At 34.4% G+C, this 72,089-nt stretch overlaps 2 pseudogenes; both read left to right on the forward strand.

Annotated features, from left to right (window-relative positions):
- The first annotated feature begins 18,828 nt into the window (after positions 1 to 18,828).
- On the forward strand, positions 18,829 to 25,500 carry LOC114746904 (uncharacterized; annotated as a pseudogene).
- Positions 25,501 to 43,784: 18,284 nt separating this feature from the next.
- LOC114746905 (subtilisin-like protease Glyma18g48580) lies at positions 43,785 to 55,850 on the forward strand (annotated as a pseudogene).
- Positions 55,851 to 72,089: the final 16,239 nt, after the last annotated feature.

Consider the following 72,089-nt stretch of genomic DNA (forward strand, 5'->3'; position numbering starts at 1 on the left):
ATTTCTACGTATTAAGTCTTTTAACTTTGCAGCGAACCGGAGCAAGATCTTATAAAAATGACCCGAAAAAGTATATGATAAGAATTTGATCTTCTAAAAATGATTTTTTTGGAAGGGGATGCCAAACTATAAAGAGTGAGGAAACAAAAAAATTTAATAACAAATGGGAAAATCATAAAATAAAAATCCATGCCATGCCTTTTCACTCTATCATGTTCCCTATATACTACTTTCGGTCTTAATTATAAGACTTTATTTGTAAATTACAAATGAGATTTTATAAATAGAACCGGAGGTAATATAAAACTCTCATGACTCTCCCCCTAAAAAATAGTGATTTTGTCGTTCTGACGTCAAACAAAATAAACAAAGATTGAGGTGTAATCATCGGAAGAGCTGTTGGAAATTTTCTGAAGTGGAACTGACCATAAAAATAAATTTATTACCATTAAAAAGCACCACCAGCTTTCTGTGAATTATGCTCAATGGTACAACTTCACGTGATTGTATAATATTTAGACTCAATAGTCATTTTTTATTTTTACTTTTTGCCGGCACTCATACATATGTAGTGAGTTAGTGACTCATGAGTCATGACTCAAAGGACTCTTACAAATTTATAATTCCCTTCTTTATCAAAAGCCACTTGTTTATTTTAATGGCTTTTGTTTATTCAAAAAACACATATAATTAAGCACAGGTGGGACAAGTTAGAGGTGATGCCCGATGAGTCGGGTAAAACACACACCCTTAATTTATATTATCCCTGTATTTAATATAAAAACTAAATAACTACATTACAAATTTTAAAAAATTTAGTTAAGTTTGTTATTCGTAACAAATAAATGTTGTCTTCTATAATATAATATTGTTAATCATAATGCATTATAATGAAATTCTTTTTAACATGTGCAATCTATTTTAGAAAAAATAAATAAATATGAAAAACAAAATGAATTAAGATATTATATTTAGGACCAAATTAAATACCTAACTGGATCTTATATTTAAATCTAGTACTCTAGATAAAACAATGAATGATTCGTCCAAAATGTTTTCCCCCCAAAAGGAAACGAAAAAGTGCACTGTATCCGATTATTGTGTTTGTTGTAGGGAGTACATTTTTTCTCAGTTTCTTTTTTTCTAAATATAAAAAATTTAGGTGGGTTGAGTTTTAGAGGCTGACCAAAGCCTGTATATGCTTTTAGGCTCAAAGAGTAGTTACAGAAATATTTACATATCACCTACCAAAAAGATTCTTATATCGACAGCAGGATTCAAACCCACAACTTTGTGAGTTATGAACCAACTCTTTTTTAACTGGACTAACTCTTGTTGATTACATTTTCTCATTTTCTTTTGATCAGAAAACACTTTTATGTGCACTAAACATTGCTCCGGTATTTCATAAATGCTGGTATATTAAGTGATAGCAACAATATTGGGAAACTCACAAACATGACAAATTATAATTATCAAATAAAATATATATCTCAAAAAGCTAATAGAAATTACAAACGTGACATACAATAAGAGGTAATTAGGTAATATCATGTGTGTTTGGTAACATACTATTCTCACCTTGTCTAATCGGGTATCATGGTTTGAGATGACCTCTAATAGTATTGTGGCCTAATAATATGAAAACTCTTTTAAAAGTGAACACGCAGAGCTATTGGGCTTTAGCCCAACCCTCACTAGGCTCACACAGGAACACGTGTTAAGCCCATGAAGCCCAATTGTTTTGTTTCATTTGGGTCAATAGTATATATTTTGAAAGCTTTGTATGACTTTCAATTTGTGATTATTAACCAACAACAACTAATTTAGTTGGTAAGAAGTGGATTTATAATTTACAAATAGTCACTTCTTCTCTTTAACTAAAGTTACGCAGGCTTTAATCATCAAGAAGAAAAAGAGAAGTTCATGTAGCTTCTCTCCTTCCTTCAATTTCTTTTGATAAAGCAGCGAGACTCTTCCAAAAGATAAGGGCTGTGTTGCAGGAAAAGTAGTTGTTGTCGAGCCTGTTTGGTAAGGATTTTTTTGGGGGGGGGGGGGGAGGAGCTTATAAGTCAGTTTGCAAATTTAGAATTTATTTATTATAGCTTTTGGCCAAGTTAATTTATGGGTAAAAAGCTGCTTTAGGCATGATTGCAAAAGCATTTAAAACTTACTTGTAACTTATACAAAAGTAACTTTTTAGAATTAAAGACATTTTTGCCAATATATTTATGTTATTCTTATGCTTTTCTCTATATATTCTTTGCGCTTTCTAATCAGTTTTTAGTTATTTGTTTTTAATATTCTCTTAAGTCAAAATAATTTTTAACAGTTTTTATAATATTTTTGATTTTTAATATTATTTTCATTTTGTATTTATATAAATTATACAGAGTATATCATCCAATTATGTAATATTATTTGGTTTAAAAATTTTCACATTACTATGATTTCTAATTTAAATATATGTTATTCATTGAATATAAATTTTTCCTGTTATAATAATTTAAACTTATTATATTTTGTAAATTTATTTTTTAATCATTTTTCATTATTTAATAAAAGTCATACCCATTTTAGTCATTCTACAAACTAAACTTACTTATTCAACCATAATCTAAATAACTTTTTTACTTTACAAACTAATTTTTATAAAATTCAATCCAAATATAAATCACATCACCCAATCTCACTTTTCTAAAAATCAAATTGAAAATAAGTTACTTTTTCTACTGCTAATTCAAATGGATCCATTATTGAATTGTCAAGTTGCTTAACAATGGATATATATATATATATATATGATTATATGCTTGGTGGGGAGCCCACAAATCATCGAGCCAAGAACCATAACAACCCATCTGTTGATTCTATTTTTCTTTACCTAGTTTGTTTTAATCATTTCAAGATTTATAACCGACTACAGGGCATGTTCAAACTTTCTTTCATGCAATTTTTGGTTTTGTAATTGTAATACTAGTCAATTGTTTACATATCTACCTTCTTGTTTTGTTCAGTTTTTTTGGCTAAAGCTATATATACATATATATATATTATAATATGAAATTATAAAGAAACGTTTCGGTGAAAATAATATACCCAATACACTAAATGTGATGAATTTATAAATTTAATCTTATGGATATAATATAAGAGAACAATGACTTTTAAACAATCATTATAAGCTTATGGATATAATATAAGAGCATCTTCTATTGAGATGAGGTGGTGAGGTTATATTGCTCCAAGAATGGGCTACATTTTATTCATCCTTGTCCATTTAACAGAGTTATTTCTTCATCTTCAGACATTTATATCTGTATTTTTTCAAACTAGATTGCTTTAAAAAGGAAAACGGGACCATATAAGCCATTAAAAGGAAAAAAAAAACAAATTTCACACTCCCCATATCAAAAGTGAATTTTCTTTCATCTTTTATCACAACATCAATACTTCATGATATTCTGGGAACAATTTTTTTTTTTTAATCTGGCTTTTAGACATGTTTGGCCTATTAGACTTTAGAATATATAAGTGAATACAGATATTGACAGAGAAAGAAAATATCAAAAGCAGAATTAGATTTTTACAGCTCATTGACATCACTTATGTCATCTCACTTTGGAAATTAAGTACTGTCTACCGATAATGTAATGGTGGGGGATGATAAGCGTTGAAACTTGAACAGAGAAAAAAAAAATCATGTTCGAAGAGCTTTATCAATAATTGGAGCCGTGTGGCTCAAATTGGTTTGGTTGGTAACGAATAATTTATTGTCACTAAAAAAATTAAATAAAATAATATATATTATCATTATTATTAGAATTTAGCTCTTCTCTGCCGACAATCAAAGACTGGAAGAGAATGATCTAGCAAGAGAAAAGAGGTGAGAATCGCTCATAAGTCAAATCAAAGAAATTCATTGAGTCATATTTTTGCAAATATTTTTATAAGAATTAATTAGAGAGCCATCAATGTAGTTTATGTTGATTTTGGTTGTTTAATTAGGTTGAGATATCTGTGCCATTAGATATAAATATTGGTTTTATTGATTTAACTAGAGATTCTATATACATGTTTTGTCTACTTATTAAACCTGAGCACTGAGGATCTGAACTGAGGCATTTTATTTTAAATGATTTTGTGCTTATGATTTATCTTTTAAAATGTAAAGAGAGATTACGGTGAAAATATCTCAGTGAAAATCATTGAAAGAGGTGTCGGTAATTTTCTAAAGTGGAACATACGACAAAAATAGATTTGTTACGCCTAAAAGCTCCACCGACACCAACTCATTGTGAATAATGTTCAATGGTACAACTTCACGTGATAATACAATACTTGGACTCAAAAGTCTTTTCCTAGCTTTATTTTTTTTTGGCCGCCACTCATATATATGAATTTATATACAGTGAGTTAGTGACTCATGACTCAAAGACCTCTTATAAATTTATAATTCCCTTCTTCATCAAAAGCTTTAGTTGTTTATTTAATTGGCTTTTGTTTATTCTACGAACGTACCTGGAACAAGGTAATGGACGATGAGGCTGCAAACCCCTAATTTATACTTTAAAACAATGTATGATTCGTCCAAAATGTCCCCCCCCCCCAAAAAAACACAAAAAAGAAAGGAAACAAAAAAGCCCACTGTACCTTGTGATTGTGTTTATTTTAAGGCAGTACATTTTCTTAAATGCTTTTGATCACTAAACCTTGCTCTGGTATTTCGTAAATGCTAGTACATAAGTGATGGCAGCAATATTCTGAGACTCACAAACATGAAGAATTATAACTATCAATAATATATATATATATATATATATATATAAGCTAATAGAAATTACAAATGTGACACACAGTAAGAGTGAATTGTGTAAAATTCTAACGTGTGTTTGGCAACGTATTATTCTCACCATGTCTAATTGGGTATCATGGTTCTCAGGATGACTCTTTAATAGTCTGATGGCTCAATAATATGGAAACTCCCTTAATCGAAAAGCATAGAACTGATCGTTTTGATGATCTTAAAATGTTAGGATCCATTTGAATTGTCTTATAAATAGTTTTTCAATCATAATTTACAAAATATGAAGTAAACATGTGAGAAGTGTTTTATTTCAATTTACATAAAATATGCTCATAGATGCTCATAATCATGATTCCAAACTGGCCGTTAGTGTTTGTGCTTTTAATTAGGAGGAAAAAGTAATGGGGCGACTTCAGTACTTAACCTACGAAGTTGACCAATAACCTAACCTATAAGGTAGGCCTTCCTGTGTCAAGGACTATGGGCTTAGAGGCAAATTTAAGCTGAGCAACACAGAACTATTGTGCTTTAGCCCACCAAGCCCGATTTTGGATACTTTTTATGACTTCCAATTTGTGAATATTACGTAGGCAGGCAGATGGAGGCCCCGATTAGACCTCTGGGAATTTTTTTAATTAAAACTTAGAAGGACATTATGTAATTAAAACAATAACATCATATTGCTAGATACATTTAAAAAATAAGATCAGCTGCATTTTAACCTTTCGATTTATTTTAAAAACTCTTCCGAGATTCTACACATGGCGTAAGGGAATTCATCAGGCAATAACCACAATACCCCTTTGTCCCTTGTTTGCTTGATTGCTTTGCCATACCAGCTTCATCGTGCTTCCTCTGCTGTAGATCCAGCAAAGAAAATGCTCAAGCAGATAAATTAATGTACTCAATCAATATATGATTCAATTACGCGCGTATGCCTTATGTATATGTTGAATAATGATAAAATATTCTTAATATTAATAAATATTTATATTTAATTTTTCAATTTTTTAGAATGTTTAATGATAATATTCTCCTTGAATAAAATGAGATATGGACATAATTAATATAATATTATTAATTTGATATATTTGAATTTTTATTTATATTGCAGTTATATGGCATTTAATGTATTAATAAATTTCTCAATATTTTAATATTTATAAATACAACAATTTAGGTTATGATGTTGGCATGAGTTAGTAGAAATTTTAATTCAGTATATATTCAGGAACAACAGTCCAACAATGTATATAAAAATGCAATTCAATGGAACATCAGCCAAAATTATGCCACTCTTTAAACCATCCCAAATCTAAAGACATAAGTACTAATTCAAAAACACATAGCTAACCACAATATTGGCTAGTGAAATTAAAGCGATTTGTACAAACATTTTATTTAAATTCCAATCTGACCTCGAACCAGAAAACAGCATTTCTGTCCTTCATTTTGCTGCTGGAGAGATAAGACGTGAAGGCCGAGAAGAAACTTTAAACCATGAGTGAAACCACTAATAATAACATCTTATTTTAGTCTTAATTAATTTGAAGATTGGATTAATAATGGAATTAGTTGAATTGTTATTTTCGTCATGATATTTATGTTCTTGTCACCTGTACACGATGTGCTCTTATCATGATCCTTTTATAGTCAACAAATTAAAGAGGGGTTGTTTTTAACGAGTCATTTCTTCTCTTTTCTTTAACTAAAGTTTTGCACCATGCATACTTTATTTATCAAGCAATTAAGAAAAAGAAGTGGTGCATGACCTTTTTTTTCCCCCGGTGACGATTGTGATTCCTCCCATCACTATTAAAAAAATTTTCATTTCTCTTTATTTCTTGTTCCCCTTTCCCATTCAATTTCATGTTGCCTTTCCAATTCCCTTTCCTGTTCTATTTCCATTTAAAAAAAAATCTTTCCAATAAACCAAAAGAGCGCGAAGGAAGGATTGAAATTTTCTGGGTATGAAACATACTCTTTAGTCTTAAATGTAAGACTTATTTTACAATGTAAATATACAAATGGGTCATTGTGAAATAAAATTCTTACACTTAAAAAGCTCTATCATGTATCATTGTGAAATATGCTCACAGGTCCAGCTCCTGGTAATAATATCATAATAGAATCACTTTTTCTTTTCTTCTTCTGGCCTAAACGATCAAAAGTTACTTTATTGTGAAACATATATGCAACGGGTCAGTGACTCATTAGTCATGATTCAAAGATCTCATTGTATTGCCTTCTTTTTCTTTTTCTTTTTTGATAACTAATTCCCTCTTTTCTTCTTTTCTGTCAAAGATCCAAGCTAAGTCTACTTGTTCAACACTTTTATTCAACAAATAAATTAGAAGTACAGCTGGAGCTCTGTGACGTGACTGTAAGAGATAATGCAAAATATTATGAGCGTCCTAAACTTGGAAGGGAATGTTCGATTCCCAAGGATTGCGTTGTGCAATGACAACAATACCCCTTTTCCTTGGCACGCTTGTTTGCGTCTGGCGAAGAAGACAGTGCTCATGGGGGTGGGGGGGAGATATAGGGTCATTTTGGCATCAACATCATAGAATATTCCAACTAATAATCATTCCATTGTATTTTGTTCCATTATCCCTTTTCTTTACTAACACCTGGTCTTTTTTTTTGTTGATATAATTAAATTGGCCTTAATATCTCCGCCAACTCAAGACTCAATTAAATATAGGATGGGAAACAAGAAGAGGATCGTTAACTAATTATAAAATGCAAGTAGTTTTTCTACCGAAATGATGAAAGACAATCCACAAGATGAATAAATTCACAAAGCTCAACTCATCCTTATTAATTTGCCTACAAGAAACATCGTTCATAGGAAGCTGAATTTCCGAGGACTTCTTTTTGGGCTAAAAACTATTCATATTTTCCAATGCCTGTGCCTTAAAACACCAGATTATCATAAGGAATAACAGAAAACTTATGTGCTTGACCCTTTCAAAGTCATCTTCACCGGCCGCTGAACTCTAGCTAGGGCTGTGCATAAAACCCAGAGCCCTAAATATGATGACTAGGCCAGGTTAAACCTTCCGGTTCAGACTGGATTCCATGACCAACCTCAGAACCAAGTGTTTTAAACTTGTTCTAGCCCTCCTACAATCCATTGAAAACAGCCCATAAAATAACATGGGCAAAAGTTTTAAGCATGTCTCATACTACGTCTGGTCTTTAATATAAGCTAGTTTGATATTCAATTTAGTTCTAAATATAAGACTTTAATCTATTTTGTGTCCAATATTTATCTATTTTACCTTTAAAATAATCCTTATAGTAGTGGCATATGTTAAGGAGTTCCAATTAGTAGGTAACTCAAACACACATAATTAATAAGAATATTTCATGGAAGACAACATCTATTTTCTACAAATAACTAACTTAACTAATTTTCTTAATCTTACCAAATTAGTTAACTATATTAAAGACTGGTGGTAGCATAATCTAAATTCAGCGGCTTTGTTTTTACTAATTGTGAGTATAGATTATGATTTGGATTCGGCAGGAATGAAATGGCCGGCCGGGAAAGTTATTAGAGTTGATTCTACTTGATCAATGGAAGATTCGATCAAAATTCAATCATAGGTGTCATTGATATTGGTAATTAAATACTCATTACTTTGGCTATGCTTATTTCTTAGAGTTAGACACCTAAATTGTGGGCCAATTGCTTCGCATGGAATATAAGCCTCTAAAGTGCGTATCATTATTCATGACCTATGAATATCCTATGGTTTTTTTTAATGGAATATCCTATGTTTTTTTAATTACATATGTTGATGGTGTGTTGTACAACGATGTACGCCATTTTGTCAGGCCCCCAAGTTAAAATGAAAGAAACTTAACGTTTTTCCCCCTTCAATTTGAACAGTATGCCTAGGGAGTTAAGATTATTTTTAGGGAAATAATAGTTTAGGGTCAATAAATGAATTTAAATTCATTTTAAAAACAAGATATTGCCAAATTGCATACTAGATCCTTTGGTCCTTAGTATGGATACAAGATTTCACAGCTATCTTTCGCAATTTGACACTCAAATGAGACATCTGCAACTCTGTTACAAATTATAACATAAAAAAAATTTGAAACACTTGTTTAGCCATTGTATCAAGTATAGAGATTTTAGAATCATCATACAAAAATTGACCTTGAAATGTCAAATAACTCATTTCCAATTTCAACTTAGAATAAGATTAAAAAAAAACTTATTTAGCTAATAAGTCTACATGTAAGGATTTGACAATTGCCTTCTTAAATTTGACATTAAGATCTAAGCATTTGTAACTAATTATCCAAATTTTAACGTGAGAAAACCAAAATCTTCTCTATAAAAGGTGAGAAAAGTGAATGGATTACGAGAGTGATGCCTCTACGTCCATCCCATCAAAAGCATGCGCATAGGCAAAGTTCTATTGGCAGATAAATTTTTGGTGGGGAATACGAGAGGTTGTTACAATATTTTTTTTAGGAAGAATGACACTAGAAAGACATTTGAAATATGTGTATGAGTGAGTAAGACTATGAAATGCCTAATTTTCTTTAAAGTCTCACGAATTTTTAAGCATTAATTTTGAACGCAAAATATCATGTTACCCCTTTTTTTAAAAAAAAAATAGAAAAGAAAACGGAAATCTTATAAGTTGGTCACCACTACTTTGATTGCTGGTGGCTGCGCGCCCGGAGCTCCAAAGGGATAGGGCCGGAGAATTATTGGAAAGGAGATGACCTAGAGAACAATGACTATCTTTTTGCTTTAAAAAAATAACAACTTTTATCATATGAAATTAGAGTAAAATCTTAAACAGTGATAACTAGCTATATTTTAAAATGTCAATGATGACTAGGTGAATGATTATCATTTTAAGAAATAACTATAACTTCATTGATGGCCAATTCTACAATGACTAGACGCGTGGCTTCGTCCTTGATATGTGTCACATTCCAAATTTTAGACCTAGAGGTATCGAAATTAGCCTGAAATGGGTAGACTACTAAACTCTTTTTGGCAGAGGTCCCAGAGATTCTCTAGAATGACAGCAGTATTCCCAGGGACTAAATCACAAAGTGAAAGTTTTTTGGGACTGAGAAAAGATGAAGTTAGAGACTTAGAAGAAGTCTTGAGGCCCAGGAATGAGAAATAGAGATGAATGTAGGCCAATAGTTATGTTGGAGGCTTCAATGAAGTGAATTTTGAGGTTAAACCAAACTAGGGGTAAAATCATAATTTTACAAAGTTTTATGCTGGTAAGGGCAAATATAGAAATTATGCCCGAAAATCCCAAAAAAATCCTAGAAAATGGGAAATTATGAATTAAGGCCTGAACACTTCAAAAAAATTTCATAAAAATAGGAATAAGGTTTAGAGGCTTGTATGAGGCTAAAAATGATGAAAATGCCCTTGAAAGGCAATTGTGGAATTCCCAGAGTTTTGACTAATTTTGAAATGAATTATTTAAAGTATAAGGAGGCCTCAGATAATTAAAAGAAAATGGGAGAAAATACTTGAGGAATTATCACAGGTTTTAAAAATAATTTCGTCCCCAAAAAGCGAAGAGGTTGGCTTTAACAAAATTTAAAACCCATTTACATACTATCTGGAGAAAGTCAATGTTAAATGTCTAGAGGTTGACTTTTGACTTAAGAAAAATTAGACAAATTCCCTGTGATGAATAGATAGTATTGGTACTTGGAGACAGATTCTCAGAGTCGTAGACCAGTAGAAAGAATTCGTCAAGTTCACTCCGAAATAAATATGACTAATTATTTTAACTATTTTAATGGAAGAACAAGGGAAGAACATCACTCCGTTTTTATGCATGTTATATAATGCCATGTGGATTTATTTGAGGTGAGAAAATGGTATCAGAACATGTCCCAATGGTCCCAGGCAAGTTAGGATCCCAAAAAGTACCCTATACGGTGCAGAATGGCAAGATAGGTAGAGGAATACCTAAGGGTTGTATTTTGCACGAATTTTATATTAATTTCCTTCCTATTTTAATGCCAAAATGATGAAGGAATATGGAGGAGACAAGTGTATAGTTAGATGAGAAAAGAAGGTATTACGTGCACGGCTGGATGCAAGACAAGTGCACGGTCGGATGCAAGACACGTGTACGGTCAGATTAAAGGCATGTGGCTTGATGATGCAAGCATGATGTCATCAAGATGATGTAAGCATGATGCCATAGGACACTTGTCACCACAAGATTAAAAGAGAAAATGGACGGTCCAGATCAAGCCACATATTTTTAAGATCAACGGTCCAGATTTAGTCTTGTTTTCTATAAATACTCCCCTTATTTTCGACCAACCTAGAGGAAATATTGGGAAAGCTCTGGTAAAATGGTTTCTAGAGAGAGAAAGAAGAGGGAGAGAGAAAGACCAAGCGGTCATATGCAAGATCAAGCTCCAAAACAAAATATGTTCATGGTTTTTAATGTAGTTTTCACTACCCTTATTATTGTTGAGCTTGGTTATGGATTTTAATGATTTTTTAGAGCTTAAAACCCTAAGGGGTTATGCTGCATGAAATTCTTAAGAGTAGGGGAAGATGAAATTGATGTTAGAATAATGTTCAAAGACTTGAAAGGAACACGAATCAAGTGGTTTTATGCTGAAATTGGTTGAACTTCATGATTGTGTAACTTGAGGAAATGTTTCAGCCAGACCTAGTTCTTGTGCCTAGGATGTGATTTTGATGATTTTGATGCTTCCAATGTGTTTAAAATGAAAAATTGTGTAGGGATAAGATGAAAGGATAAAGTTGGAAGCATTGGAATTAAAACTGAAAATTAAGTGGCAGATTTCGGTTTGGGCCTAGGACTAGGGGAAGGAGATGGATTTTGATAAATCTACACTCATATTTGGATTCTTTGGAAAAAATTGTGTAGGATTGGTCTAAGGGAACAATTTTTACAAAGCTAGAACACTATATTATAAATTAAGGAAAAATAGATTAAGTTTAAGGACATAAGTCTTCCATATTATGTAATTCTTGGTCCTAATAAGTAATGTGACCCTTGTGATTGTGATTAGGACCTTGAGGCATCCAAGAGAAGGTTTGGATGTGGTTGAGAAAGCAACTTAATGGTTGGAAGAAAGAGAAAGTTTAAAGACATAAGGTAGCAAACTTGATCTTACTCTTATGTGCTTGGTATTTGCTTGCATGTATGAGATGTTTCTATGTTATATGATTTTATGAACTCATGTGTTGTGATTGTGAATGTGTTTGAAATATGCCACAGGCCTATGTGTTTTGTGATAAATGTATGATGATTTCCATACATGTCATTATGTTATAAAGATGTTAAGTTATAAGCATGTTATAAATGCCAAGCTTGCCTTATATGTTTGGGTGGTTATTGTTTGCTACTGAGATTCTTTCAAATCTCACCCCTCCCTAACCAACCATTTGGGTCAAGTATGATGGACAATAATTGCATGAAGGAGAGCATGAGAAGGAAAGAGAAGAAAGTGGAGAATTATTCATGTTAATGGTTGAAGCTATTGGTTAATATATAATTCTCCTATCGTGTAAATTATGTATATGAATGCCAATGATGCAATGTATTTGTTTAGAATGTTTATGGCATAAATGGAAAGGTATAAGAATGAATGGGAAAGGATAGGGCCAAGTTATGCATGCCAAAACAATAAAAAGAATTAAAGCAAGAATTGTCTAATGAATAAAACATAGGTCCTGGATCAGTCAACTTTCAGCTCCAGTTTGACCTAACCATTATATGAATTAAGCCATGAAACTTGGCAGACGTATTATACATATCCCAAGCTTTAAAATGATAAGTAGATTACCTCAATTGGATGTGTCCACTAAGAGATACGAATTTTTAAATTTGAGCCAAGAAAACTGGAAGTTCTAGAATGTACCAAACGAACAGTGATTTTCATGGATTGAACTATACGAATTGGCTTGAGATAAGTCTAGTTTGATATTTTTTTCGCGTTGATAATTGAAAGAGATTTGAGTAGAATTTTAGAGCACCTCAATATGACTTTTATAGAATTAGTTATAATTTTTCAAAATTGGACCAAAAATCTGAAAGTTAACTGGTGAATAGTGACCTGAGAATCAATTACAAATTTTCAATCTACGGGCTTGTTTCGTGAATCATTTGAACTGTAATGCATCCAAATGCATACTCTAAGGGCTTAAAGGAAGGATGTTTCAATATGAAATGAATTGTATCTCTATTTTTTAACTATGTTCATGCACTTTTAATAAAATGAGTTATCAGTTCTCAACGATATGATGAATCCTATAATCTGTTGAGCGTCTACTTGTGAGGTAAGTAGCGACAAATTTAAAAAGAACTTTAACATATCCGCATCATCATCTACTTTATATCCCTTGAAACATGGATGACATAAAAAGGAAAAAGCTTCGTTGAAGCAATAATGGCTAGTTAACGTTTCTTGAGGTCAATTATTTACAAGTCTTTGGCAAAATATAATTTCATACTGAGAAATTATTGCCTACAAAGCCCATTCCATGCTATAATAAGGTCTGTCCCGAGCCTCAGATAGCCACCATTTACAACCACCAACTCGCCTACCGAACTAAAATACCCTCTTTGAATATATTCCGGATTCAAAAATTTACCCAAAAAAAACATGTCCGAAAGAGATTCCACTAAGCTGCTACTACTAGAAAAATAGTTTCACTACAAAAAAAAAACATGTGATTAGCAACAGAATTTAGAAATGAAATTTTTTATTTAGCGATGGCTTAGTAACGAAATCGGATTAGCGATGGAATTAACGACGTTGCTAATTGGATTAGTGATAGAATTTCAATTCTATTGCCAATTAGCGACAAATTCGATCACTAAATCAATGATTTAATTTTTCTGTTGCGACTCGGTTGCAAATTTTGGGATGAAGAATTTTCGTCCCTAATTAATGATGGAACTAGAAAGAGAATTTTTCTGTCACTAATATAATTTTTTTAAAAAAATTAAAATGTCACCTGACATCTCCTTCCACCGTCACCTCATCGTCAATGATGACCGTCAACTACCTCACCTTTGTCGCCACCTGTCACCACTTCACATCCACATGTCGCTGTCACCTCAACTCTACAACCACCTGTTGTCATCTGGCATGCTACCTCCACATGTTGCCACCACATAGTTCCTTCCTAAAGTGACTTATCTATTAAAGCGAATTTTGAATTTGAATAATTAAACAATGAAATTTGATTATGATATAATTAATGACTCATATTGATTTTGGTCTTCAATACAAAAACAAATTGTATATATAAAAGTTTTTTAGAAATGAAATTATGTAGGATACACACATAAGTAAGAGAAGGATGTTTATTATAATCTAATTCAAATCATTTAATTTTTTTATATAGAATAATTTATTAGATTTTATTATAATAGTTTTTTAACATAATTAGATTTTACTAATTATAAATGATTTTCATCAAATATATAAGACACAAATAGATAATATAACATAATGTAATATAATAAATATGTAATTAAATTATATATCTAATCATTGTTAGCTAAAAAATAGATTTTAAAAATATATTTATGAAAAAATTATTAACAGTACAGTTTGATGACGATTTGAAGGGAATAGGCCCTTAGGGAGATCAGTTGAACAGTTATATGAGTTATTGAGTACGCAATAAGATTAGTATTGAATATACTAATTAAAGGTTAACGATGAAAATGTGAAGGACAAGTTTTGGGAGTGTATTTTGGTACTTTACCAATGCTATCTTTGCTTTATTTGTTTCAATTATAATAATCATTTACTTTTAACTTTATTATATTTTGTTGCAGCTTACTTATGATATTTCTAGCCAAAAAGGAGATGAAACACCATATATTAAAGCAAGTGGATGAATAGTGGAAAGATTTTAAATCTATAGTTGTAAGGGAGTGCCTCTGTGAAAAAAGGATGGGTGAGCATCCCAAGGATTGATTCCTATTTATTAGTGACGAGACATGAGAGAAGTTTCTCAAGAAGAGGGAAGACCTTGTATTTTAGGGTTTGACTTGCATGTAGAAGACCCTATAATAAAGATGGTATCTACTAATAAACTTTCTGTGACCAAGTTTGTCAAACAACAGAAAGATCCTGTATTTTAGGTTTGGTTTTTTTCAAACTTAGTTAATAATGGATTTATATTTTAATTAATTAAACTAACTTTATTGAATTTCTTTCATTATCAAAGGCAGTAGGTAGGAAGAATAAACAAATTTTTGAGCAAAATGTGTACCTACATATCATGTTTGGGGGGTACAGTAGCCTGGAAATAGGAATGGTAGAGGAACAGTTGCATACTGCACAAAAAGGTAGCTGCTTCAAACCCCATTGGAGTCATTCTACCCATATAACATCCTTTTTTGTCAAGAAAAATAAAAGGCAATAAGGACTCAGAAGGCCAGTATATCACTCCATAGGTTGCTGCTGTTGGTAGGAGGATTGTAAGTGATATAAAACATTATGTTTTGTTAAGTTCCTTTTTAGTTATCTTAAATTGAATTTATTACTTTTATGTTACAGGATACACTTGAGGAGCAAGCATCCCAAGGTTCATTCGATCCTCATTGATGGATGGATATCTTGGTGACTGTGATTAGAAAGCCTGACCAGTCCTTTGGGAGTGGTCTTAAATAGTTCTTTGGCCCTGTTTAATGAAGCACCAGTACATCCTCTATTGGTGTGTGATAACCTCTCAAAATTCCTACTGAATTAAGCTGATTTAACATTCTTTTATTGGGTTTATAAGTCAATTTTGCAGGAAACAAAGCCTGAGGAGAGTAAAGAATGGAGAAGAGTTGAAAAGAAGCCATCCGCCGCGGCCTATGGAAGAAAATGCCACGGCGGATCACACAGAAAGGGAGGACTGCGACTCTGTGAAATCCGCTGCGGCGCCTTGCTGAATCTGCCGCGGTGCCCAAGCTATCTCGGAAGAAACCTGTTCGGTGAAATCCGCCGTGGCTGATTATCACGTGCGCTGCGGCGCCTGAGCTACAATGCCATTCTGTAATAGGCGCCGCGGCGCCTGAAAGAATCCGCCGTGGCGCCTGGGCCCTCGCAGCTGTGCGTTTTACTTCCTAACTTAAAAAATTAGGGCATATAGAGGTGGACACTGGGTTTTCTGAAGGGAGTTCAACTTTTGGAGCAATTTTGGAGGCTAGCTCTGCTAGGGCTTGGAGTTTTGGAGGCTTGGGACCTTTGGGCTTGAAGCTAGAAGAGATTCAAAGCTTGTATCTTGAATTTTCTGGGTTTCCTTCTTCTTCCCTTCTTGTTTTTGCTATGACTACTAGATACTCTTATAGTTGTAGTTATTTACTCGATATGTATAGCTAAATCTGTTTTTCTAGGGTTATTTTGATCTATTGTATGGATTGAGACTTGGGTTTTACTATCTCTTTAGTGTTAATAATAATATTCAGTTGTTTTTACTATGAGCTTAATGCTTCCTTTTGTCTGGCCATCATTTGGATTGATTGATTGATTGGTTTAACTTGAGAAAGTTAAACTAATTCATGAACTTTGGTAAAAACATGCTAGTCCAGAAATTTATTTGCGTGAATAGATGGTTTGTTGATTGATCAGAGATGTATCTATTGACCTAGCATAGACTAAATGGGTTTTGGTTTTTAAAGAGCAACCTTTCAAACAAATGCAAGAGACTGCTGTGTTTTAATTGTGTTTGCAACATTTGGTTTTGACTTGAGAAAGCTTAATCAATTCTATAAACCCTGGCTAACTGAATTTACTGTAAAACACTATTTGAGAAGTAATTAATCCAGTTCATGAAGTACTTTAGTGAAGAATAACCCTAGTCTATTAATTGTTTCAAGGTCGATTTGATTTTATACTGCTTTAAACCATTGTTTTCTTAACTTTCATTTCACAAACTCTTTTACAACAATTATTTCACTTAACCTAATCAAATACACAATTATGATTTTTCAACTCATCTAGCCTTAGTCTCTGAGGGAACGATACTTTTTATATTACTTGCGACCCGTCCACTTGCGGTTAAGTTATTTGGTGAACAAGTTTTTAGCGCCGTTGCCGGGGACTAACGGCTAGAGTGTTTGAGGTTGATTGTCCTTATTGTGTGTTTGGTTACGCTTAAGTTCCAGTTAGCATTTGTAGTGATTATAGGTAGTAGCAGTAGTTTATTTTGTTCATTTCTCTTGATAAGTTTGATACTTTTGTTTTTGATTTGAATGTGCAGGTAACCCCTGACGCATGCAAGGAAGACTGGAAGTTATTGTGGAAGAAGTTACTGAAGAAGTATCCAGGTCGGGAGAAACTGAAAACACACCGGAGATTCAACAACAACCTCAGTTACCACCACCACCACCACACACCACCACCACCACCACCTGAATCAGAATCAGAAGAAAACATGGCGGAGGAAGATGAAAACGATGTGTACACCCTGGATGACTATTTGGATAAAGAAGGGCAGACTTTTCACTCAAGTATCCGGTTACCAGACATTCAAGCCAGGAATTTTGAAATCAAGCCCGTTATGATTCAACTACTGGGGATGATGGGTACTTTTGAAGGAAATTTTAAGGATGATTTGAATGAGCATTTGACCAAGTTCATAGAGGTTTGTGAGAACTTCAAACAAACTGGGGTTACTAAAGATGCACTGCGATTGAGATTGTTCCCCATGTCATTATCTCACAAGGCGAAAACGTGGTTGAATTCTTTACCAGAACACTCCATTAAGACTTGGGATGAGCTTGTATCTAAGTTCAAGGCCAGATTTATTCCAAGGGGCAAACGTGCTACATTAAGGGGTGAGTTACTTTCTTTTGAGCAGCATCCGGATGAGTTATTTTATGAGGCTTGGGAAAGATTTAAGGATATGTGGAGAAATTGTCCAAATCATGAGCAGAAGAAATATGTTCTAATGGAAGCTTTCTGGAATGGGTTGAATGATCAGACAGTGACAATGCTGAATACCGCTTCAAACGGAGGAATCAGAAAGATGAAGGTAAATGAGCTATATGAACTGTATGAAGAGGTGGCATCTAGCACTATGTAACAGTATAACAAAAGAAGGCAAAGTTCTGGGAGACATAAGGAGCCTAGTTCTTCATCATCAAGGGATATTGCATCGCAACTTGAAGCAATATCTAAGAGATTTGACAATCTAGAATTGCAGATTAAGAAAGGAAATGCTACAGGAGTTCATGCACTTCAGGCTCCGGGATACACTTGTGACCATTGTAATGAGGAACACCATTCTGATCAATGCCCATACACCTTGGAGACAGTCAATTATATGAATAATGCGCAAAGAAGACCACAAGGGAACCCTTATTCTCAAACTTACAATCCAAATTTGAGAAATCATCCAAATTTCTCTGGCGAAATGGGCCAAGTTTGAATCCCCCACAAATATTACCATTTGGTGCTAAACAAATGGGGCCTCCTGGTTTTCATGGTCAACCACAGCAACATCAATTGCAACAGCAGCACCCTCAAAAGGAAGATTCCAAAATTGAAAGATGTTTGCTCAACTATTAGCAAATCAAGAATCTGCAAGGGCTGAGAATAAGGCAACATTTTCTCTCCATGAAACTGCCATCAAGAATCTCGAGGTGCAAATGGGTCAACTGGCTTCACAAATGAATGTACTCACAAGAAGCAGCTTACCAAGTGATACCATTCCCAATCCAAAAAGGGATGGTAATGAAGAGTGCAAAGCGATCAGTTTGAGAAGTGGAAAGCAATTACCTGACATTCAGAGGCCTAGTCAGACCGGCAAGGACATCACTAACAGTATGGTGACTGACCTTGATACAAATGAGCTTTCAGAAGAAGGTGGTATAGTAGAAGAGGAAGAAACCAAGAAAAGGAAACAAACAGAAGAAAATCTCACTGATGTGGTTCGAGGAAAGAAGGTAGAGGGTGAAATAGTTGATGATAAAAAGAGGAAGACAACTCCCCTCTTGCTACACAGATGCCGCCGCTTCCATTTCCTCAAAGGTTCAAGAAGAAAGATGAAGATGTCCAGTTCAAGAAATTTGTGGACATGTTTAAGCAATTACACATCAACATCCCGTTTGCTGAAGCATTAGAGCAGATGCCTAAGTATGCTAAGTTTCTTAAGGATGTTCTCTCCAAAAAGAAGAGATTTGGTGAATTTGAAACGGTGGCTCTGACTGAAGATTGTAGTGCCATCTTGCAGCAAAAACTCCCACCCAAACTGAGAGATCCAGGCAGCTTTTATATTCCTTGTAACATAGGCAAACACTTCAATGGAAAAGCCCTATGTGATTTGGGAGCAAGTGTTAACTTGATGCCTCTAGCTGTATTTAATCGATTAAATTTGGGTGAAGCAAGGCCAACAACAGTTACATTGCTCTTTGCTGACAGAAGTATCTCATATCCAAAAGGGATTGTAGAAGATGTCTTGGTGAAGGTAGACAAATTCATATTCCCAGCTGATTTCATTGTGTTAGACTGTGAGGTAGATTGGAATATCCCCATTATTTTGGGACGGCCATTTTTAGCTACTGCAAGAACCCTCATTGACGTAGAAAAGGGTGAGATCACCATGCGAGTAAATGATGAGAAGGTGATATTCAACATGAATCAAGCCTTGAAGTTTCCAGATGATTCTGCTCACTGTAATTGTATTGATGTGATTGATTCCACAGTGCAAGAGGAGCTGATTAACTCTTTGACCAAAGACCCATTAGAAGCATTGTTGATTGGAGAAACAAGTAGTATTGATGGCAAGGTTGAAGCTTATGCAGAAATGATGAGTATTGAAGCGTTTCGTATCGAAAAGCTAAGACTTTTGAGCCTCTGGATGTGACTAGTGCTTTGAGCTCTCCTCTAAAGCCTTCTGTTGATGAACCGCCGGTGTTGGAGTTGAAGACTTTACCATCACATCTCAAGTATGCCTACTTGGGTAATTCTACTACATTACCTGTGATTGTTTCTTCTCAGTTGTCCACGTTGCAAGAAGAGAAACTGTTAAGGGTCTTGAGACACCACAAGAAAGCTATTGGGTGGTCTATAGCTGACATCAAAGGGATCAGCCCTTCTATTTGTATGCACAAGATTTTATTAGAGGATGGTCACAAACCTTCTATTGAGCATCAAAGGAGATTAAACCCGGTTATGAAAGAGGTAGTCAAGAAAGAGATCCTTAAATGGCTTTCTGCTGGAATAGTCTACCCTATTTCTGATAGTTCATGGGTGAGCCCAGTTCAATGCGTCCCTAAAAAAGGCGGTATAACTGTAGTGGCTAACACCCAAAATGAGCTAGTTCCAACTCGTACTGTGACTGGGTGGAGAATTTGCATGGATTATCGAAAGTTAAATACAGCAACCAGAAAAGACCATTTCCCGCTGCCATTTATTGATCAGATGTTGGATAAACTTGCTGGGCAAGAATTCTTTTGTTTCTTGGATGGGTATTCAGGATACAACCAAATTGTAATAGCCCCAGAAGATCAAGAGAAAACAACCTTTACTTGTCCATATGGCACGTTTGCTTTCAAAAGAATGCCATTTGGTCTTTGCAATGCTCCAGCAACATTTCAAAGATGCATGATGGCCATCTTTGCTGACATGATTGAGAAAACAATTGAAGTGTTCATGGATGACTTCTCTGTTTTTGGAGATTCTTTTGATTGTTGTTTAAATAATTTGGCGGCTGTTTTGCAAAGATGTGAAGAAACTAATTTGGTTCTGAATTGGGAAAAATGTCACTTCATGGTGCAAGAGGGCATTGTCCTTGGTCATCGAGTATCCAAACAAGGCCTAGAAGTTGACAAGGCAAAGATATCTGTTATTGAGCAATTGCCTCCACCAACAAGTGTTAAGGGTATTAGAAGTTTCTTGGGTCATGCAGGATTCTACCGTCGTTTCATTAAAGATTTCTCTAAAATCACTAAGCCTTTGTGCAATTTGTTGGAGAAAGATAGGGAGTTCAAGTTTGATGACACTTGTATGAACTCTTTTGAGGAATTAAAGAAGAAGCTCACCTCAGCACCCATTTTAGTGGCACCTAATTGGGAGCTACCCTTCATCATTATGGCAGATGCTAGTGATTTTGCCGTTGGAGCAGTTCTAGGACAAAAAGTAGATAAGGTCTTCCATCCCATCTACTATGCTAGTAAAACTTTGGATGATGCCCAACTTAACTACACTACTACTGAGAAAGAATTGCTTGCAGTGGTGTTTGCTTGTGAGAAATTCCGGTCTTATATTGTGGGCACCAAAGTGACTATCTATACGGACCACTCTGCCCTAAAGTATCTGTTTACCAAGAAAGATTCCAAGGCACGCCTAATTCGATGGGTCCTTTTGCTTCAAGAATTTGATTTGGAAATTGTTGATAGGAAAGGCACTGAGAACCAAGTGGCCGATCATCTATCTCGATTAAGTAGTGAAGCTCAACATGATCATTGTCAAGAGATCAATGCAGCTTTTCCCGATGAATGCTTGTTCTTTGTGGATAACTCAACTACTCCATGGTATGCAGATCTGGTTAATTATCTGGTTTGTGGAACTCTGCCACTAGACCTTAACTCCCATCAAAAGAGGAAATTTCTTCACGATGCAAAGATGTACTTTTGGGAAGAACCTTACTTGTTCAAAAGATGTGCCGATCAGATGATAAGAAGATGTGTTTCGGAAGTTGAGCAGCAAGATATTCTAGAGTGTTGCCACTCTTCAGCTTATGGTGGACACTTTAGAGGAGAGAAAACGGCTGCCAAAGTCCTTCAAAGTGGTTTTTATTGGCCTTCACTATTTAAAGATGCATATGCCTTTGTGATTCGATGTGATCGATGTCAACGAGTGGGAAACATATCAAGAAGGAATGAAATGCCTCTGAATAATATTCTGGAAGTTGAACTCTTTGATGTTGGGGAATTGACTTCATGGGCCCGTTTCCAAAGTCTCTAAATCAAGAGTACATTCTGGTTGCTGTGGATTATGTCTCGAAATGGGTTGAAGCTACTGCATGTGTATCCAGTGATGCTAAAACGGTGATCAAATTCTTAAAGAAAAACATCTTCACGAGATTTGGAGCACCTCGGGCTATTATTAGTGATGGCGGTTCTCACTTTTGCAATCATCAATTTCAAGCTCTGATGAAGAAATATGGTGTAAAGCACAGGGTAACTTTGGCTTATCATCCTCAGTCAAATGGCCAAGCAGAAATATCCAACCGAGAGATCAAAAGCATTCTTGAGAAGGTAGTAGGTGCAACAAGAAAAGATTGGTCATTAAAACTGGATGATGCTCTTTGGGCCTACAGGACAGCATATAAAACTCCGATTGGGATGTCTCCCTATCGGTTGGTGTTTGGAAAAGCATGTCATTTGCCTGTAGAATTGGAACATGGAGCTTATTGGGCCATAAAAAAGCTCAACTTTGACTTTCAAGCTGCTGGTGCAAAAAGGCTCCTACAACTGAATGAGTTAGAGGAATTTCGCCTTAATGCCTATGAAAGTGCAAGGCTCTATAAGGAACGGACCAAGAAGTATCATGATCAGAAAATTATCCCAAGGTCTTTGAAGCGGGGAAAAGGTGTTACTTCATAATTCCAAATTGAGATTATTTCCGGGCAAACTCAAATCACGTTGGTCAGGGCCATTCACTGTGGTACAAGCTGCTAACCATGTGTGGGTGGAGCTGGAAAATGAAAAAGGTGAAAGATTTCATGCAAATGGCCAACGTTTGAAGCATTATTGGGGTGGAAAAGTGGATCGTCAAGTTTCTACGATCTACTTTGCTGAACAATCATAACAGAGCTGAAGAGTCAGGCTGAAGACTATAAACCAAGCGCTACTTGGGAGGCAACCCAAGCTCTAAACTTGCCTTTGATGTGTTTCTTTTATTTCGGTTTTGTTTTAGTAGATTTACGTTTGATCTTTGTTTTTGTAGGCCTTTGGTTTATTCCTCAAACTTTGGAGCTTAGCAGGAGTGGTTGATTTCTAATTAGCGCAACCAGGGAAGTACACCTAACCTTAATCTCCAGCAGTGGCATTGACCTTGATTGGTTTGAATTTTTGTTAAATTGAGGCTTGTGGTTTTGCTTTTATGTGGTTGTTTGTGTTGTGTTTGTTTTTATGCTTGTGCTTGTGTTTAGTCTTGTTTTATTGTGTGTAGGGTGCTTGATTGTGGTAGGTCCGGTTTGTGTTTATTAATTTTTCATTTTATGCCTTCTCTGTGTGAGGCGCCGCGGCATGTTTGATGAGAAGCCGCGGCGCCTAGTTTGCTTCAGAGTGCCCGTTCTGTAATAGGCGCCGCGGCCCCTGAGTCAATCCGCCGCGGCGCCTTAGTCCTAGGTTGTAGGTTCGTCTCGGTAAAAACCGCCGCGGCGTTTATACATAGAGGCCGCGGCGCTCTTGCTTTACCCAGGGTCTGCAGTTCTGTGTAAGGCGTCGCGGCGCCTTGATGAATTTGCCGCGGTGCCTTCTCGCATTTCCAGATTTTTGTTCCCCATTTTAACCTTGCTCATTTGTCTCAATACCCACTTTGCCCAAGTGTATCTGACCGTTTTTTAGGGTAGATTCATTGTTTTAATTTTAAAACCCTAACCCTTTGGTCTTTTCACTCTCTATCCAATTTTCAATCCCCACCTCTCCATTCGGTTTCCCCCATTAGATAACCCCCCTTTTTCTATTAGATAATAATCCCCTCCCATTCGGTTCCCCCTTTCCCTTTTGAAACCGCCGATCATCATCATCCTCCCTGTCGCTGCCGGTCGTTTCTCCTTCTACCGCCGCCGGTCATCATTTTCTCGGTCTCCCACACCCATTCTTTCTCTCCCTCAAAGTCGGCGGCACTCTTCTTTGTTCTTTCTTCGGTGCCTTCCGTCCATTTCTGTCCTTTGTTCGTCCGCAGGTTAGTGTTCTTTCTTCCTCTGTTATTTAGTTTCTTCTAGTCTAGTTTAGATGGAGATGGGTATAGCTAGGTTGAGCATTCTGGTTAGATGATTTTAGAACTCTAGATGAGGGCATTTTGATTCTCTGAGGTTACATTGTGGTTAGGTGATAATTCTTTATTGCCCAACTATCTGTGAACATGTATTGGATAAAATGTGATACATGTGAAATTGAATGATCATAGCTTGGACCTAATTTGAGAAAATGATATGCTTGTCTAAATTTTCCAATAACACCGGTTCATTACCCAAGTTATGTTGTTCTATTTCACTTGTAGCTGATTTGGAAATGTTATTCTGATCTAGTGAAATTAGTTTCAATTGGCAGCTACTGATGGTTGTCTGATTTTGAAATCACCAGATATAGGAGAACCTTTGTAAACTTGATTTGAATTGGGGTATTTTATAACTCAGGTTGAGAAAGGGATTAAGTAATGGTGAGATTGTGGTCTAGCTCCTTGATTTAAGTTTGGGGGATAGTTTTTCTTTATTTTTAGGTTAGTTTTCTTCTTTTTCTTTGTCGGTTGTTTCGTGATTGTAGTGTGTTTTTGTTCTTAGTTTGTGTGTGGTGTGCTTTGTTTTCTCTTAGCAGGTAACAATCCAATGGCCCCAGGAAGAAAGCCCGTGCCACCTCCCCTGATCCTCCAATTAAAGAGCTCATTGAAAAAAGAGGTTTGCATCAAGAAAGAGAATTTCCGTGCAAAAATAAATTCGGGTTCTATAAAAAAGCAAGGAAGCTCAACCTCCTAAATCTGATTGGTCCCAAAGGTGAAGGGAATGAGAAGCTGGTCAGAAAATTCTATGTTAGGGTGGCAACAAACTTGAGTAATGAGATGTTTATACGGTACAAGCGTTTCCTCATTACTCCGGTGAGCATCAGAGATCACTATGAGCTTCCCGAGGTGGACAAGTGCCAATATCAGTATTATCTCAACAATCAGAAGGAGATTCCCCTCGATGCCATCTCAGCAACACTCACAGGTTCTGCTGGAATGTGGGTGCGGCCTAAGAGAGGCCAGGCATATATTATGAGAAAAGACATGATACCGGAGGCCAGAATTTGGTTGCATATTGTCACAAGAAACATTATGCCAACCACGCATCTCAGTGAAGCCCCAAGGAATCTGGCACTCCTGATTTATCTACTTATGATCAAGGCAACAGTAGATGTACCAAAATTGATTTTTGATGCTATCTGGGATGCCTGCAGAGCCCACAATACAAATCTCGTCATGCCTCACCTCATCTCGGATCTGCTATCTAAAGCAGGGGTAGAGTGGAAAGACAAAGACCAAAGTTCAAACCTGTTTCACCATTCAACTACTCTACTCTGGTTCCTGAACGAGAACAACAACGGATCACTGAAGCCATGTTTGCTGAACAATTCCCCGAGGAATATAGGAGGCAACAGGAAGCTCGAGCCAGTGCCAGTGTTGACCCTACCACTCAAAGCTTGGATCTCCTCCATGAGAAATTAGACAGAGAGATACGTCACAGGAGACGTAGACAAAGGCGCATGGAGGAACTATTAGTCCAGATTGCAAGGAAATTGGACATTGACGCGCCGGATGTGGAAGATACAAGCACTGAGGCAGAGTCACCGGAAGATGAACATGAAGCTGGAACTTCTGGGGCTGGTATTGGCTCGGACGATGATATGGCTGTCGATCCATATGCAGAGGGTGATGAGGATCAGGGGGATCAGCATTCTGAGGAGGAGGAGGACTAGCTGGGGCCATTTCTGCTGCTGTTGTTGCTTGCTTTGCTGCTTTTGTCATTTTGTGTGTTTATGAATTTTCTTGCATTTTGGTCTATTTTGTGTGTTATTTGCTTCTATGATTCTGGCAAGGCTACTGATGGCCTGTTGAACTGATTCTGACTGTTGACCAATATCTATCATTGCTGATTTTCACAGCGTTAACTGTTGCGAAATGATTGAAAATGTGAATGGTTAACAGATCTTTTGATTGATTAATTTGTGGATGTCTTTAGTAATTGATGATTTCATAATGCTTATCTGATGATGATACTATTGATAGTTGTGCATACTGATATACTTGTACAGGAAGAAAAGCGAAATTTTGACCTTTCATGCAGCGAATTTATTGTTTTTTTTTTCAATTCTGCCTGCATGCCCTGATCTTTACTTCTCCTTGTTGACAGTGAGGACACAGTCAATTTTAAGTTTGGGGGTGAGGATTGAAATTTTTGATAATAGGAATTTTTGTGTGGATATCAGGACAAAATTTTGTGGATAAAATTTTGTGGATAACAGGATTAAATTTGAAAATTTTGTGGATAACAGGGTTATATTTGAAAATTTTTGAAAGGTCATTTTGTTGAGAAAATTTGAAACAGCTGAAACAGTAGAAATTTTGTCAGCTTAAATTTTTGCTCTGTTGATTTTATGAAATATAAGCTGAAGTGGCAAGTTGTTAGTTGAGGATGTATGAATGGTCCAATGATTGAACAAAATGCTTGGTTACTATGCTTGATAGGAATTTTGAATTGCTCTTCGATGCTTGATTTGTGAGGTTAAAACCTATGTTTCTTTAATTTTGGAGAAACTAATGCACTAAAAGGGTCAAGACATTTCAAGGGGTTATGTTGAGGTTGAGTGGATAATTTAGCCTATATACTTTTGTTTAAACTAAATTGTTTCATAACCTTTTTCTGATTTCTCAAAGTTTATAGTTTGTTCTATATGAATTTGAAAAAGGATTAGGGCAGTTCTTAAATGCGTTTGAGCCTTTCAAGCTGACCTTATAGGTTTTATCCTTTGAACCCATGCTTTGAGCTTTAAAAAAAAAAAAGTATATATGTTCAAGTTTTGTTTCAAACCCTAACCTCTTCCTAACCCAAAACCAATTGAAAAAACCATGAAATCCCTAGCTTTGAGATAAATGGAAGTTGAAAGGATAAGGGGTTTGATGAAATGTGGAGATTTTGAAAGGTTGGAAAGGGTAGTCAATTATTCTGACAAGTTAAAGTGTTAGGTACTAAGTTGTAATTGTTTGTTTTAAAAAAACAAAAAAAAACAAAAAAAAACAAAAAAAAAATGTATATACTTATCTATATACAAATAATTGTGGTACAAGTTTGGGAGAATGAAAGTGGTTGAAGTAAGTTCTGATTATTGAATATCTATTTATCTCAAAGTATTTGTATGATCTACTTTCCCCTTTCTTTCCTAAGCCATTACCTCTTGGCCACGTTATAAGCCGAAAAGTCCCTTTGATTTCAAATGTATATGGGGTGAGTTGTAAACAGAGAGAGAGAAGAAGTTAGGCTTATGAAAGGATACGGTTGAAGGTTAGTATGTTGGCTAAAGTCTCTCATTCCACTGAAACAGTATCTTAAGAGATGCTCATTGACTCTATACACACACTCACACTCCAAAATCATTGAAAGTTTGTTTTAAGTTCATGAAACTTGTTTCTTTGGGTGATTCAATAATTTCCTATCCTGTATAGTGTCTTGAGCATTAATGAGGATACAACTGTTCCTACAATCTTCAATGTGCAATTTTGTCACTTAGTCGCTGGTTTGTTGTTTTACTCGAGGACGAGCAAAAGTGTAAGTTTGGGGTGTGATAACCTCTCAAAATTCCTACTGAATTAAGCTGATTTAACATTCTTTTATTGGGTTTATAAGTCAATTTTGCAGGAAACAAAGCCTGAGGAGAGTAAAGAATGGAGAAGAGCTGAAAAGAAGCCATCCGCCGCGGCCTATGGAAGAAAACGCCGCGGCGGATCACACAGAAAGGGAGGACTGCGACTCTGTGAAATCCATCGCGGCACCTTGCTGAATCTGCCGCGGCGCCCAAGCTATCTCGGAAGAAAACTGTTCGGTGAAATTCGCCGCGGTTGATTATCACGTGCGCCGCGGTACCTGAGCTATAATGCCATTCTGTAATAGGCGCCGCGGCGCCTGGGCCCTCGCAGCTGTGCGTTTTACTTCCTAACTTAAAAAATTAGGGTATATAGAGGTGGACACTAGGTTTTCTGAAGGGAGTTCGACTTTTGGAGCAATTTTGGAGGCTGGCTTGCTAGGGTTGGAGTTTTGGAGGCTTGGGACCTTTGGGCTTGAAGCTAGAAGAGATTCAAAGCTTGTATCTTGAATTTTCTGGGTTTCCTTCTTCTTCCCTTCTTGTTTCTGCTATGACTACTACATACTCTTATAGTTGTAGTTATTTACTCGATATATATAGCTAAATCTGTTTTTCTAGGGTTATTTTGATCTATTGTATGGATTGAGACTTGGGTTTTACTATCTCTTTAGTGTTAATAATAATATTCAGTTGTTTTTACTATGAGCTTAATGCTTCCTTTTGTTTGGCCATCATTTGGATTGATTGATTGATTGTTTAACTTGAGAAAGTTAAACTAATTCGTGAACTTTGGTAAAAACATGCTAGTCCAGAAATTTATTTGAGTGAATAGATGGTTTGTTGATTGATCAGAGATGTATCTATTGACCTAGCATAGACTAAATGGGTTTTGGTTTTTAAAGAACAACCTTTCAAACAAATGCAAGAGATTGTTGTGTTTTAATTGTGTTTGCAACATTTGGTTTTGACTTGAGAAAGCTTAATCAATTCTATAAACCCTGGCTAACTGAATTTATTGTAAAACACTATTTGAGAAGTAATTAATCTAGTTCATGAAGTACTTTAGTGAAGAATAACCCTAGTCTATTAATTGTTTCAAGGTCAATTTGATTTTATACTGCTTTAAACCATTGTTTTCTTAACTTTCATTTCATAAACTCTTTTACAACAATTATTTCACTTAACCTAATCAAATACACAATTATGATTTTTCAACTCATCTAGCCTTAGTCTCTGAGGGAACGATACTTTTTATATTACTTGCGACCCGTCCACTTGCGGTCAAGTTATTTGGTGAACAGTGTGGTGTCTAGAGAGAGCCAAACTAGTGATTACAAGAAGAAACAGAGAGAGTTTAAGTTCAACTTAACAAAGAACATAAAACGGAGATATAAAAGATATGTGAAGAGTTTGATGCTAAGTTTTAATAGGCAACGATGGTAATGGGCACAAATGGGTTCTAGATGCCTCAAGCATCTAAATTGTCACAAGTAATAATCATATCTTTTTAAGGTTCATTTAGTCCATTTAAGTTTACTTAATTTGTTTTAAGTAACTTCTTTTCATGTTTTATGATTCACCTATGGTTAAAAGTGAAAAAGGTAGTAATAATCAAATGCTACAATTGACACTGTCTGACCCTGACTCTAACCCTGACCATACCCAACATAATGGACTGCTATGTGCTCTATATGTAGACATTGATAAACCTGGCCTTGTCATTGATAGTCGAGATTTAAGGGCACAACAATCCATGATAAAAAAAATTCTAAAGGATCAAGTGAGGGTGATGATAGTTAAAGTCCATAATAGTCAGGGTTGCCCATTATTGCCCAACTCTAGTAATGAGATTCGATTACTAGCCCAGGCTAAAGGAAGTTTCATTCTGTGGCAAAAAAAAAACTGTTGGAAAACTAGTAGCAATGGCAAAGAAGGGAACAATGAACATAGTTCCTGTCCTTAAGCCCCTTAATATTGATGTCTCGATTAGATTTAGCAGTTTAGCATTGTTTTATTCTATGATGCAAGAAATGGTGCAACCACTTAGTTTTAAAATGTCATTGGGGATTATAGGTTCAGAGTTAACATATGACTTTACTATCAACAAGAAGGACCTCGCTGAATTCCTCAACTTTTAGGCCATTTTGTAAGTAAAAATATCATTTTCTTATTTTATATTATATTTATGCATGTCTTAATTTTTCTCCTAGTTAAACAACAGACACTTTAGCCGCATCTGCATGGAGAAAGGAAATGAGGGCACATATGGCTTCATGTATCCTTAAAAAGTATAGGAAACATCAAATAGTCCAGAAGCAAGGTTGGTCTATATGATGACCACAATGACCTAGACCAAGAAGAAAGTTACTTTCTTCTTGGTATAGGTCATTGTATTTGGGACACACAAATTATATATATAGAATTATAATTGACATAATTTGTATTTTGTAATTGTCATTAGCTTTTCTTATTCTTGCCACCTATGATAACAATGTCTACTGGTTTGATTCCTTCTGTAGAGTAACACAAGATCAAACCAAAGACTTCAGTGAGACAAGTTTATGTTTATAAATTTATTACATTTAAAGTTTACATAAGTGAGACGGTGGAAAATCAAGGTAGACACCTAGCCTAATTGAACATTTATCAAGTTAATGATGAGGAAGGCCTAAGTAGGACCAAAACAATGAATAAATAGGGCACATATGGAAATGATGGCCTGGCAGCTCTTGAAATTGATCTAGAATCATGGATGGATATAGTAGATATAACGCAAGAGGATACTTTGACCTTAAAATTGGTTCCCTGCTGAATGTGATCCTTTGGAATGCATATGGGATGGGTGCATGCATGTTTTCAAAACTTATTAAGGAAATTAAACACATGTACTAAATGGATATGTTGGCTTTCTTTGAAACTCAAGTAGTGGAGAAAAGGCAACCAGAATAGCAATGCAGTTAGGATTTAGCATGTGGAAATTATGGATGCATAAGGTTTTAAGGGGGGCATATGTTGTCCATGGATAGAGAAAGTGGGCATGGCGGAAGTGATAGTTAAAAACGCAAAATATATGCGTCTCAAAAATTTGAGTCATGAGTGTCAAGCTTGGGAGCTTACTTTGGTTTATGCCAGCATGACCCCAGCTTTACGTCACGCACTATGGAGGGAGCTTGAAGTAATTGGTTAGAATGTTTAGTGTCCTGGTGCATGGAGGGAGTCCTTAATGCAACCTTGTTAGGGAGTGAATGCCCATTAGGGAGGAGTGGTAGTAGACTAGATAAAGATTTTGATTAGTTTATGCTAGACATTAGACTTAATGATTTGAGGTTCTTTAGACCAATTTTTACTTGGTGAAGGAGTAAGGTGGAGAGCAGGATAGACAGAGTACTTGGCTCTTATGAATGGGTCGAAACATTTCCAAACGCGAGTGTCACTCATTTACTTGGTTTAAGTCAGACCATAGAGCATTTCTTTATCACTAGATGGCCTATGTCACATCCTGAATTTTGGGCCTAGAAGTACCAAAATTAGCCTGAAATGGTCAGGCTACTAGACTTTTTTTGGCAGAGGTCCCAGCGAATCCCTGGAAGGACAACAGGATTCCCAAGGACTAAATCGCAAAGGGAAAGTTCTTTGAGACTGAGAAAAGAGAAAGTTAGGTACTCAGAAGAGGTCTCAGGGGCCTAGGAATGAGAAATAGAGATGAATATAGGCCAAAGGTTATATTGGAGGCACCAATGAGGTTAATTTTGAGGTTAAGTCAAACCAGGAGCAAAATCGTAAGTTTTCAAAGTTTGGGTTGGTAAGGGCAAAAAAAAATTATGCCAAAAAATCCTAGAAGAATCTCAGAAAATGGGAAATGGTAGGTTAAGGCCTGAACGCTTTAGAAAAATGGCAATAAGGTTCAGAGGCTTGTATGAGGCTAAAATGGATGAAAATGCCCCTACAAGGAAATCGTGGAATTCCCAGGGTTTTGACTGATTTGGAATATTTTCAAAAATGAATTATTTAAGGTCTCAAATATTTAGAAGAAAATAGGAAAAAATACTTGAGGAATTATCATAGGTTTTAAAAATAATTCTGTCCCCAAAAAGCGAAGAGGTTGTCTTTAATAGAATTTAAAACCTATTTATACATTATCCAGGGACAGTCAAAGTCAACTATCTAGATGTTGACTTTTGACTTAAGAAAAATTAGAGGAATTTCTTGTGATGAATAAATAGTATTGGTACCAGAGATAGAATCTCGGCGTTGTAAACTGGTAGAAAGAATTCAGTAAAGTTCATTCCGAAATAGATATTATTAATTATTTAAATATTTTAATGGAAGTACAAGGAAAGAGCATCACTCCCTCTTTAGGTATGTTATATAATGCCATGTGGATTTATTTGAGGTGAGAAAATGGTGCCAGAACATGTCCCAGTGGTCCCGAGTAAGTCAGGGCCTGAAAAAGTACCTTATACGGTGTAGAATGGCAAGATAGGTGAAAGAATATCTAAGGGTTGTATTTTGCACGAATTTTATATTAATTTTCTCCCTATTTTAATGCCAAAATGATGAAGAAATATGGAGGAGACAAGTGTACGGTTAGATAGGAAAAGAAGGTATTACGTGCACGGCTGGATGCAAGATAAGTATACAGTCAGATGCAAGACACGTGTACGGTTGGATTGAAAGCATGTGGATTGATGATGTAAGCATGATGTCATCAAGATGATGTAAGCATGATGTCATGGGACACTTGTCACCACAAGATTAAAAGAGAAAATGGACGGTCCAGATTAAGTCACATATTTTTAAGATCAACAGCCCAGATTCAGTGTTGTTTTCTATAAATACCCCCTCCCACCCCTCATTTTTGTGCAAGCCATGGACCTTTGGGGAAACTCTTGCAAAATGAATTCTAGAGAGAGAAAGACCAAGTGGTCATCATATGCAAGATCAAGCTCCAAAACAAGGTATGTTTATGGTTTTTAATATAGTTTTCACTTCCCTTGTTGTTATTGAGCTTGGTTATGGATTTTAATGATTTTTGGGAGCTTAAGACTCTAGGGGGACATACTGCACGAAATCCTTAAGAATAGGAGAAGATGAAATTGATGTTAGAATAATGTTTAAAGGTTTGAAAGGAATAAGAATCAAGTGGTTTTATGTTGAAATTGGTTGAATTTCATGACTATGTAACTTCAGTTATATTTCAGTCAAGGCTACTTCATGGGGAAGGAGTTTGATTTTGATTATTTGAGCTTAGAAATGGATTCTACATGCAAAATTGTGTGGGAATAGTATGTGGAATTAATTTTAGAAAGGTTGAAAATCAAGCTCAAAAGTTAGAAGTTAATATAGCTCAAAGAAAACAAAGTGTTGATGTTGTTGATTACTATGACTCTAATGAATAAATAGAAATGATATGTTGATGCATTTAGGGTCATGAGACATTGAGGAAGATGAATGGCAAAGGTTGAGTAAGCAACCTTAATGGTTGGTAGCAAAGGGAGCAAGAGGAAGTAAAGAGAAAGTTTAAAGACACAAGATAACAAACGTGACCTTACTGATTTGTGCTTGGTATTTGCTTGCATGAACGACATGTTTCTATGTTATATGATTTTATGAACTCATGTGTTGTGATTGTGAATGTGTTTGAAATATATCATAGGCCTATGTGTTTTATGATAAATGCGTGATGATTTCCAAATATGTCATTATGTTATAAACATGTTAAGTTGCAAGCATGTTATAAATATCAAGCTTGCCATGTATGTTTGCCAACCATTTAGGTCAAGTATGATGGATAATGATTGCATGAAGGAGAGCATGAGAAGGAAGGAGAAGAAAGTGAATAATTATTCATGTTAATGAATGAAGCTATTGGTTAATATATGATTCTCCTTTTGTGTAAATTATGTATATAATGCCAATGATGCAATATATTTGTTTAGAATGTTTATGGCATGAATGGAAATGTATAAGAATGAATGGGAAAGGATAGGGCCAAGCTATGCATGCCAAAACAATAAAAATAATCAAAGCAAGAATTGTCTAATGGATAAAACGTAAGTCCTGGAGCAATCAACTTCCAGCTCCAGTTTGACATACCAAATGTATGAATTAATCAATGAAACTTGGCAGATGTATTATACACATCCCAAGCTTTAAAATGATAGGTAGATGACATCAATTAGATGTGTATACTAAGAGATACGAATTTTCAAAGTTGAGCCAAGAAAACTAGAAATTCCAAAATTTACCAAATGAATAGTGATTTTCATAGATTAAACTGTATGAATTGGCTTGAGATAAGTCTAGTTTGATATTTTTCTCATGTAGAGAATTGAAAGAGATTCAAGTAGAATTTTGGAGCACCTCAATACGATTTTTATAGAATTAGTTATAATTTTTCAAAGTTAGATCAAAAATCTGGAATTTAACTAGTGTACAGTAACCCGAGAACCAATTGCTAATTTTTAATCTACGGGCTTGTTTCATGAATCGCTTGAACCATAACACTTTCGAACGCGTACTCTGAGGGGTTAAAAGAAGGATGTTTCACCATACATTAATAATCATCTTTAAAATAGGTCGTCAGTGTATTCACACGTGGAAAGTTTCTTTATTTTTCTTTGTCTTATCACTATAGTAATCAAATGCCAAATGGAGGACAAAACTGATGTCTTATAATTATTATGCGGTCATGCATGACCGTAACAATATACCTTATCCTTTTTTACCAACAATAACTATCATTCCTCTTGTCTCTAAATATAAATAATACTTATAAGTTGTCTCAAATTTTTGATAGCATACTTCCTATTTTGTCCCTATTAAAAATTTATTTTAATAGTTAATATATTTATTTTTTTCCTAAAATATTATTTCCTTGATAATAAATATTCTGAAGATTATATTTTAATATAATCTCTCTCCACCACGTATTTTCTCTCTTTCATAATTCTCTTTATTACAATAATTCTTTTATCCTCTCTCTTACACTCTTTCCTCATAAATAAGGGTATTTTGAATAAAAATCTTTTAATTTTTACATATTCATTGTTTTTAACCAATTTTAATTAAATTTTTTTATCTACATGATTTAGTCTAAAGTTGCCTATAAAAAGAGTTGGAGGGACTATATTGTTGGCCAATTTCAATTTTTTACTTCGCTTCGCAAAGTAAATGAATCACAGAATTGGAAAAACTGCATAAAACCAGATAGCTAGGACTCGCATAATGTGTGTGTTGCGAATCTTTATACATTTTATTTTCTATTGAATTTTACTTTCATTATTTTTTATTTTGATTTCTTTTGGAAGGAACATGCCCACCTACGAAACTTCCAATCTTTTAGAAAAGCAATCTCTTTCTGAAAGCAAGCAAGACCAATCATCATCAGTATCACAGCATCCCAAGTATGTTTTTTTCCCCCCATTTTTAACCAAAAAAAAAGAAGAAGAAATCATTTTGTAAAGATTTCTTCTAATAGGACTGTAGCCATGTTTGGCATCTCCCTAGAAAAGTAAAAGGAAAAAAAAATGAATCCATTAAAAAGGATAATGTTTGGCACATATATTGCAATATAATCAAGCATGGGGTACACATGGAATAGAGTGTGCTTTCGTTCATGATTTCATAAATCTGTTTTCATTCTTTTATTATTTTTGTCATGTCAAATAAATAATTGAAAAAGTATATGCCTATATTTCTTTTCATACCATGCAAAATATTGTTTCCTTTTCTTTGTCATTTATTTATAACCTTCATTAATCTACATCCCACCAACACACCAGCAAATAGCAATCCCATACACGTCGAGCTTTGAGAAACGAGCCATGTTATTTACAATTTACAACATGTGAATACCATGACATATTATTTACAAATATTATACTCCACACTAATGACTAATTTTTAAATTATCAACGGTATATTATTACATAGTATTATAATTCACAGAAAAGCATATCCTGTCATTCTAAAGTATTTTGTTTCTCACCTCTAACACAGTCTTATTCACATGCAACTCGAGTTTTGTACCCCACGTTCTCTTCTGCACCCAAGGTTTTAGATGTTGAATGAAGGTGTGATATCTAAAGTTTGGTAAGATTTATTGCAAAAATATTATAATCATTGTAGGCCCATCCATTTTACTATAAAAGCAACAAATTTTTTCAAGACTGAGCTCAAGGAGCTAGCAAAGTTATAAATTATAAATTATAAAATATAAAATCAGAAGCTGAGAAAATCGAGAGAGCAACTCTCGAGCAGGCTGGTCACTTTATTATTGTAGTAAGACAAAGATAAGTACATCCACACACATCCGAACACACACTAATTGACATTACTGCCGCTCACAAATTATTACACAAACAAAGTGGATTGGTAACATTGAAATCTACGTAACCATTTTCGCATGTCGAAGGATTACTATAGGACTTCTCACTTTGTGCTTGCCGTCAGTCCAAGTCAACTCTCCAAATGAATGCTCCGAAGTTTTGGTTGAACGTGTTGCCAGCAAAATAACCATATAGCCCTTCTTTTGGTTTATCCTCTGAAAGGTTAAAGTTGATGGAAGAACAACCTTAAATCCTCATGGGGCTTTAATATTTACAGTATATGTGTTTGGAGGCCCAACATTTGTCACTACACAAGTAACATTTATAAATTTCACACCCAGAAAAGGCAATGTGATGGAAGGGTAGTTGAAATCTTGTAGTCTGTAAGACCTTGGACATCTGTACGGCCTATGGTAATTAATGGCTTTAATTATTATGTCCTCGTAAGCAGAAGAGCATAACAAGTTGAGGTAATCAGAAGTTTCGATATCATAAACAAAGTCCAGGGTCCATTGCAATGTTGGGTTTGACATATCCTGTGACCCAATGGAATGGAGTTGCCACCTGACCATCTTGTTCGTCCTTGATCGGTCTACTGGTGTTATCCAGTGTGGTTGCTATATGAGGAACAACATAGTTTTTGATACCCATTAGAAATCAAATTGTGAACATGAAGACAGATTATTAATGTATATCATATACGTGTGGTCATGATTGTTGACTTGATCATCGTAGGACTCCAATTAGGATGGCGATTTTTAACAGGACCAGCAATTTCCAGAAACATGAGGACATGCCATGGAAGTTCCAGTTTGAACATCATGGTTAAAGTGACGGTCATCTGAATCTAGGTTGGTGGGACTTGCAGCTAATGAATAAGCAGCAATTATATCCTGACCTGGCACTGTTGCATCTGGCTGAAAAATGCAAATAAAAGAAAAGAAAAGGTAAGAATTACAATATACTTGATGACCAGGGGAGTTATTAGACGGTGTGATAAGAATGGATAACCTTGAGGATTGAGGGAAGAATCATGTTGGGCCCCCTCGATGAGAATGTAGAAACCACTGGTGCTGGCCTTATCGATATAAATGTTTTTGCATTATTCATGAATGGCAATGGGTTCCTGCAACATATGTAATATATACAAGTGAAGTCCTATCACTGAAAATAATTTCCAGAGCAATTCCGAATGGATTATTGGCGGATGAGAGTGATATATATATATATATATATATAAAATAATTACTTGTTTTTGGAGAAATAAGATTAAACTGGTCCCTGCATACCACCACCTCCACCTTGTGGAATATTGGAAGTATCAATAGACTGAACATCAGCAGTACGTGTGTTCAACTCGTTATCATTTTGTAAAATCATTTGCAATGCCTTCACACGCTTTGCTTCTGCGCCCTTTTCCACAGGCCTTAGGCTCCTTCCTTTTTGGCATAGCAATATACGGCCTCTTACTATGTTGTTTAGGGGTGAGGTCTTTTTTGTTTTTGGGCTTTCTTTTAATTAGTTGCTTTTGTTGAACCTTTGTTTTTCCAATTAAATTTCTTTATGGAAGAAAAAAACAATTTTTCTCAAACAGAGTTCTCAAATCATGCTCATAACTAATGGGTTAATTGCCGTACCAGTCAAATTCAAAATTAAATAGCTCAAAACTTTACAAATAACAACTAAATTATTAAAGTTGCAGAATAATGAGATGAAATGTGCACCAAAATATAGTCTGCTGATAAATAAGGCAAAAAGAGAATCATGCACCGCAAAAATCATCCCAGTACAATCCTTCTGACCCAGCTCCAGTCTCCCTTTAAAAAAAAAGAAAAAACACCTATTCGAGATTTTTCCACTATGATAATCCAATTAAAGCTTCTGTAGGATTTACCACAAACTCACGCACAACTCACACTATATTCAAGATTTTTATATATTTAGCTCACCCAGAATTAATACCCTACGCTAATACTACAAATGTATAATATAGTTCGCTAAATATTACTCTTCACTATCCAGGTAGTGAAGTAAAGCTCTAGCACAAAATACTATTTTCATGAACACACAATTAATAAGCTCAAATGAAAAGTGATAGTCGTTCTTCAAGAACTATCCTTCATCTTTTCTACTCATATCTCAACGTCATTTTACTTTTTGTATTTCGATTCCACAATTTTACCCCCATTTTTGGCACCAACGACAAATTCCTCTTCATCATCGCCAATATATTATTCATTGTTCCCTGATTTTGGAACAAAGACAATTATCTTAATTAATTAATTAGGATTTGATTTCCAAAAACATCAGTTCTTATTTAAAATAATTTTTAACATTATTTGTTATTATTAAAACCAATAATCAGCCGGCTAAAAGTTGCTTGTATTTTGAATATTGCTTTTAATTAAAGTGCCACTGTAGTACGCCCCAAAAAAGAACTTCCACTGTAAATCAAATTTTTTTGTCATCATTTTAACCCTGTAGAAGAAACTTACGTACTCATTTTATTCATAGAAAATCAAATTTGCAACCTCTTATTTAAGTTAAGACTTAAAAATATTTGATATCAGCTGAATCAAAGGATCATGAACACTAGTTACACTATAAACTCCGAGGTAATGATTGCCTACACTTTTGAGTGGTGAGAAAAGAAAGTGGACTATGAATGTGATGCCACTATGAATGTCACAGGCAAGCTCATCTGCAAAATTCTTTTGGTAATTAAAGTTCGGAACCAGTTTTGGTACTCATCACTTTGATGAGTACTCTAAACTTATGAGATCTGGATCATCCATATCTTATTTGGATGATACAGATTTAATTTCTTTTTTATTTTTATTTGTTTGAAATAATTATTTTAATATGCACATAATTTAAAATAGAGATAATATATTAACTATCATTCTTTTAAAAAATATTTTTTTGTGTTTGAAAATAATTCATTAAAGATTTTAAATCTGAACGTTCAAATAAGATATGAATGATCCAGATATGATGAGTTTAGGGTGCTTATCAAGGTGATGAGTATTGAAACTAGTTCCCACCTTTTATACAAAAAAACAAGCATTACATTAAACACTATTAATGCGTCGTAATCTGGGAATATTTTCTCCAACACTCAATGCCATGGATTATTTCTTGTCTGTTGTTTTCAGATTCAGCTGTTTAATTAAAAATTTTATTTGGCATATCCGGAAGAACCATATTTCAGGTGTACTGTTACTTCCTTATTGAGGGGGGAAAAGTTAAAACTCAATAAATATGTCACAAATTAATATTGTTTCCTAAAATAATGATAATGACTAAAATGCTACCACAAAACAAACTATATTTTATTTATAAAGCAGGGAGAGAGGATATCATTTTTAGTCCGATTTATAATTTATAATAGTTCACTCCACGAGTTGATGATCTCTAGCTCTGGTGTATCACTTTTCTTAGATATCTTTCTATATTTTAATTTGGTTTTTTTAATACTTTAATTGAAATAACGTGTGTCTAATTAGAGATAAATTGTGTCAAAGATGGATGTTGTGAATTTAATCACTTTTATAATCTCTCTAATGCAATGTTTGGATGGAGGGAAAAGTGAGAGGAAAATGGGAAAAGAGAATACTAGGAAAAAAAATTTTCAAAAATAATAATAATAAAAGTTATTATTTTGGCGAGTTTTTCCTCTTAATATTCTTTCCTCCCTAATTTTCTTCCCATCCAAACAAAAGAAAAGTGTTTCTTCTACTCTTAATTGTCGTATGACATACTTTGCAAACACTTGGGAGGAGACAGTCAAAACCAGTAGTTGTTGCGATGGCCGATGAGTTTGGGTAGGCATGAGTACCTAAGTACATCTCCTCCTAGGAGTTTACACCGATGTCTGAGCCTCTGATTTGAATGGGAGCCTCTATTCTATGTTTTGTGATTTAGTATCCTAGGTTGTAGATATTGAATTGTAAATTGTAATTCTACAAGACATATTCTGATTACGATATTCTTGATTAGTTTGAACACGAGAGGAGGAATTGTATGGCAACCTAGCTGTGTCATGTTCGTGTAGAATGATTACACTCTCTAATTCCGAGTAAATTTAATAGTGCCTTTCAGTCTTAGTGCAGCTAAACTGATGAGTGATTGGATTGACTGATTATTTTGGTGTTTGGCGCACTTTTAACTAAGTTTGAGTATTTTTCACCCTATTGTCCTACTCTATTTTTTGATTTTGGGGCATTTTTGTATTTTTATAAGCATAGGCCCTACGGCAAAAAGTAACAATCTTTAGGTAAATTTACTAGCTATGTCATGTTTATATAAGTTCATGAGTACTTTTATCCTTCTTAAAAAACATATGATACTAGGCGCACTTTAGGTAAAAGTTTATAGGCATTTTTTATACCTTTATCCTATAAATTACAATAATAAGTAGGTTAACAATATGAAAAATTAGATAGAGTCTACCTTATAGTAACACTAAAAAATTTTACAGTTGGAAAATAAGCATTCTTTACTTTCAATCAGTATTTTAATTAATACTCCTCTTTTTTTTTTTATTACAACTCCTCTAGTCTTATTTATGGGAAAGAGAGAAAATATTTTTTGAGCTTATTTATAGGGCATTGAGAGAAATTTTTTTATATAAATATACAATTTTACCCTTCATTTATTATTGTATTGACTTTATTTACATGAGATATAATGTATATTAGATGTAACTAAAGTTAAAAAGTTATTGAATTTTAAATGAAAATTAATGAAGTGTAAGATTTCTTGTAGTCTGTGTGAAACAAGTTTGAAATGACTTATAAATAGAATCAAAAGAGTAGTTTGTAACCAACTACAATTCAAATTAAGCTACCATTCAAACATCATATGTATACATTCTAGAAGCATGTTAACACCTGCCATAGCCGTCGACAAACTCAAATCTTCCTTCCCCTATTACGCTTATTCAAATACATACACATACACACATATATAAATATATATATATATATATATATATGCAAGGACGCTAGTCAGGGTAACAACATGCATAATATCTTATATTTGTCATTTTTCTCTCCAAATCTAACGTTAGAACGGTTGCTTTAATAAAGACTTGTAGTGAAGCGCATTTATGTTTGAAAAATAGCCTAAAGTAAAGGAAAGCAAGTAGAAAAGATGTAAAAATATTATCTTTCAGATAATTAATGGAAAAGTTGAAGAATATAACAGCTTTATCGGAAGAAAAGAAAACAAGTAGCCTAACCAGATAATCAGTAGCAACAATTGTACTGACGAATGATGCATAACGTCATAAATTATAATGACGTTGATAGACAGCGTAACATTTTCTTACCATGCAAATAACATTTACTTTGAGCCTAACATTACATAAGCATCTTCGCACTTTCTATTAAAAAAATTTAGGCGAGTTGAATTCCGCATACTCATCAACATCAAGGCAAAATTCTTTTTTTTATTTTTATAACTCATAATATCCTCAAGTCAATTTGGATTTGAGACTAATATTTGTCAAACTAGGAGTGTTAAGATTAAAATCTTTCCAATAAGTATACTTGTTGGGATTTAAATTTGTATTCTCTTTTTTATGAAGTTGAAATTGTTTACTATATCAACCAATAGCTTGTTAGTTTCGTGAGAAGCGGAGAGGTTCCATGCAGTAGGAATCATCCATCTTATGAGGAGAAGTGGGATTGAGTGACATGTGGATTGTCACGTGTACATTTTTGGTCAAACAAAAATCTCTAGGCCAACAATATTTCCAACGTTCCACATCTAACGCTTATAAAAGAGTTAGATAATTAAATTGATAAGATTAAAAAAAATTAGTTAAATTGGTTATTTATAATAATATATTCTCTAACTTACTCTATGTAATCATATATATCAGAACTACCTCTTGGTGAAAATCCTTTAAAATCAATATGAATATTTTGAAGAAAACCTTATAAATTTGGGAGACAAATTTGACTGAAATCTTATATTTAAAATTAAATCTAAACTCCTAATTAGGTCTTATACTTAGGGGGTAGCATGTTTTTTTTTTTTTGGTTATCTCAAGGCAGAAATTGCATCACTTAAATAATAGTTTATGATACCCGGTTCTCTTGAAAAATCTCTTAAAAAAATGCACTTTAACACTAATTTTCTAATTCAACATCATATTTATTAATTAAATAAATATTTAAGAATACTACAAACAAGCAATGCATGCAACCTAAAGTAAAACGTTTTGAAGTCTATCATTATTCACAAGGAATTGGCTTTATGGAAAATTATATAATAGTGCATGACTTGTGAATTTAAAAAATTTCATATATTTTTTTATAGGGTGAAATATATTTTTAGTCTTTTAATTTTACACAGAGTTTCATTTTGTTCCCTTAACTTTAAAAAGTAAACTTTTAGTCCTCTAATTCTAAAATCAATAACAGAAAATTGTTGATATTGAGCTTTTGAATGTTGATAAAATATTACTACATGCTAACATATTAAGTTTAATTTTTAAAACAACCATGAATACTAAAAAATATCATTTAAGACTAACAATTTTAGGGTTAAAGGACTAAAAGTATACTTTTTAGAGTTAAAGGATTAGAGTGGAACTTTGTATAAAGTTAAAGGACTAAATGTATATATAAATATACTTTAGCCTTCTTTATACTACATCTGGTTCTTAATATAAAAACTAGTTAACTAATTTGAGTATATTAAGAAAATTAGTTAAGTTAGTTATTTGTAATAAATATGTGATGTCTTTCCTAAAATACTTTTGCTAATCATGCATATTAGCTAGAACTACCATTTGATGAAATATTTAATATATGCAACTACTACAAGGACTACCTTTAAAAAAAATAGATAAATGTGAGAGACAAAGTGAATTGAGATATTATATTTATGACTAAATTGAATGTCAAATTAACTCTTATATTAAGGATAAGAGATAGCATTTTGTAATGATAATCACTCTCTAAAATTTTCATCTATCAGCTAGCTAGAAAGAATATAGTCTAATATACAGTGGAAAAAAAAAAAGGCTATGTCTATTCTACACATATTTTATACAATATCAATATCGAACATGAAATTCTCTAGATTTCTCACTTGTGTAGGGATGTCATAGAATTCTCTTTATTTTTAACAACACCTAATGAAAAGAATTTCTTTATCTAATCATTAATAGGATGTCTTATTTTTTTTATTTTTTTTATAAGTTACTTCCAATATATTTTACACAAAACAAGAAAACCTTAAATCACTAACTCTCCTTTAAAATTCAGCAATTTTCAACTTTATTCTTTTTCTAATATACATTATATTTCTTAAAAATTAAGTCAATACAATAATAAATAAAGAATAAAATTATACATTCATATGAAAATTTTCTCTCTTAATTATCCTGTGTATAGGATCAAAAAATTTCTTCTGTTTCCTTCATAAATATAACCGATCTATCTACACTTTGCACATCAAACTGATGTCAAGATTTTCACAGGTGAGAAAATCACACTAGCTTACAAGTGAAAATTGTGTAAAAAGACCAAAATGAAATGAGATACTTCCTTAGAAGGACAAAGATTTACGGTTGAGCTTTAAGAATCATCAATACTGATATTCTTGAAAACCTCTTAAAACTCAATGTACTGTAGATTTTAGAATCTGCAATAAGTTCTGAGAATTGGTCCTTGAATATTTCACTCATCATTTGATCCTTTTGCACAATCTTCCCAACTTATAATTGGGATTATTTGGAATCCTTGATTGTAAAGCAGTGTAGGAAATTATCTTTGGGATCTTTTTAGTTCTTCTCTCTCGGAAAACTTCAAGAAATCTACATCCAAGCTGCACTCCATCACTACGTTAGAGATGTGATATATGTCGACAAGTTTATTGGAACATTTATGTCAAAATCATGGTAGGCCAACTTTGTTTATTACATTTTAAAAAAAAGAAGACAAAAGAAGAAGAAAGAAAAGTACCCACCCCACGCCACCAATCCCCAAACACGTGAGAACTGTTTTATACCAAGAGGAGAATAAGATATGAGTCGCCATAATTGCACAATCAGGTGAAGCAAAATGAGAGGCTTAACTATGTTTCACCTTCTTCTTTCGTCATTTCTGATCTGCTGCTTCGTACAGCTGCAGCAACCTGCCTATGCTATTAGAAAGGTAAGCAACCATAATTTGGTTCGTAATTGGTCGATTATAGTAGTATTATCCTGTCGTCATCGTCAACCATGCACCTTAATCAATTTCATCTTGCAGTCGCACGTTGAATACTTGGGATCACATTCTCATGGTCCGAAACCTTCCTCTGCTGATATGGACTCTGCCACAAGTTCGCATTATGATTTGCTTGCCTCCGTCTTAGGAAGGTACAGGCAAATTTCATAGACCTTTGTGACTCATTTTCAAAGTTACCATCTCTCCCTCTCTCTTCATTTTTTGGTCCTTGTTCTGTTATTTTTAAATCAAGCTGTAGTTCAATTATTTTGAATGCTTTAATTAACTTTTCTCTGTCTTTAAAGAATCCTATGTTCATCCGAATAGCTACGTGTTTGATTTGACAGTCATGAAAAGGGCCAAAGAAGCCATCTATTGCTCATATAACCGACACATCAATGGCTTCGCTGCATTACTTGAAGAGGATGAGGCAGCACAGATTTAAGTAAATTGTATATTGTATATGATGTATTGAATATTGATGGTGATGATTAATATACAATGGTTGGAAATTTTCACGCGGAAAATCCAAAAGTAGTGTCGGTGTTCTTGGGCCAATCTCATAAGCTGCACACGACCAGGTCATGGGGTTTTCTGGGGCAAGAAAGAAACGGAAGAGTCAGCTTGGATCAAAGGAAGATTTGGTCAAAATGTGATTATTGGCAGTCTTGATACCGGTAACTGTTTGGAATTGAAATGAAATATAGAGCTACATCTATACATGTCTCCCCTTCACCACTAAATTAAAGCTATTTAAGTTTCTACAAATCTGTAAAACATTTGCAACAAGAAGATTAATATTTTTCATCATTATCTTTTATTGGATAGGTGTTTGGCCGGAATCCAAAAGTTCCCAAGATGATGGGTAAATCCCGTTCCAAGGAAGTGGCGTGAAGGATCAAAATGCGAGCTTTATAGTCTGTCCGGCCCATGTAACACAACTCTCGTCAACGGGTTTCATCATAACTAGATTACAAGTCTATTGGCCGATCTTTGCATTTAGAACCGGAGGAATATTTTATAACAGTAATCATGTCATTATCATTCGTTCTATTTAAAAGAAAAGATTAAGACTGCCGATGAACACATTTCAGCTGGATAATGTACTTGCATTTTTTTTAAATAATAAAATGCGGATTTCTGATATCTAAAGTGGACTGGAAGGTGAACAAAGTCAAGGGTTGAGATGAAGGATCATTTGTATGCTTTTGGTCATGAAATAGAAAGCTGATAGGAGCAAAAATGTCCTATAACGCGTACGAGAAAAAGCAAGGGAGGCTTACAAGTGGAATCAGCGCTCGTGACGAGGAGGGGCATGGGACCCACACTCTGTCGACAGCAGGTGGCAACTTTGTGCGAAACGTCAGCATTCAGAACAACATCAATGGAACAGCCGAGGATCTCCCAACAAATACTTACAGTTATTTTGGGTCATATTTTACAATTAAAAACCGTCAAGTATACTGACGTCATATATTTCGACGACAGATATTTGATTGTTATTAACCATCAAATATTTAGATAATATTTGACGGTTTTAAATGAAAAACCGTCAAGTATTATTTGAATACTTGACAGTTTTTAAAAAAAACAGTTAACTGTTGCTCCTCAATACTTGACGGTTACCATTAAAACCGTCAAGTATTATGGAACAATACTTGACGGTTCTTAAAACCGTCAAGTATTGTCCAATAGTTGTAAACAATACTTAACAGTTACTATTAAAACCGTCAAGTATTAGATTAAAACTTGACGGTTGTTACCAAAGCCGTCAAATATTATAATAATACTTGACAGTTTTACATAATAACCGTCAAGTATTATGGAATTTTTTTTTAATACAGGTTCTACTTTGCCAGCAGGCCCCTGCAATTATGAAACCTTATACAAAGTAGCATATTTAACAGAACTAGGCTAGCATTCAAACCAATAATTTAGCCATATGAATGTAAACACACATGTATGAGGCAGAAATTTACATTATATACATCTTAATTAATAGGAAACCAACTGTCATATTAAAAGAACTTGTGTTTAAGGCAAGTAAAAAATCTGGACAAGTACAAAAGGTGAACCAAAACCAAAATTGGCCAATTGCCAAAGCTGTTCAATGCCAAAAACTAACCAATAGCAAAAATGAACCAAAACCAAAATTGAAACCAAAGTTGTACGTGTCTTCTACTTCCTTATCTATTTTGTGCCCACTGACGAAATAATGTCATTGCCAACTCTTCAATAATTTCTTCCATCTAAGCGGATAAATACATTGTGCAATATGTATTGACAAAGTATTGTATGCAACCACAAATTATATTAAAGTTAGATATAAATGTAAAGCTATTGTAAGTACAATTCTTAAATATATAAATTGAATTTTAACAAATACATATTACCTGTGTAAGGATTGTGTCAACATTGTGCATAATTATCTCTGTCATAAATTTCATCACGCAATACCCACAATCGGAGCTTTTATTGGGCTGATGTGAGCACTATAAAGAATGGAAAAGGAAATAATATTAGTCGATCATATAAATAAACCATATTTAGTAGAATAGTAAATAATAGTAATGAATACCTTCACTTTCTTTTATGAGAAGGTATCGTCAAATTGGCCCTTTTTTACTGGGGGCAGGGTAAGGCTTGATTTGTGCGTTATAGCCACAAAGCCCCAAGAAGACAATAAAATTGAATATTAATGATTGTCAAAAATTAGATTGAAGCAAGAAATTAAATTAAATTTAAATAATAGATATAAGTGTTACTTATTGAACAATGAAGCCATAAATGGTCAATTGGTTGGATCCCTATAAAGAGAATTGAGATATCAAATCCTCAGCTTTGTGGGATTGACCACAATCAGCATCTAGTGTCCCCTAAGTATAAGAAAGACAATTAGAACAATTACAAAATATTTGAAAATAAAAGAATTTAAGAAAGTTTAGTATACTACGTACCCTAATTGATAGTAAGGTGCCAAAAACAAAGTCTCAACCTTTGCTGCCCTAGAAATGAAGATATCTATCAAGTCTCTGGATAAGTCTTTCTTCTTTATATCAGGTCCATGGCCAGTAAAAGTGTGGGGGTTGATAATCTTGAAATTGTCATCAAGGCCACTGGGGACTATAAAGTTCTTGAAAAGATAACTAAATCAACAAACAAAGATATCAATAGAATAAATGCTCAAGTACTTAAGTATTTAATTAAGGTTTTAACAAATACCTGATATAAAAGTTACAGGCATTTATGCTGGCCATTTTATGTGTCAGAATTTCTTTTAATACATCATTTGTGATGAACCCTGACGAGGGTTGACCGTAGACCTCTAACTCAAACTCTAGGGGAATCATGAAATTCTCGTTATGTTCTAATCTAGCCCCAACTGCATATTCCTCAAGACATATTCAGAGTCCTGATGATACCACTTGAACGGGCTCAGAGGATTGCTTCTGTGGCAATGATAATGAGTGATCGCCCAATAGGCTCTTCTTTCCCTTAGACTGACAAACAGACTGTTAGTAATTAAAACAGCGTTTATTTTAAATCAACCGAATGTTTCAACCTATACATATATACCTTTGAAGGATGTCCTAACATAAGAAGATGGCCAGGCCAAGCAACAAAGCTACCCACTGCTTGAGCCACTGTCTCTACATCTAGGGTGGGCATCGGGAGGGCATAATTAGGATCAATAGTAGTGTTTAACTGCAACCTCACATAATCATCAGGGAGAGGCACATTATGAGTCATGTTCTCCCCCAGTAAATTGAACGTGCGGCCCGTTGCAATAGTGTGATGTTTAGGGCTATCCGCCATACACTGAACATCTGCTTCACCCTGATTTAACATAGGAGACAAGTTAGTATGATATAAAAATAATTGAATGTAATCATATAAACACAAGAAGTATTATACCTCAGGTAGCAAGGGGAATGTGCAGCTGTCTTTGCCACTTGGGTTGAGATTCGGAGCCAGCTGTGGTGCTTGATTCTCAATCAACTGCTCGATTAGGAGCACTTGCGCTTTAACTTGCTCCTTTAACCAGTGTGTTTCTTCCTTCAGCTCTATAAACATAGCAGAGGAAGGCGTGCACGATGAAGAGGGCTTTTGTCGGTACCCAAAGTAATCCCTCTTGGTGACTCCATAACCAACACCTCTAAGAAAACCAGGATGATCAGGAGTCCCCAATGCCCTCCTCAGTATATCCTAGTCATCTACAGAATATGGCCCTGATGAAACTTCCTAGGATAAACTCTCCTGCACAACAAACATTGTTAGAATTCATACTTTGAGATATTTGATAACGTGAGGATTATTTAATTTAGAATAAAACTCACCATCCTATCCATAACCTCCTTAATGCGAGGATTATTGATTTGGCCATCTTTATTTTGCCTGGCCAATGCCCACAGCATTTGACAGGATACAGTGACATTTGATCCCTCTTTTTGAGTCACCTCTTCCCCGAGGCCAGCATAACCCAAGCACCCTTTTTAGTAGGGATATTGATTCTTCTTTACCCTTACCTTATTTTGGGCGCTTGATTCCTGCAAAAATAAAGTAGATTCCAGTTAAACAAAATGGACTATTTAATTTAGAATTACGCAAGGATTATTACTTGAAATTGACTATCGCAACGTGATGTCACAAAAGCAGCCTAATCCTCTGGTTTGACCAAGTCTCGTATCAAGCTAGGAACCTCGGACTCGTGGGCTGTGGAAGGATCCTTTAAGTACTTGTGTGTCATAAAATAGCAGAAAGATCACAGTGCCCTCCTAGCCTTCCCCTCCACAAACTTCTTTCTGCTCTCATCTTTATCAAATCCAGACTGCAAAACACATAAAACAACACATTAGTGTGAGACAGCTTGTAAGAAAATAAAATTTGAGTTGTTATAATATCTTACTGATAAATCTGTCCAAATAGCGTCCCGCACTAAACGATCAACCCTCCTCTAGTGCTGCACTGTAATGGGCATGGTGCTTCATGCCATTGCCCCAATGTAGCTGATAAATTTATTTGACTGTACAGCTTGTCCTTTCTTAATCCACTGTAAGGCAAATTTCTTTCCTTCCATCCGAGCTTTTACCACCACTTGCATGACACAAAGCCCCCTCCGTATATATGCTGTCTCTTCCTGCAGTTGTCTCTCTTGGTTGGAGACATCCCTGGGCTGAGAAGGATTATCAGTGCTCGATCCACTATCGTCTGCCATCTGCAATGAAATTCAATCAAACAATATGAATTAAAACCCATTAAATGAAAATAAAGTTATTAATAACAAAATTGACTTAAAAAAAATTAAAACAAATAAAGTTTTCTATCAAGAATAATAAAGTTATTAATAACAAAATTGACTTAAACAAAGTTAAAACAAATAAAGTTTTCCATTAAGAATAATAAGAGAATTTACATGCATGTTTAAGTAAATCTTTTCCTTTTTTTTTACTCTTAGGTTTTTTGTATATTCTTCTTGGTTTGAATTGTTTTGATCTTCTTGCAAAACACTTTCCCCCTCTTTGAAATCCATATTCTGTCATTGTGATCGTGCCTGGCGTATATAGATTCATCTTCATTTAAATGAGATTCAAGTGATGTCCCTTGAAATGGATCATCTTTAACTACATTGTCTTCATACGCCGTCTCCTCATTCATTTTATTGGTCAACAAAACAATAGACCATCCTTTAATAGCTGAGTCTGGGGCATAGAAAACTTGTGTAGCTTGAGAAGCCAAAATGAAAGGCTCTTCCTTGTATCCTTCCTTATTCAAATTCAATTGTATGAATCCTAAGTCATCAATTCTCAATGCATTATTATTGTCTACCCACTTACAACTATATACCAGAACTCTGAATTCAATGTAATCCAACTCCTAAATATTCTCAATCACCCTAAAGTATGACATACGTGCATATACAGGATTTTTGTCTTTGGCACTTGATATATGCATCGTATTAGCTACAAGAGTTACGCCACTATTTTGCTATTTACTCCTATCTTCTTGCTCTTTAGTATGGAAAGTGAACCCATTGATAAGGTAGCTTGTAAAAGAAATCACATGTTTGCTCGGTCCATCTACCAACAACTTTAATTTCTTCAAATATTATACTTGCCATGCACGTGCTCTCTCAACTATGTTATAAATTGTTTATTGTATGTTTTGGTGTACCAACTTTCAAGTTTATTGGGATTATCCCTCTTTAGCTCATCAATATGCTTATCCACATAGTCCTCAATCTCTTCGGAGTTGTACAATACATATAGATGTGCTTGCTCCCACTATTGGTTTGAAATAGTTACAACTTTGTTTCCCATAATCTCTTCTCCATCCGTCCTTCCCTCATGACAAGACACTGAAACCCCAATATCACTTATATTTTTTAAGTAATGGATACAAAATTCAGTGGCCTCTTCACAAATATATCATTCTACGATACAATCCTCTGGCCAACTTTGATTTTTCACATACCCTTTCAATATTTTCATGTAACGCTCAACTAGGTATATCCATCTTAAATATACTGGGCCACACAGTTGGTCCTCTCTAACTAAGTAGACAGTTAAATGGACTATGATGTCAAAAAGGCCAGAGGAAAATACATTTCAAGTTCGCATAACGTAACTATGATTGGGGTTGCAATCTTAGCAATTTGCTGGGATTAATCACTTTACTGCAAAGAGACTTAAAGAAGAAACATAACTTCGTGATCGTTAATTGCACTTTATCAGGTAAAATAGCTCGTATTACCACTGGAATAAAGTTTTCCATCAAGACATGACAGTCATGAGATTTTAAACCTTTTAACTTCAAATCATTCATTGAAACAAGAGTACTAATGCTAGAAGAGTAACCTTCTGACAGTTTTACTGCAACTAAAAACTCACAAAAGCTACTTTTCTCTTTTCTAGAAAGTGTGTGAGTTGCTGAATGAAGAAATGTATGAGGTCCCTTATCCTCTAGTGCTAATTCCTCCCTTATCCCCATCTCAACTTTGTCGAGCTTCGCATTTATGACATCTTTAGTCTTCCTAGGAATATGAAGTAATGTGCCAAATAGAGTTTCACATACATTTTTCTCAATATGCATAGTATCAAGAAAATATCTCACATTCAGGGTTATCCAATATGGCAACATAAAGAAAATAGACCTCTTCTTCTACCTACTTTTCCCAACATGCCTCATGAAAGGTTTTCCAAATTCAAAATATATATCTTTCATCTTTTGAAATGTATCCTCCCCAATCAATGGTGTAGGTGCCTTACCTTCTTCTAAATTCCCATAGAAATATTTTTTTAAATCGCTGGTAAGGATGATCATGATGCAACCATCTGCGATGTCCCATATATGAATTTTTCATTCCATGCTTTAACCTTATGGAATCTGTGCTCTCTTCACAAATGAGACAACCAAGTTGCCCTTTAATGCTATACCCTGAGAGATTACCATAAGCAGGAAAGTCATTAATTGTGCCAAACAACACATCTCTCAACTTGAATGTTTCTTCCTTATATGCATCATATACATCAATTCTATTCTCCCACAATACTTTTAAGCCTTCAATTAATGGAGCTAGGTATATATATCTATGTCATTTCCCGATTTCTTTGGCCTAGAGATTATCATGGACATCATCGAATACTTACATTTCATGCATAGCCATGGAGGAAGGTTATACATAAATACAATCACTAGCCATATGCTATGGGTGCTGTTTTGCATCCCATACGGGTTCTGCTTTGCATCCCATACGGGTTCATCCCATCAGTGGCTAATGCAAAGCAAAGATTTCTATCTTCTTCCTCGAATTCAGAATACTCAATGTCAAACTTCTTCCATTCTGGAGAATCAGCAGGATGCCAAAGCATGCCATCTTTAATCCTTTCATCCACATGCCACCTTAAATTTCTCACATCTTCTACATTACTATACAAATGTCTGAATCTTGGCAGAATGAGAAAATACCATGATGCCTTCTTCAGGCTCTTCCCATTCTCTTGGTAGCGCGATGCATTACACTTAGGACACTTGATTAGTGACTTATACTCCTTCCTAAACAAAATGCAATCGTTGGGGCAAGCATGTATCTTCTCATAGCTGAGGCCGACAGAGCGCAACACTTGCTTTACGTCATACTTTTTTCTTGGAAGCTCATTTTCTTTCAGTAGTATTTGTTTAACAAGTAACAGCAGTTCTGTGAAGCTTGTGCCGCTCCACCCATTTCTTGCCTTCAAACTATACAGTTTCAACACTACAGACAATTTTGTGAAATCGGTACAACCTTCATATAGAGGTGTCTTAGTATCACACTTTAATCTATCAAACATTTCAGGACAATCATCAAGTTCCCGTCCAATCACATTGGTCATCTCCTCAAGACGGTCAACTTCACATATACTCATGTCAAAATTAGATGATCCATAACTTTTACTATGCCCTCGACTACTATTACTCGCATCTCTTGTCTCTCCGTGCTTTGTCCAATACTTGTAACTTTGATCAATTCTATTGATAATTAAGTAGCTCTCACAATCGGATGGCGAAATCCACTTTAGAAGGCAACACATAAGACCGGGGCAAATAATCCTATTGCGATCATTGGCGTGCTCAATCGCAAACCTAATAAAATCTTCTACCCCATCCCAATATTCCTTGATAGATGATTGGTGGACATCCATTCCTTGACCATGGTCCCCAACTAAGATGAATCATTTAGAGAAAAATGTGATCAGTGACTCAAAGATATTGTGAGAATTAAACAAAAATAGGAATTCAATACATGAGGCTATTGATCACATTTATCCCTCTTTAATTCTACTTGTTAACATCAAGTAATTCTAGTTGTTAGCAACTAGTAATTCAACAAAAATTCACTTTGACTTCAGTTTGAAAAATATTCTACTACTACTGATGTGCTATTCCATTTGAAAAAAATTTGGCACTATAATGGCTTATAACTTAGCATCCCCCAGGCTTTATACCTTCTATTTAACTTTAAATGAAGTATTAATTAAGTAGAAAACCAGCAGTAAGGCAATTTCAATATATAACAACATACAAATTAATTAACATTCAAAAATATAAAACATATAGTGTCAGTCAATTTCAATTACAAAAACAAAAATTAAAACATTAGCAATTTCAATGATTTAGCAAACAATTTATGGCTAAAACAGAAATTGAAAAAACCCTAAACCCAAAAACTAATCAAAATGCAAAAAAAACCCATTCGGCCGAATAGAAAAACTATAATGGAGCAAAAATAATTACTCATCCTATCATCATCTTTCAACTACAATCATTTCAAAGGAACTACTAAAGGAAATAAGGGGAGCGAGTGACCAAGGAGGACGTGAAGGGGGACTAACCTGAAGTGTAAAATCTAGAGAACAATGTGCGACAATGACGATACTGGAGGACGGCACAATGACGAAGGAGGACATGGAGGGACGATGATGAAGGATGATCAATAAAAACAAAGGGAAAGGCCGAAAATGAGGTGGGGATGGCGGTTTAGAGGGTTGTAATGTCTCTGGGCACAGGTTAGGAACTAGAAGGGGCGCTAGAAATTTCAAGCCCACTAGAGCCAAATGAACAAAAATGGGAGTTTTAAAACATAGTACTTGATGGTTTTTCATTATAACCATCAAGTATTTGAGAAGAATATTTGACGGTTATAATAAAAAACTGTCAAGTATTATAAAACTTGATTGTTTAATGAGGAACCGTCAAGTTTCCTATGATAATACTTGACAATTATACTATAACCATCAAGTATTATCATAGGAAACTTGACGGTTTTAAAAAAACCGTCAAGTATTATCAAAGGAAACTTGATGGTTCCTCTGAAAACTGTCAAATTTTCTTTTGCCATACCATAATTGATAGTTTTTTGTTATAACTATCAAGTATTTAGCATCAAGTATTTCTAATTCTGTAGTAGTGTAGAGCTCATCTCGCAGTGTATAAGGTTTGTTGGGGCCGTCATAGTTCTGGAGATTGCACTGATGAAGATCTGTTTTTTGCTTTCGATTAAGCCATCAATAACGGAGTTGATATTCTCTCCATTTCTATTGGTCAGAGTGGCGTGCCGAATGTTAATGACATGTTGACCAACGGCATCTCCATAGGATCCTTCCATGCGATCTGTAGGGAAATCATAGTGGTGGGTGCCTCCGCCGGTAATGACGGACCAAAACCTGAGACTGTCACGAATGTGGTGCCTTGGATCTTCACTATTGCTTCTGGCTCCATGGACAGGGAATTTAGCAACAATATCACTCTTGGTAATGGCCGAATCATTAAGGTTCGTATCCTTCATTTCTCTTCTTTTAACAATTGCACGCATTGGTTTTGCCAGTTTCTTCTCTCTCAACTTTCTCGATGAATGTGTACATATAATCAGGGCACAAGTCTTGCCATAAACTCGATGTCTCAGAGGTTAATTCCTATGGTCGTTGCCAGCAATGTCAGGCTTCCTAATGCAATATTTCAAGATGCGTAAGAATGATGAATGAATTTCACAATTCATGGTTCTTTCTAAGCTTTGTAAACTGTGAGTAGTATGAATGTGTGTGTGCATTTTGGTTGCTCTGTTGCAGTCAGCTTTGTAGACCAGGAACACTTAATCCTCATAAAGCAAGGGGTCGCATATTGTTGTGCCAAAGAGGGAGGAGCCTAAGGCCTATGGATAAGGGTGTAGAAGCAAAGCATGTGGGCGTAGTGAAAATGATTTTACAAATTGACAAGTAATTGAACACACATACAGCTAATGCTCATGTCATTGATACTTCCAATCTTCCTCTAGAAGGAGGTAAGATTGAGGGTGATGAAGGTCAAGAGGCGTATTTCGGCAAAAAGTAATTAACATAAATCTTTCTTCTACGACCATCCATTTGGAATTGCTCTGAAATAAATATTTTCCAGTGACAAGAGCTCCATCATTTCTTTGTATACATATATATATATATATATATAATGTGCAGGAAGCCACTTGCAACAATGAATAATGCAAAAACATTCCTACCAATAAGGCCAGCTCCAAGAGTTTCTGCATTCTCATCAAGGGGACCCAATGTGATTCTTCCCTCAATCCTCAAGGTTATCAATCCATTCTCACACCCTGTACGTCCCCTAGTCATCAAGTATTGCAAGTCTTAACATTTGGCTTTTTTATTTTTCTTAATCTTTTATAGCCCAATGTAACAGCGCCAGGTCAGGATATAATTGCTGCTTATTCACTTGCTGCAAGTCCCACCAACCTAGATTCAGATAATCGTCACTTTAATTTCAATGCTTTATCCGGAACCTCCATGGCATGTCCTCATGTTGCTGGCATTGTTGGTCTTCTCAAAACTCACCATCCTAATTAGAGTCTTGCCATCTTGAAGTCGGCAATTATGACCACTAGTATGACATACATTGGCTAGTTTGTTTGCACGTTTACAATTTGATTCCTCTCTTTCTAACAAGTATTGAAAAAAAAAATGTTGTTATAACAAGCATACTGGATAACACCAATAGAATGATTGAGGATGAACAGGATGGTCGAGTAGCAACTCCGTTTCATTATGGCACAGGCTATTTCAAACCCAACATTGCAATTGACCCTGTACTGGTTTATGATCTCAAAACATCTGATTACCTCAACTTGTTATGCTTTTCTGCTTACGAGGACAGAATAATTGAAGCTATTAACTATAATAGGCCATACAAATGTCTAAGGTCTTACAGACTAGAAGATTTCAACTACCCTTTTATCTCATTGCCTTTTCTAGGTGTGAAACCCATTAATGTTACCCGTATAGCAACAAATGTTGGGCCTCCAGGCACACATACTGTAAATGTCAAACCTCCAAGAGGATTTAAGGTTGTTGTTATTCCAACAACTTTGACCTTTCAGAGGACAAACTAGAAGAAGAGCTAAATGGTTATTTTGCAGGCAACAAGTTTAGCCCAAACTTCGAAGCCTTCATTTGGAGAGTTAACATGGACAGATGGCAAGCATAGAGTGAGAAGTCCTATAGTAATCCCTCAACATGCAAAGATGGCTATGTAGATTTTGGTGTTGGTAGTCCACTATACGTGTTTGAGTAATAATATGAGATGCAGTAGTGTTAACTAGTGAATGCTCATATGTGTGTGAATGTACTCATCTTTGTCATATGTTACAACAAAAAGATAGGTCTACAATTTGTAGTAGGTGAGGTACTAAAAACCGGACTGGGTACTAATGGTTCAAACTCAGTTCGGAATCAAACCGGTCATGATTAAAATAATATAATTTAATTAGAATATAAAAAAAATTCATATTTAATTGTAAAAAAATATTTAAATAGAAAAAATGCAATACGCCACCAATTGATGAATTGAGTTATCTATAAGGAATATTAACAAACATATATTATTAATTAAATATTCTTCTAAAATAATAGAAGTAAAATTTAAAGCTTTAGATATAGAATATAAAAGTATAATTATAAAAGAGATATGAATAAGTATTTATCATTAAAAAATAAAAGTAACTAAAATGTAATGCCATTAAGCACTAACATTTATGAGCTTCAAATTTAAAATGGCTTGGCCGGTAAAAAATAAACGGGAGTTGGCATGTGAGGTAGAAACGAGTATGGGTGTGAGTAAAAAATTGGAAATGAAGTTGTTGAAAGTGTGACACAATGACCTATGACTCTTTTAATAAAAAGAAATGAAATCATGACCTTTTATGTATGATCAACGGTTACGATGCAATCTGCTTTCTCTCTCGGTAGAATAAAACACTTCGATTTGAGACGCCGAACTGTACCATGGATTTGAATCTGGTTTCAGAGTGGAAAGGCAAAGTTCGAAGAGGGACTCTGGCGTTCAACTGAGAAAAAATCAAAAAATTACTCAAGTTGCTGATGAGGAAACTTGGAATAGATCTCGTAATAGAGAATATCTGACTAGTTCTTTTTTCCCCCCTTCTCAGTTCTTCATTTTTTTCTATCTTCGTCTTCTTCATTGCTCTTATTTCTTTCTTTGTGTACTCCTTCACTTTTCTGGGCATATTTTCGTTTTCTGGCTGAGCATCCTTGTTGTTTTTCTGACCCGAAACAACCCAGCAACCCATCGAGTTTAATGGGTTAGGCCGAGTTGCACGGTTCAGGCCGAGTCACTTCCTCTCCGAGTTGATTGCTTGCCCGGACCGGCCAAGTGGCTGGGTTGCCATTTTACCTGTCTGAACCGCCTGTCCGGTTCGGGTTTTAATACTATGAGTAGGTCCTCTCGCAACTTTCTCAAATTCTGATTTTTTATTTTTTATTTTTAATTTGATATTTTTGCTATCTCCTTGAAACTAGTAGTCTTAAAAATTTTGTTGCTTTTCTAGAGAAAATGGATGCACGTGTATATTTCTGCAAGAAATCACACCAAAATTTAGACATCAAACCTTCATTCAACATCTAAAGCTTGAGCTGCAGGGGTAGAGGCCTTGGAACCTATTTAACTATTTTGATTAACTCACCGTAAAAGGGACGTTTCTACGTGTTTTATCACAGCCTTGCGTAACTTCATGACATTCCGGAAACAACTGTTTTCTTCTTTCTATTTTTTTTTTTTTGGCAGACATCCTTGGCGTATTAGATTTTAGATTTTTAGAACAAGTGCTTTCAGAACTCCACAAGGAAAGAAAACAACAAAAGAAGAATTAGACTTTACAGCTCATTAACCTCGATTATGTCATCTGAATTTGGAAAATATTCAAAAGGACTGAAAAAAATTAAATAATGTCTAGTAATATTGGTTGGACCGAGTTTTGGAACGTAATATGAATAGAAAAACTCATGTTGGAAGAGCTTTTCAATAATTATGGAGCCATATCACTCTAATTTGGCTTGGTCGGTCATATCATATATACAGTAATATGTCTACAAATGAGATTTTATGATTACCGTAATATGTCTATAAATGAGGTTTTATAATTAAAACCAGAAATAGTATATAACATAACTTGTCACAAAATAAAAAGAAATTAAATTATGTATGTTGATCATGCTAGTCGTATCACGCTCAAATTAATCTTAAATTAACCCCTATATATTACAATAATCAACCTAGATCGATTCTCTATGCAGTAGAGTCTATTTAAATTTGGTTCCTGGATTAATTAAATGCAAAGACACAATTAAAGGAAATACAGGAACTAAGAAAATACTCCTCCAGTTCTTGATATAGGACCTATTTAACTATTTTGATTAAATTAAAAAGGTTAGTTAAGTTAGCTAATAATTATAAATATGGCATATGTTTTCCAAAATACCTCAGTTAAAACTTCTTTAAAAAACTGACATTTCAAAAAATGTTTGAAATTATTTTACTAAAAATATAAAGCACTAGAATTGATGTATGTGTGGAATTAATGAGTAATAAGTACTCACTCATTTTATAAAATATATAGGGGTATTATTAATGAGTAATAAGTATTATTGTGGTATTTAATTATTGGGAGAATCCCAATCAAATCTAGCCGAAATACCTGAATTCAGATTTAAGACTACACTTTTAGCAAATTCCTAATTAGGCCATGAGACCTAATTAGGGATTTTTGAATGTTGTTAAATCACCAAAATGCCCTTCTTCAATTAAAAAGAAAACTTGATTAATATACCTCTCCCAAGCAATTCTTCATCTCTTATGATTTTTTTTAGACCAAAAAACATATAAGTAATTTTACAATGTTTGAAATTATTATATATAACTTATACTATTAAAAATATTTTAATAAAACATGTTAAATTACAAATATAAGTAAAATTATAAATATTTTTTATTTTCGGTTCTTGTAATTTATGTTAGTTTTATTTATTTAAACAATGTTGGATCAACTGAAAATATAAATGGTTATGATTTAATATTAAATTTTTATTATAATTAAAATATTTTAAAATTTTAGATTAAATATTTACAACCTGAAAAGAAAAAAATTAAAAATATTTATTTAAAGATTACATATATTATAATTTGAAATGTTTTATGAAAATATTTTGAAGATTTTAGTTATATTACAAAATTTCAAACACTAAAAAATTATTTATATTTTTTTGTCTAAATATTAATAATAAGAGATGATGAACCACTTTAGAGGGATAAAATAATCAATTTTTATTTTTAACTAAAGAGGGGCATTATAGTTACTTAACAATATTTAGCAATTCCTAATTAGGTCTTATGTCCTAATTAAGAATTTGTTAAAAGTGTAGACCTCAATTTAATTTTAAGTATTTCAGCAGGATTTAATTAGGATTTTCCCTTAATTATTTAATAAGAATAATTTAGAAAAAAATTGGTAAATATGAGAAATAGGTCCTATATTTAAGACCAAGATCAACCTTTTAATTGGGTCATATACTAAGGATTGAAGGAGTATTTTTTTTTTTTTTGGACCTTTTATGTTATAAATGATGAAAAGGAATTAAGAAAATAAGAAAAAGAGGCAGCATGGGATGACTAAGCTTCTTGAAAACAAGAAGACGCTCCTGCTTGAATCTCGCCATTATGTCCCTTGGGCGCAAACAAAGGGATGCTTTAGATCGCTTATATTTGACGTATAATATCTGTTATACTCTTTTTTTTTTAATGTAAGTACTTAACTAACTTGGATACATTAAAAAAAAATCAAATAAATTATTTAATTATAAAAAATATGAAATGATCTTTCTAAATATTTTTATGTAATAAATTATATATCATTTTGTAAGTTAGATAAATTAATTTGGGGGAAAATGATAATTACAAGAGATAAATTAGATTAAGACGTTATAATTAGGATCAAAATTAATTTCCTAATTACTCCTATATTTAAATCTGGAAGAGTATCACGTAGTTCCAGCTGTGCTTATGATCTTTTTGTTGAATAAAAATGTTGTAATTTTAAGCGATTGAAATAAACTAGCATTAGATATTTTGACAGGAAAAAAAAGAAGAAAAGAAATTATAGGAAAGGAATTGATTATCAAAAAAGAAAATTAAAGGAAGGGAACTATGAATAGGACTTGACTCATGAGTCACCAACTCTGTGTGTATTTTGGTAGGCATAGGTATTTTGTTATTGGAAGCAATCCTATTCGAGACACTGTTAGACACTAAATATGTGCACATCTCCCAGTAAGAATTTGAATATTAGTTCACCATGATGTGTCTGATTAATTCATTTTGTTAGATCCAATGTCAGTTGGTAACTCATTGTATATATGTTTTCCAACAAGAATAACTTTTGATGGTTGAGGCCAAAAAAGAAAAAGAGGGGGGAAAAAACGACTTTGAGTCTGTTATTATAGTATCACGTGAAGCTGTACCTGCGAGCATATTTAGTTCTTTGTTCCACGCCCAGAAAATTCCAAAGTTTGGTTTGTTAGAAGGATTTTTTTTTTTTTTTTTTTTGGAAATGGAACAAGAAAGGGGACAGAAATGATGGGAAAGAAAAAGTGGTATGCGAAAGAGAGCGAGAAAGAGAATAGGAACGAGTTTTAAAATTATGTTTTTGATAGATGACAGTAAAAATTAATGAAATGAAATCTCAATATATATATATGACCTTTATTTGGGGCGTATGAATTAATTAAGCATGAAATTAAAAGGGAAGCCAGAAACATTGAACAGACTATAATGCCCTAATACAAAAGGAAGCAGGTGGGAATCTGGCAGTTTCCTCTCCCTTTCAATTTCCAAAGAACAAATTCCTTCCAACCGAACAGGCCTCAATGATTTTCTTTTGCGAATTATATTTCTCTTTATTTTGTTTGATGTCAGAAGCTTTCACGACAAAATCACGTTTTTCTTCTTTTAATAGTGATACGAGGAATCAAGCTCGTCTAAAGAAAAATACTGGGAATCACTTTTTTCTTTATTCCTTGAAAAATAAAGTATGCGTAGTGCAAAACTTTGGTTAAAGAGAAGGAATGGCTCGATCAAAATGACCCTTCTTTAATATGTTGACTATAAAAGGAGCTAGAACAAGAGCACATCGTGCAAAGCGAAGAATAATATCGTAATGAAAATAATAATTTAACTAAGTCCGTTACTAATTAATCCAATATTTGAATTAATGAAGATATATAAGATGTTGTGATTTCTCTCATGAAAAAGTAATATTCCGAAAATTCATAAATGATTATCCTTTGAATTTATAAGAGACGATACATAAATTCATGAGACTACCTATTCACGATTATTGTAACTATTAAGTGTTAATGATTACTTGATTGAATCAACGTCAATAATAAAATTTATAACAAATTGTATTATTTATAAATTTTAAATAATACTCCTCTAGTTTTATTTATAAGTCACTTTTAACATTTTTTACATAGACTAAGAAAAACCTTAAACTTCATTGACTCTCTTTTAAAATTCAACAACTTTTTAACTTTAACCTTATTTAATATATCTTATATCTTATGTAAATAAAGTTAACATAATAATAAATAGAAGGTAAAACTATATATTCGTATAAAAAATTTCTCTTAGTGCCCTATAAATAGGACTAAAAAATATCTTTTTTCTTTGCCTTATAAATAGGATTAGAGGAGTACAACTCATTTTTTTAAACTCCTTGTTATATATAAGAAAATATTGGCCCCACGGCGAATGCTCTTCTAACATTTTTCCCCCTTACCACTCAGTGTAATCAATATTATTATACATTATTTAATTTCCTTCATTTCTTTTGAATATTTCCCAAAGTGAGATGACATAAGTGTGTTTACTGACTTATAAAAGCTAATTTTTCTTTGATCTTTTGTCTCCAATTGTCGACATCTTTAAGCACTTCTTCTAATTAAAGGTGACCTCACTTTATGGTCCTGTTTATCCTTTTAAAGCAATATAGTTTGCAAAATGAATATCTAAATGTCTAAAGGAAAGAAATACTGTGTTAAAAGGAGAGGGTTAATTATATGGTCTCGGAGTACATATTCTCAACTTATTATCTCCAAAGAAGATTACTTTCCGCTGATCATTTTTAAGGAGTTGATTATATGCATGCATGTGTGTGTGTGTGTTACGTCCATATATGCTTAATATTTATAAATTCGTCATATTTAACAAAAACTGAACAAAACAAGAAGGAAAAAAGATGTAAACAACACATTATTTGACTAACACTACAATTATAATTAAACAAAAGTGCAAGAAAGAAAACTTGAACATGTCCAATAATGATGGTTACATCTCCAGGTGATTAGAACAAACTACGAAGATATACATCATTCTTAGATATTGATAAAAATTTCAAAAGATGGGTTGTTATAGTTCTTGACTTGCGGGTCTCCCCACTGAGCATATAATTATATATCCATTGTTACATACAATTCAATAATGGGGGATTTTACTGTAACACAGCCCTTCACTTTTGGAAGACTCACACTTCATTAAAAGAAATGAACGAAGGAGATAAGAAGCAAGTCATATATGAGTAATTAAAGCATATGTATGCATAATGCATTACTTTAGATAAAGAGAAAGAAGTGACTCAATCAATTGATGAGCTTATATATCCTAGGATTATAATTGAATGGGAATACTAAGAGCACATAGAATAAAGATGACAAGAATAACATAGTAACAAAGATAATAACATAACTGAGTCCATGAATTAATGATCATCTTTAAACTAGGATGTCAAAATGTATTCACATGTGGAAAGTTTATTTATTTTTCTTTGTCTTATCACTATAGCAATCAAATGCCACATGGAGGACAGAACTGATGTCTTATATAATTATTATGTGTACATATGATCGTAATAACAATACATTTTGGTGGCCAATTTCGACATTTTCCTTCGTCATCGCAAAGTAAATATATAAAAGAATTGGAACAATCGCATAAAACCTATAGGTAGGACTCGCATAATGTGTGTTATGAATCCTCTTAGATTATATTTTCCATCGAATTTTACTTTCACTATTTTTATTTTATTTTTATTTTATATTCTGTTGAAAGGAATATATCCACTTACGAAGCTTCCAATCTTTTCGAAAAGCATTCTCTTTCTGAAAGAAAGCGAGATCGATCATCATGAACATCACATCCCAAGTATGATTTTCTTTAAAAAGAAATTAAGAGAAATCAGTTTGTAAAGATTTCTTGTAATAGGAGTGTGACCATGTTTGGCATCTCCCTAGAAAAGTTTGGGGGGGGGGGGGAAGGAATCCATTAACAAAGAATGTTTGGCGCATAGTGTATTGTAATCTTGCAAAATAATCAAACTGGGCGGTATGGAATATAGTGTGCTTTCGTTCGTGATTTGATAAATCTCTTTTCATTTCATTCATTATTTTTGTCATACCAAATAAATAATTGAAATATACAATATATGCTTATATTTTTGTTTTTTTTGGAGAATTTCACTAAAAGAAGTTTGAAATTACTAAATTTTAAGTAAGGACAATTTGTTGTTGTTGTTACGACAACTTTGACCTTTCAGAGGACAAACCAAAAGAAGAGCTGTATGGTTATTTTGCAAGCACTAAGTTCAGCCAAAACTTCAGAGCCTTCATTTGGAGAGTTGACATGGACTGATGGCAAGCATGGATTGGGAGGCCCTATAGTAATCCCTCAACATGCAAAGATGGCTATGTAGATTTCAGTGTTACCAGTCCACTGTATGTGTTTGCGTAACAGTGTGAGAGGCAGCAGCGTTAATTAGTGTGTGCTCAGATGTGTGTGAATGTACTCATCTTCGTCATATGTTACAATAAAGTGATGGGTCTATGATCTGTAGTAGGTCCTCTCGCAACTTTCTCAACTTTTGATTTTTTTTTAATTTTTAATTTTTATTTTGGCTATCTCCTTGAAACCAGTAGTCTTTAAAAATGTGTTCCTTTTCTAGAGAAAATGGATGCGCGTATATATTTCTGCAAGAAATCACACCCAACTTTAGACATCAAACCTTCATTCAACATCTAAGACTTGAGCTGCAGAGGTAGAGACCTTGGAACTTAAGTTGCAAGTGACTAAGACTGTATTTTGACTGAGAAACAAGATAATTTAAATTGACTGGATATGCTCTTCTGTATGAATTATACGACGTGGGTGTATGTGTGAGGAACGAGTCACGTTATGCATAATTTGCAAACAAGATCTTTACAAAATGATTTTTTTCCGGAAAGAAAAAAAGTATTCTTGGGATGCTGTCATGCTCGTGATCGATTTTCATAAACCAAATGATTCGAAGTTTCGTGAGCATATTCCTTTTAAAAGAATTTAAATATCATTTGTGCGAGTTCTAGCTATCTGGTTTTTTTCCAATTCTTTTATATATTTACTTTGCGATGACCCAGGAAAAAGTTGAAATTGGCCAACAAAACGTATATTGTTGCCATCGTGCATGTGCACATAAAAATTATAAGACATCTTTTTGTTCCTCCATTTGGCATTTAGTTGCCATGGCGATAAGACAAGCAAACGTAAAGAAACTTTGTACGGGTGAATACACTGGTGCCTTCATTTAAAGATGCATGATTAATGCATGAACTCAGTTATATTATTGTCTTTGTTACTATATTATTCTTGTCATCCTTATTCGATGTGCTCTTATACGATTCTCCATTTAATTATAGTCATGAGATAAGGTCATCAATTGATTGAGTCACTTCTTTTCTCTTTATCTAAAGTAATGCATGATGAATGCTTTAATTATCAAGAAAAAAGTATGACTATATTCTTGTTTCCTTCATTCCTTTCTTTTGATGATTCCAAATTTGAAGGGGCTGTGTTACACGTACGTTGCAGGAAAAGTCCTCATTACTGAATTGTCAAGTTTATTATTAACAAGAGAAAATGACCAAAAAAAAGACCATGAAAATTACAAAATCCCAAATCAAGTATTATTCTTATAAAAAGGTGTTGTTATTTGCAAGTCAAATGTTGTTAAAACCTGTTAAAGTATGGTAATGAATTATGATTTAAAATTTAGTCATGATTTGTCATTCTTCCTATTAACAATCAATATATAATTATACGCTTAGTGGGAGACCCACAAGTCACGAACCATATTACCAACCATCTCTTGATTTCATTTTTTTAATCAATATCTAAGAATTAGCTGTACCTAGTTTTTATTAATAACTTGATGGTTTATAACCATCATTATTGGACTCGTTCAAGTTCTGATTCTTGCAATTTTTTGTTTGCTTGTAATTGTAATAATAACGAAGTGTGTTTTTGTACCCTTTTGTTGTTCAGTTTTTGTCAAAGCCATGTTGCAGAGATATGACGAAGTACGTAGTAAGTGAAAGTAATAGGAACGATACACCACAATACACATTAAATGTGATAGATTCATAAATTTTAAACTTATGGATATAATATATAAAATAAATAAGTAACCCTGCTAAAAATGATAGGCAGTATAAAAGAAAATTGAATTTTAAACAGTCATTTTTCCCCAGTGAACAGCATCTCGTCTTGGGAGATAAGGTGGGGTAATATGTGCTCCAAGAATGGGCTGCATTTTATTCAGCCCTGCCCTTTCACACCGTTATTTCTTCAACCTTTAGAAATTTAGGTCCTCATTTTGCGAAACTAGATTGCTTTAAAGTAAAAAGGGAGACATATGAGATCTGAAAAACAGAAGTTTAACTCGCCATAAAAGTGACGTTTCTACATCTTTTACCACAGCATTATATAAGTTCATGGCATTCCGGGGTGACAAACTCAATTATTTTTATATATTTTGGTATCTTTTATATGAGTTTTGTCAGCTTAATTGGTCCCTTTTTGCCTTAATTGATTGTTCTTTGATTTATTTTATTTTATTTTGAATTATTATTTTATAGGGGCAAAATTGTCATATTTTGGTTTAAGTGTGACTAATTGATTTTTGAGGACAATTAATGCTACCTTATTCTTAAATTTTGTTTACAGGTTTTTGGAAGATTTAAAAATAAAAATGAAAAAAATAAATAAAAAAGAAAAAAATATAATTAAAAAATAAATATATAATATAATTAAAAGCGGGAGCAAAACGTTGCGTTTTGCTCCCCCCAACCTAATACCCCATAATTCTATTCATCATCAGGAGAAGACCCGGGGGGAGCTGGCCGAGCAAGCTGGAGGCGGACAGAGGAGTTGAGAGGAAAACAAAGGAGAGACGCGAGCGAGCTGGGCAGTGAGCGAGGGGACCATTCATCATCTTCTCCGTTGAATCTTTCTGGTGGCAGAGAGAAGCAGAGACGAAGGGCGGCACGCGCACACGCTAAGCCGGAGAAGCTTGGCGGCTGGGAAGCAACAGAGCAACACCCGAACAGGAGGCACGAACAGAGCAGGACGGCGGCGAAGACCAAAAACAGAGAACAGACGCTGGGCGGCGAGAGAAAAAAAGAAGAAGAAACAGCGAAACAGAGGCTCATGGTGTCATCCTTAATCGTTTTTTGCACTGTTCCGTCACATATCTTCCATGGCTGACCGCAAAAGAGGATTGATTGTGGCATTTTTCATGGCTATGCATGGCTAGAGCTCTGAAATCCTCTAATTCAACAATAATGGCAAGAGCTTGGATCATCAAAGGGGAGTTTTAGTTGCTTTAATTTCCTATTCAATAATTGTTTAACAATTCCTAGGTCTTAGGATAGTTTTTCTGATTATTGGGATAATTGTATTGCTTAATTTGATTATATTTGGGGATTATTGTGACTGGATTATTGTTTAGCATTTGACATTGGGCTGTTTATAGCTTTGATTTCAATTATGATGTTGTGGTTATAACATTCATATTGATTTTGGAGTTAATATATTGTGATTTTCTAAGGTGGCTTGGAATTTTGGATCATATTGTCTCTTGCTAGCTATAATTCTGTTATTTTGGATTTAAGAATTCTAATTAAGCATTGGCTTTTAGCATCCTTAATCCCATTTTACTATTCTGGTTGCAGTTAGTAAGTTGGGATTTTAGGAAAATATTTTGTGACATTCATTAACTATTCAGAAGTTGATCACCTCCTTTCCATCTCTTATGATTTTGATGCATCATTTTGTCTTAACCGTGATCCTGCTTTGAACATTACACCTTATAATAGCCTTGAGAAAGGTGAGTTTATTGATTTTGTAGGTATTGATGATAAAGGAGATGTTATGCAAGCTACACCGGTAGCTTCTTTGAGTGGTGCTGGAACATTAGAAGAGGCTTGCAACAAGCTTGCTACCGACTTAGTCACTTCTAATCTCACTCTTCCTTGTGATTTACTTAATGTTTCTGTTGATAAGACTGATACCAGTCCTCCTTTTTGTAGGTTATCCAAGAATGGCACTCAGTTAGGAAGTGGAGGACATACATATCATGATGAGTTTATATCTCCTTCCCTAAGCCACATGAGCACACTACTTGCTTTAAATGCACTTGACATAAAAGAATTAATTCCTTCTGTTGTGCAACCTCATGATTTAGAATTGAAACCCCTTCCCCCTAACTTGAAATATGTCTTTTTTACTGCTGATTCTAAATTGCCTGTTATTATTTCCAGTTCTTTGAGTAGTTCTGAAGAAGAAAGATTGATTTCTGTGTTGAGGAGTCATAAAGGGGTTGTAGGATGGTCTTTAGGAGACATTTCGGGGATTGATCCCTCAGTTTACACACATAGGATCCTTTTAAATAAAGGGTCCAAGCCAGTTCGACAACCACAGAAGAGATTGAATCCTCTCATTCTGGATGTGGTTAAGAAGGAAGTCTCTAAGTTGTTGAGTGTTGGGATCATCTATCCCATATCAGAGAGCGAGTGGGTAAGTCTGGTATAAGTAGTACCAAAGAAGAGCAGTATCACAGTGGTGAGAAATGAGAATGACGAGTTGATTCTAACTAGGGTTCAAAATGCTTAGAGAATGTGTATAGATTATAGGAAGTTGAATGATGCCACAAGAAAGGACCACTTTCTATTACTTTTTATAGATCAGATGTTGGATAGAATTTCAGGAAAGTCTCACTATTGTTTTTTAGACGGTTTTTCTAGCTATTTTCAAGTACCTATTGCTTTTGAAGATCAAGACAAGACTACTTTTACATGCCCTTTTGGTACCTTTGCTTATCGAAGAATGCCATTTGGGTTGTGTAATGCTCCAGGCACTTTTCAAAGGTGTATGATAGCGATATTTAGTGATCTTCTAGAGCAGAACATGGAAGTTTTTATGGATGACTTCACTGTTTAAGGTGAGAGTTTTGATGAGTGCTTGATAGCCTAGAGTAGGCTCTTGAGAGGTGTATTGATAAGAAATTGTTTCAAACTTTGAAAAGTGTCATTTCATGGTTGATAGAGGGATAGTCTTAGGTCACCTTATCTCCCAAAAGGGGATCGAGGTTGATCGAGCTAAAATTGAAGTTATTTCATCCCTCCCTTATCCCACTTGTTTAAAGGACTTGAGGTCTTTCTTAGGGCTTGTAGGTTTATATCGGTGCTTTATTAAGGATTTTAGTAAAGTTGTCTTGCCTCTTTCTACCTTGTTAAAAAAGGATGTTGAATTTAAATTTAATGACAAGTGTAGACATGCTTTTGACACTTTGAAATCCATGCATGTTTCACCTCCTATTCTCACTGCACCTAATTAGAATTTACATTTTGAGTTGTCTTGTGATGCTTCTAACTTTGCAGTAGGTGCCATGCTTGAACAGAGGGAAGAGACAAAGTCTAGAGTCATAGCATATGCCTCAAAGACGCTTGATTCCGCTCAAGTCAATTATAACACTACAGAGAAGGAATTGTTTGCTATTATTTTTACTTTGGACAAGTTTTGACAATATTTGATAAACTCTCGGGTGGCTGTTTTTACAGATCATGCAGCTGTTCGGTACTTATTTAAGAAGCCTCAGTCTAAACCTAGACTACTGAAATAGGCTTTGCTGTTATAGGAGTTTGATATCGAGATCAGAGATAGAGCCGGAGCAGAGAATCATGTAGCTGACCACCTTAGCCGGTTACTTGAAGGCACACAAGGAGTTGATTCTTCTGCTCTTATTATTGACTCATTTCTTGATTCTGCACTTTTTGCCTTGGCTATTCATGCCTTGGTAGTCTAATATAATTAATTATCTTGTCACTAACCTTGTGCCTCCTTCTATGTCTAAATTTCAGATTGATAATCTGAAGAGGGAGGCAAGATACTATATTTGGGATGCTCTAATCCTATGAAAGCAATACAGTGACCAGATCATCAAACGTTGTGCTCTAAATAATGAGATCCATTCTATCCTTTCCTCTGCATATTCTTTATCTTGCGAGGGGCATTTTAGTGCTAATAAGATTGCTAGGAGGGTTTTAGAGTGTGGTTTTTATAGGCCTTCTCTATTTAAGGATGCTTATTCCTTCTGCAAGTCTTATGATAAGTGTCAAAGGTTTGAGAGTTTGGTTAGGAAGCATGAGATGCCTCTAAGACCTATGCATTTTTGTGAAATCCTTGATGTGTGGGGCATGGACTTTATGGGTTACTTCCCCCTATCTTTTGGGTTTTTATACATATTACTTGCAGTAGATTATGTGTCTCGATAGGTAGAGGGAGTGCCAACTAGGAAAGATTATGCTTTTATGGTTGCCAAGTTTTTATGCTCTCATATTTTTTGCAGGTACGGCATTCCAAGAGCAATCATCAGTGACCAAAGAACACACTCCTACAATAGGAGCATCAAGTCTCTATTGGCTAAACATGGAGTCCATCATAAGCTTGCCACTCCTTATCACCCTCAAACAAATGGGTTAGCTAATGTCTCTAACCAGCAAGTGAAGCGAATACTTAAGAAGATCATGAAACCATCCCGTAAGGATTGGAGTGAAATGCTTGAGGAAGCTCTTTAAGCTTACAAGACTACCTACAAGACCCCTATAGGCATGTCTCCCTTCCAATTGCTCTATGGCAAGGCTTGCTATCTACCTATGGAGATCGAGCACAAATCTTATTGGGCAATCAAGGCATGTGATGCAGATCTCAAATCTCCACTTGTCAATCAAAAGATGCAACTCCAAGAACTCGAAGAAATGAGACTTGAGTCCTATGACAATGCCAAAATCTACAAAGACAAGCTGAAAATGATTCTTGACAAATAGATTCCAAGGAAGCAGTTTCATGAAGGTCACAAGGTTCTAAAGTTTAAAGCTCGGTTGAAGCTAATGCCCAAGAAGTTTGTCACTGAGTGGGAAGGTCCGTTTACAGTTACTAAAGTATATCCCTTTAGCATGGTTGAGCTCGTAGATGAGGAAACCAGTATAACTTCATAAGTCAATGGCCATCTACTGAAGCACTGCCACGAGGAGGAAAGACCCCTTAATCATATGGTAGTTCCCTTCCACCCTATTCTTTTACTTTCTGTTGTATTGTTGGTGATATCTGTTTAGTGAGATAGTTAGGAGTGAGGATGGTAGAGGGAACTTTTCTAGTAGTTGTAGTTGTAGCTGTTTATTTCTGTTTAGTAGTTATTTGTTTTGTTTCCTCTTGATTCTACCATCTCTTTTGATCACTTGATTTATACTTTTCCATTTTCATTTCACATTATCTTATCCCATCTCTCCCTTCTCTCCTCTTTGTGATAGTGACGTGTTGTGCTTTGATTTCAAATCAGACTTCACAGCTTCTACTTCACCTGAGAGTTTAGGTTAAGATAATATTTTTTTTCTTACATTGAGGACAATGTATTGATCAAGTGTGGGAGAGGGATTATCGTTGAGTTGAGTTGAATATAAAAAAAGTTTGCCTTTGGATTTGCTCCTGTCTCCTAAGTATTGCTGCTATAATTGCTCTCTTCTTTGCCTTATTGGTTGCTTTCTGAATTGCATCGTATGATTTGAGAGTTATTCTTGCTTGGGAATTTTGCTACTGGTTTCTGTGTCCTCCTGTTTTCACCCACCTCAGTGTTCTGTACTACTGTATGGGCGATTTACTGTTTTCTCTATTGTTGACTTAACTTTTGCAGTCCTAGGGTATCTCTTTTAAAATCCTTTTGCACAATGCTTATGAATGCTGCATAGCTGAGTTTGATTGCATTTGATTTGAGTGATCTTTGTTCTTAGTTAGTTAGCATAGTAGAATGGGTTTGGTGTAGTGTTATTAACCTTGTTTCATAGCTTCATCCTTAAGGAGGAAACATCTTGAAGAAAGCCTTGATGGAAGGATTTTGAGCCATGTATTCTTTCTCATCTTGTGTGATGTTCTCCTAGTTTTGGCTAACCTCTAGAACTTGTCTAGATTCTTTTTCAAAACTGCATTAATACGTAGATTTGTGAGAATGATAGGGGCATTCATTTCTAAACCCTTTACCTAAACACAAGCTACTTCATTTAACCTTTGTTCACCCCTTTGAGCCTTCACTTTCATTGCATTCATTGCTTTTTATTAAGTGTTTTGCATGAGTTACATTTAGTTTTTCATTTTGAAAAGTACATCATTAATGTCTATATCTTTGCCTTCTTGGGTTTAGATGCCAAAAAAAAAAAAGGAAAAAAGAAAACAAAGAATACAAAAGAAGAAAAAGAAATAGAAAAGGCAATAAAGAGAAGAAAATGTGTAGAAAAAGCCAAAGAAAGAAAGTTATAGAAATAGCAAATAAGTTGCAACAAAAGAATAAAATTTGAAATAAGGCATTTAATGATGCTTTGAAGAGTAAGGATTTCTATTTGAAAAGTTTAAAATTTGTACTTTGGTGTTCTTTCATGATTGTACTTTAGCCCACTTCGAGTTGATACTTTACTACTCATGCATTTCACTTGTTAGTTCATTTCATTCATTTGACCTTGCTTTCCAACATTACAACCTTTGAAGTCCCCTTGATCACGAGTCTAAGGTATGTTAGTGGTGGAGACATTAAAATTTCCAAAAGCTTATGGTAGGTACTAATCTAGGTGGATTGAGTGAAACTTCTCCTATTTGAGAGATGAGTGAAACACTTATACCCTATGTGAGCTCTATTATGTTTCTTTTTCTTGATCCTGCTATATTTCTTGTGTTAATTTCTTTGCACTGAAGTATTCTATGATTGTTGATTGATTAGGAATAAAAGTTGCTTGAGTCAATTGTGCATTCATGCTTAGTCGATTTTACGTTTACTTGCATTGAATGTCTCTATTGGATTCTTCTTTACTCATGTTTTGCCTAGGAGAACAAAAGGCTAAGTGTGGGGGAGTTGACAAACCATATTTTC

The sequence above is a fragment of the Neltuma alba genome, unplaced genomic scaffold (genome assembly GCF_004799145.2).
Source record: "Neltuma alba isolate B1F8T4 unplaced genomic scaffold, ASM479914v2 tig00005136_pilon, whole genome shotgun sequence".
NCBI classification, from domain to species: Eukaryota; Viridiplantae; Streptophyta; class Magnoliopsida; order Fabales; family Fabaceae; genus Neltuma; species Neltuma alba.